This window comes from Arachis ipaensis, chromosome B8, assembly GCF_059453495.1.
Source record: "Arachis ipaensis isolate K30076 ecotype BB chromosome B8, ASM5945349v1, whole genome shotgun sequence".
Classification (NCBI taxonomy): Eukaryota; Viridiplantae; Streptophyta; class Magnoliopsida; order Fabales; family Fabaceae; genus Arachis; species Arachis ipaensis.
In genome coordinates, this window is record NC_142443.1 from 45,960,546 (window position 1) to 46,032,634 (window position 72,089).

Genomic DNA, 72,089 nt, shown 5'->3' on the forward strand with positions numbered 1-72,089 from the left:
TAGAGTATTTCTAATAATCAGGCTTAGAGTTAGACTGATATATTTTACCCAATACCTAAATTTCTTATTATCAACAATAGAAAAGGGAACATCACAATCAATCACAAAGGCAGCAAATATCTCACGCGATACATGATTATCTATCTTTAGAGCCCCCATTTTATTTTGCATTTCTATCAAAGTTTGACCAATATTCTCAAAGTCTATTTTCACGCACCTGCCTAAAAGACGCTTAAGTGACGTTGTCCTATATTGTTTACCACCAGCCTTAAACTTCTATTTGCAAACATCACATTGAGCACGATTTATACCATCATCACTAGGTCCAAACTTTATGAAATTTCTTCACACATCAGATATTGTTACCTTCGTCTTTTCCTTTTTAATATCTTCTGCAATTTCAGATCTTTCTTTATTTTTAGGATTTTGTGTTACGTTCCCACCATCAAATTTCATAGAGATAGAATTATCCATTGCAAAATCAACAACTCAACCTAAATAATATCAATACATAACAATATCTAAATCAGTAAGAAAGTATTCAAACGATAATCAAACATAATTAACAAGTACTAAGTACTAACTACATCATCACTTATTCACTTACAGTCACCAGAAAACAAAAACGAAACCTACAGTTAATTGTTTTTCCTTTTTATCTACTATTTTATCCTTTTCATATAAAAAAGTTTAGTAATCAAAGATAAATATAGGTAAACAACTAAACACAGTTCCTTACTTGAAAAAAAACAAAATAAAATGAAGATCTTCATTTTAATCTATTATAGCACAACTAGATATGAAAAAAACAAACAACAACAAGCATCTTTATGAAAGATTTGGAAAGAAAAACAAACAAGCATTACAATATCAAGCATTCTAATAATATCTTTTCTGTTCCAATATTCATAAGCTAGATTAATATTTTAATCCAATATTTGTCACATAGATATTCAGTTATTGCTGTAAATCACTTACTAATCACAAAGCCGCTGAGAGGCAGAGGATGAGAGAGGAGCGCCGCTGGGAGTCCGATGGTCACAGAACCGCTAAGAGACAGAGGAGGAGAGAAGAGTGAAAGGCAGAGCAGAGGCACCGACAAGACATAGCGCCGCTGATGACGAGAGGCAGCTCACAGAGAAGAGGAACTGGAGCGCGCCGCCCGTCCACCACGAACCGCAATTTGTGATGCTGCGAGACTGAGGCAAGGCCACCGGCATAGGGAGCTCAAGGAACACCGAGGAGTGAGGACCGCGAGACTGAGGAAAGGCCACCGAAACTGGGAGGAGCGAGTGAGGAGGGAGCCAAGCTACTGAAGCTCAAAGAGTCAGGGTCACTAGGTCAGGGAAGGGACGAAGGGTGGCTATGGGGTCTGGGGTGCGGCCGTGTGGGGCTGTGGGCTATGGCATCATCAGGCAGAAGGCATCATGTGTGATGTGTTGTTTTTGTAAAGCAAAAACCCTAATTTTCAATTTATACCTATGTAAATTTACTGAAATATCCCTTAAAAAAAGGATGATAGCCCGCCAGGCCTGCTCGTCCCCTGCCTTGGCCCGCGGTTTTAGCGGTGTAATTTTGGTGGATTTTTAAAATTTGGTAGGTTCAAAATCTCATCCCAACCCACCCTTTTTAGAGGTTTTGGCGATTTTGGCTATTTGACCTGGTGGGTTCGACCTGTTTAGCTACCGCTACATTTGGGAAAAGAAAATGTGTTTTGAACATTTCATCTTGGATATAAATTAGAAACATTTAAGTCTCTGTTTTTTGGACATTATTTAAGTCTTCATTTGATTTGTAGTTGATAGTGTAAAGAATAAGATAAAGAATTTCAGTTTTTTCTTTTTATGTTTTTGTCAAGAGAAAGACTAGAAAGCCCAGTTCAAATAACAATAAGATTACGCACATCAAAATTGAACCTCGCTAAGTCCTAAAAAAATTGAACCTCGCCTAGCAACTCTATCATACTACACAGATTGAAACTTGGGAGTTCCCTTTGCAAAATATGAATGTCATCATCTATTTCCAATAATTGTTCTAGTTGTGTTCATTGTTACCTACTGCTATGAATCAGTGATATTAACGACTACCATCTTTAAATAGGATGCAAGCTATGATACCGCCTTCTCTAGGTAGTTATCTGATGTCTCTATCCAATTTTAACTCACCTCTCTATAGCGTGTTGCAACACGGCTACTCCACACAGCTTCCTCCGACTTCGTTCTTACCGGAGGGGAGACAAAAAGAGGTTGCAATTCAAGGAGTTCATTATTTTGCCTAGGTAGATTGTTGCTGCTACTATTGTTTCTTCAACTCCACCACCACTGTTAGATGAGTGGGGTTCTTCGATCCTCGTGCCGATAGGAAAATACAATCGGTGAGCTGCTTTATTAGAAAGGGCTACTCTCAGATCCTCCTTTTCATGAGAATAGTTCGCTAATTCTATAGAGTTTTCATCCGATCCCAAAGTTGCATTTAGAGTCTCTGCATCCGCTAGCCATGTATAAAAAAAAGATTTTGTCCCTGTTTTTTGTCCGATTCTATTTGCTACCTACCTTTCTTCATGAAAAATTGTACCATTAACTATCGTCCCTTGTATTTGGCAAGTAGTTGTGATACCACTCCTGGTTAAGGAAACATCGGTGGAGGGTAGCTCTGCTACTGGTTAACTTAGTCTTGGTTGTTGTTGCTTGACTCTGGTGTAGTCCTTTTTATTTTTTTGTTTATTAGATAAAATAGACAATCCTCAATCCTAAGTATTAGAACATCACAAATTCACACACACTACACACTCACATGTCCGACACTTCAAGGTTCCTATCCATTACTTGACCTTGCCAACTTTAAAGCCAAGTACAACATATTAAGGGGCACTATGTGGTACGAAACGAAATTCAGGATAAAATGAAAATCAAAGAAAATGACTCCTCTATCTTAATTTGATTTTCTGACACAACAATTAAGAGAATCACTCTACCTCTTCTGTTCACACCCAAGTTTCACAAAAAATCTCAAAAAAATTTTCATTCATCAAAAATTAAGAGAAAAAAGTGGCTACAATGTTTTAAAGATTTTTATACCTCTTAGTTTAAAACCCTAACTCATAAATTTACTAAAATAAAAATAGGTCAAATCATAATTGGGCCTAAAATAAACAAAATAAAATAAATATAAGATAAACATTAAATAAGTCTTAAAATAAATACTAATAAAGTGATGCCTATTTGATTCAACTTGACTAACGAGAGTCTTTAATGTAACTTATAAATAGTAAGACATGTGGATTTTCATAACCGTTAACCATTGTCTTGGCCAATTCTTGATGCATCTCCTGAACAAATGATTTAGTCATATTTGCAAAATCTTTTTTCATTCTCTTAATTGTTGTTCTTGTAATTGGACCAATTAGCATATAACAGTTCTCAGTTTGTCCCACAAAATTCGTATCACTATGATTTGCCACTTTGACTAAAGCCTCAACTACTAAGGGTGTACATGGTTAAAGTAAACCAAAACACTAAACCTCATTTTAGTTAAACAAAAATTTGGTTTAGGTTAATAATCAAACTGATTTTAAATAGAAAAACTTATTATTAACTAATTATAAAAGTAATAAATTGATTTGGTTTAGATTAGTAAATCAAACTGGTTTTAAATAGAACTTTATTACTGGTTATAAAAATAATAAACTAGTTTTAAAAATAAAAAACCAATTTTAAAAATAATCGGTTGTTTATTTAAAAATCGATTTTTCTTCTAAAATTTCATTTTCCCCATTAAAACTAGTTTTTCCTGTAAAAATCGATTTTTTCATTTAAAAATTGATTTTATAAAAAATTAATTTTAACTTATAAACCTATTTTTGATACTTAAAAAACTAATTTAGCTTTTTTTGCCTATTATAAAACCAATTTAAATTTATAACATATTTATATTAAAAATAAACTTTATAATTTCAAACCATTAAAATTGGTTTTGAATTGGTTAACCAATTTATAAACCAATTTTTACCAATTCGGTTAACTGCTTTTTTTAAAACTGATTTTAATTTATTAACCATTTTAGAAAACCAGTTATTTAAAATTTGGTTAAAGTTTTTTAACCGGTTAATCAGTTTATTGATTTTTGATGAATACCTCTGACATCTGCTAGTGCAGTCTTCTTTTTTTTTTTTGTGGGCATGCTTGTGTAGTCTTCCTAATTAGGGGTGTCAAAAATTCCCAGGAGGTGGGGATCCCCGCGGAGACCGCCCCGAATGGGGCCCCAATAGTGGGGAATTTTCTCCGTGGGGATGGGGATGGGGAGCGAAATTCCCCCGAGACATGCGCGAGGACCCGAGCGGGGATCCCCGCCCCATCCCTGATAATTCTCCGAATCTTTTAACTTACTTAATAACCCTTACTTTATTTCTAATATAGGAGTTCTTTTAGTAATTTCACTCATTGAAAAACCATAATCCTATTGTTTAAGATTTTATTTTATGGACTATGATTTGCTATATTATATTTCTGGACTTATAATATTGGATAAGATATGTTTGTGTGTTTGTAATAATATTTTGTAGTTTGTTTTTTGGTTTTTTGATTTTTTTTTATTATAATTTTCATATGAATTAGGGAGATGGGGAATGGAGCCCCGCGGGGAATGCGGAGAATGCGGGAAATGGGGATGGGGACAATTATTCCCCCATGGCGGGGAATGGGGCGGGGACGGGAATTAATTCTGGGGGCGGGAATGGGGAGCAGGGAGGCATCCCCCGCCCCCGCCCAGCCCCATTGACCTCCCTATTCCTAATCCTCAATAAGATTCGTTTTTGTTTTTGGCATACTCTTGTTTTTTTTTGGTAATTGTTTTCGGCATACTCTATTAAATGCTTTTTTTTTTTTTTTTGGTCAAATATTAAATGCTTGTTTTAGGCTTGTTTCTCTCTCTGTGTTGGGCTTCCAGGCCCAGGCTATGCCAAAAGCGAAATAAAACATTTCACCTTTCAAACTTTTAACTTAGAAGTAACTCTAATCAGCGGTAAAAAGTTAAAAAAAATTACATAGATCAATAAAACCGAAGAATGGAACGACGGCAACAGAACCCAATCAGTAACGACAGAAGAGGGCGGTTGTGGCGATCGATGTCGACGGCGGGATCAGCCTCCGCCGGCAGTGGCACAAGAGAGGCTCCGGCAAAGGCTATGGTGACGGAGCAGATCTCTCAGGCGGTTCAATCCTCTGCCAACCTCCTCCACCTCATGCAGAACTCTTCTCCGGCTCAGGTACTCTCTCGCTCTCCCTCACAAACACAAATTCGCCGTGATGACAACAATGTTACTATCATTATAAATTCCATATCCTGCATCAAGTTTCGTTTGTTTTTTTTTTTTTTTCTTTTTTCGGTATGTTTTGTATTATTTTATGCCTTGATTTTTGGATGAACAGTAGGGCTGTAGGGGGCTTCATTTGTAAAGTTAATGGATTGGGGGAAAAACTGAGGAGATTAGTAAATAAAATAATTTTAGTGAAATTGATTAAGGAAACTGATAGAGTATATTGAGATTGGGGAAAACTGGAAATAAAGTCAAGATTAATTGTGATGCTAGCGTTGAGAGAAGTAACTTACCTGGATTTGGCTGTGTCATTAAGGATGTAAATCGAAGATGGATCAAAAGGCCCGGTGTGAGTTTTTTTGCTATTTGGAGAGGCTTAGTGTTGACCTGAGAGTGCGGTTGCCAGGAAATTATTTGTCAGGCTGACAATGTGGATGATTTTCTAGCATCCCAACCCCATAGATTTCATGAAAATGCAGCTGATAGGGATTTGATTCAGAAAATCCATGATACTCTTCTTTGGAATTGGACAGCAGAGGTTAAATTAGTGCAGAGGACAGCTACTGCAGTTGCAGATTTTATGGCCAAGCATGCAGTGAGAAGCTCGGTGCAACAAGCAGAGTGGTTAGAGCCGTGGAGTAGTTTAGCTAATTTAGTCCATAAGTATTCGTGGAGCCTAATCTGGCTGTGTTTCTTCTCTTTTCTTTTGACACCAAAAAAATAAATAAATAAATAAAAAGAAGAAAACAAAGAAACTTAGGGGCTATAAAGTTCCCAAACATGTTCCTCTGAATCAAGGGAAGTACATCATCATAAGGCTGCACAGATTCATTGTAATGGATATCACTATGAGCACCCTTTCTTGCCATGAAATCTGCAGCAGAACTTGCAAAGTGAGCCACAAGGCAAAACCTAACAAGCCACCTCTTGGAAATGATTTCTACAATTTTATTAATTCCGAAAGCCTCTATATGATACAAGGTCATTCTCAAACCAGAGCAAATTAAATATTTAAAGCTTCGGGACAATAAGTCTCACACTATTGACCGATGACCATTCTCCCAATCTAAATTCAATTCACATCAAATATCTAATAACTCAGAATGAAGTACCTGTAACTCCACACATTTTCCATTGCAACCCCGAATCCATTTACCATTTTTGTCACGTAGGATGCACCCAAACCCACCAGTCCCATATCCCACAAAACACTGCCATCACTGTTGAGCTGAGATTGCCTGACTCAACTTGATGTTGCAGTTTTTATATAACACTTTTTTTCCGCAAAAATAAGCTAATTAGAGAGCACACATTTTTCACATTATTATCGTTAATATAAGATGTATGACTCCTTTCTTCGATCACTTGTAGGCCAAACTCACTAAGCTTCCCAAGAACCTTATGGCAAAGGTTTCTACTATGAAGAATACAGAGCAGGTGCACATTTTTATCTGATGCAGGGTAGTGGATGACTGCAAAAACAAGTTTCTAGTGTGTGTAATGCTGGTTGTTTTGCTTTTCAAATTGCAGATTTTAGAGCAACTTCCTCGGGTGATATCATCTTTGGATGCATATATGGATAATGGATTGCAAAAGTTAGAACTTCCTCTTATCTGATTGGCTATACTTACATGTTTAGAAATTGGAACCTCCTTTTTAATCTATGTTTGATTTTTCTCAACTAGAATCAAATTCTTGTCTCTAGAATCAATTTGGATCAAAGTGAAAATTTTTACTGTGTTAGAATTACATTGAGAGGAAGTAGCAGACATAAAAACCAGTTATGTTAGAATTAATTATACCTAAAATCAATTATACAAAATTGTATTTTGACAATGTTGCTTGTGTGGTTTTATGAGCTTCACTGATGTGCTAAATTGCTAATTATTCTTGTTGTGCTTGACTAAATATGCCTTGCATATTTGGAGAGAAAAGAATTTTTTATTTTAAATTATTATTGTCAGTGTGCTTGACTAAATTATAAAAATATTTTGCATATGATAAGTCTTTGAGTTACAATTATGCAGCATGGCACATTTGAAGACTGTGGTTCAGTTAATGGAAAACATGCAAAGCAGCCAACTTAGTTCACTCTCCAACGCTCTTCCTTCCCAGAAGGTATAATAGTTTTGTCATGGAGACAGTCATGAAAGTCTATTTAAATTTAAATTCGGATATGCACTTTGGTCTCCCCAGCATGTTAAGTTCTAAATAGGAGAGTTTTGGATGTAGGCATTTCAGAAATTTCTTGTTTACTAAAGTGAAATGCTATGAGGTTGTGTGAGAGTTAGATCTCCTTTATATATGGCCTTCATGCTAATGCGCTATGTGTGGTTAATTAATAATTATTGTCAATCGTTTTTCCCTTATGAGGAACTTGAACAATGAAGCCAAACTGAAGGGCCAGGTTAAGGGAATGCATGTTGCTTTGGAGTTTCACCTTTGGTATATTGATGCAAAATTTTCAGAAGGATTGGAGCCTCTTTAATTTCATCGGGTTGATTTATGCTTCATCATGTATCTTCTGCAAATCGAATGTACAAATGTTCTTTTCACCTTGTAAGGTTGATGGTTATTCAAGTGGAGAAATATGTGAGCACTAGAGATAATGTAGCATAAACTTCATGATGTGAATTTTGAAATTTTATTGATTAGATTATATTAGCGTCACAACTTTGGACACGCTTCAACATTCGACACTTTGACAGTTAGATTTGTTCAGTCTCGAGACAAAAAAAAAAGGGTGTTTTAGTGGCTAAAACACTATAAGTGTTTGTTAAATGTACATGGAAATATACATCAAATTAATGGTTTTCACCCTATATATAATCATTCACTTTTTTTATGAATTAAATTTAATGGGTCCAGATTAATTGTTATTAGAAATATTTAGCATATCTATATTTTTCTAAATACTTTTAGATTACCTAAATTACTTTTACACACAGTGACGGATCCAGAAAATTTTGGTAGTGGGGGCAAAATTTATATAACATGATAATAATTTTTATAATAAAAATAATACGTATATAAAAAATTAAATATTAAATTATCCATTAATCACTATATATCTATGTATAAATACATATATTGTTTAACTTATTTTCAATGTGTATTTTATATTTTAATATATATTTTATAGAGATAATTATTTTTTATGTACATATAGCATGATTATTGTTATGATTATATTTTGTTATTGTAAAATATGATTAGCCTTCAAAATATCTAATATATAAATTAAAACACTAAAATAGTAATTTAAATAATAATATATAATTTAAAATTCTATTCTTTTAGGTTTTGAATTTTTAAAAAATTAAGTAATTTTTCTCTTAACACTACCATCAAAATTTCTCTTTCCATATCTATTACTAAACAATTATTTAAAAATTCACTTCCCAACACAATTAGAAGCTGACTCTTATTGATATTCATAGTTTAAAAAGTTCTTTCAATTAATATAGTTGCTATGCAAAAATTAAAGCTAATTTGAAGAGAAGATAAATAATATTGTTCATATCCTGGCCCAATGATAAGGCCCAGGTCTAAATAAAAGGCCCAATCCTAAAGGATGAGCCCCGCATTCCACCCACCTTCCTCCCAGGAAGTCGGTTCCTACCACGACTTACTCTAAAGAAGTTGGGGACGAGAGTTAGCTGGCAGATAAACACTCGTTTGAATGAGTAACTGCCCCTAGAATCTCTCTAACCACTTCTAGGAGCCATATCTTAACCTCCCTAAGATAAAGGGACGGTTAACACCCTAAAAAAGTGGCACTACTTCAACGGTGGTTATTGGTTCACCACTATAAGTACACTGACATCCCTCAGGTATCTCTAAGCCCAATACTCTCTAGACCTGTTTTGCTCCCTTTGCTGACTTCGGCATCGGAGTGTCTTTGCAGGTACCACCCCCCTCACCTCTCACGAACAGGTCGGACGGAGCCTGGGGATCGTCAATCCATCTGCAGGCCTCCTTTCTCATACGTTAGGGCCGACCAATACTGTCCAGCCCATTAATATCCGGTTACCCATCGTAACATTGGCGCCATTGCCGGGGACCCGAGGGATCAACCAGTGATGGCGGACAGATCCCCTGAGGAGGGTCATGTAGAAACAGATTCCGAACAAGAGAATCTGGATACCAGAAATAACGACGCGGACCTAACCCTCCGCCAGGAAACCAACGATCAACAAAGAGAGGGCACCTCCGGAGTCAAAACCCCAAAGGTGAATTCCTCTGAACGCCGTGAATCAGAGAAGGACGGACAGTCCCATGCAACTGAACTTATGGGATTAGTTCATGTCCACCAAAGTCGCTTGAAACAACTAGAACAGGAACGGGAGCGACAAAGGGAGGTAGAAAAACACCTAAGAGAGGAGATGGATCGACGAAAAGAGTTAGAGAAAAAACTCTTAAAGTTGGAATCCTCCCTCAGAGGTCGGAACTCCCGTGACGATAGAGAAGAGTCGCCCCTAGGAGGGGAGGATCCTTTCAGTGAGGACATAATGAGGGCAAAGGTTCCAAGAAACTTTAAAAGCCCCGATATGGACCTCTATGATGGAACCACAGATCCAAAACATCACTTGAGCAACTTTAAAAGTCGGATGTATCTGGCTGATGCTTCCGACGCAACGCGTTGCAAAGCTTTTCCGACCACCTTGTCGAAAGCAGCGATGAAATGGTTCGACAGCCTCCCCCCGAGGTCGGTAACCAGTTTTGAAGACCTCTCAAGGAAGTTTTTGATGAGGTTTTCTATCCAGAAAGACAAAGTGAAACATGCGCCAAGCCTCCTGGGAATAAAGCAGGAGGTCGGAGAATCCTTACGAGCCTATATGAAAAGGTTCAACAAAGCATGTTTAGAGATTCAAGACCTGCCCACAGAGGCAGTCATAATGGGGTTAGTCAATGGGCTTAGAGAAGGTCCCTTCTCACAGTCCATATCTAAAGACACCCCACCTCCCTAAGCGATGTGCAGGAAAGAGCCGAAAAGTACATCAACATGGAGGAAAATGCTAAGCTAAGAGACCTAAGTTGCCGACCTGGGCACCCTCCCTCAATAAAGGAGAGGGAGAGGGAAACCAAGAAGAAGGAAGAACTCGGTCTCGATAGACCAAGGAAATATCACTCTTATACTCCTCTAAAGGTCTCTATAGTGGATGTATACAGAGAGATTTGTAATACTGAAAGGCTGCCACCCCCCAGACCCATTAAAAATAAAAAAGGGGAAAGCCGCAGCGATTACTATGAGTACCATAAAGTATATAGTCACTCCACAAACGACTGCTACGACCTTAAAAATGTGATAGAAAAGCTGGCTAGAGAAGGTCGGTTCGACAGATATCTCATAGAAAGGTCGGACACTCATGGGAAGAGAAAGCGAGATGATATGGATAGAAGAGACCCACCACCGCAGACTCCGGAGAGACATATCCATATGATCTCAGGGGGGTTCGCAGGAGGGGGACTCACCAAATCCTCTCGCAAAAGGCATCTCAAGAGAGTCTATCAGGTCGGAGGAGAGTCATCCGACCTTCCTACCATTTCATTCACAAAAGAAGATGGGCAAGGAATAATCCCTGGACACGATGATCCAGTGGTAATAACTATGATCCTAGCAAATGCCCATCTCCATAGAACCCTAGTAGACCAAGGAAGCTCAGCGGACATTCTTTTCAAGCCCGCTTTCGACAAACTAGGGCTGGATGAAAAAGAATTAAGAGCCTACCCCGACACCTTGTACGGATTAGGTGACACGCCAATAAAGCCACTGGGATTTTTGCCCCTCCACACCACTTTTGGAAAAGGGGAAAAATCAAAAACTCTGAGTATAGACTTCATAGTCATCGATGTAAGGTCAGCATACAATGCTTTAATCGGCAGAGCTACCCTCAATCGACTCGGAGCGGTGGTATCCACTCCCCACCTTTGTATGAAATTCCCGACCTCAGCGGGGATAGCAACGGTAAAAGGAGATCAGAAATTGGCAAGGAAATGCTACAATGAAAGCCTAAACCTGAGAAGAAAGGGCCGAGAAGTCCACACAATAGAGCTCGGAGGTGCAAGAGCCAGAGAAGAGCTGCGACCACAGCCGGGAGGAAAAACCGAGGAGATACAGGTAGGCGAAGAAAAAGGGAAAAATACTCACATAGGAGCCAACCTAGGGGAAACTCTAAAACAAGGGTTGACTAAGCTCCTAAGAGATAACTCCGATCTCTTCGCCTGGAAGGCATCCGACATGCCTGGGGGCTGGGATAGACCCCGAGCTCATGTCCCACAAGCTTTCGGTCTACCCGGGGACCCGACCTGTACAACAAAGAAGATGCAAGCTCGGCCCAGAACGAGCCCTAATAGTAGAAGAGCAAGTACAGACGCTCCTGGAAGCCGGTTTCATCAGAGAAGTCAAGTACCCAACATGGCTAGCCAATGTAGTGCTAGTCAAAAAACAAAATGGCAAATGGAGAATGTGTGTCGACTATATCGACTTAAATAAGGCCTGTCCCAAGGACCCTTATCCAGTAGACTCCAGCTCGGGGTATCAATACTTGTCGTTCATGGACGCCTACTCGGGGTATAACCAAATCCCGATGTATGAGCCGGACCAAGAGAAGACGTCATTCATCACGCCCAGAGCTAACTTCTACTACGTGGTCATGCCATTTGGATTGAAAAATGCAGGAGCCACATACCAGAGGTTGATGAATAAGGTGTTCGCCTCCCACCTTGGAAGCCTAATGGAAGTATACGTCGACGACATGCTGGTGAAAACCGAAAAAGAAGTCGACCTCTTGTCAGATCTCTCACGAGTCTTTGACACCATAAGGTTACACGGGATGAGATTAAATCCTGCAAAGTGTGCCTTCACGGTAGAAGCAGGAAAATTTCTAGGGTTTATGCTGACACAAAGAGGGATCGAAGCAAATCCCGATAAGTGTAGAGCTATCCTGGAGATGAAAAGCCCGACTTGTTTAAGAGAGGTCCAACAACTGAATGGCCGACTTGCAGCCCTTTCCAGATTTTTGGCAGGATCAGCACTAAAATCCCTTCCACTGTTCTCCTTATTGAGAAAGGGATGTCAGTTCGAATGGACTCTTGAATGCGAGGAGGCGTTCCAGGAGTTCAAAAGATTCTTGAGCCAACCTCCTATCCTGACCCGACCTACAGCTGGAGAAGACCTCGTCCTATACTTATCTGTAGCAGACAAGGCCGTCTCATCGGCCCTGATAAGAGAAGACGAGGCCGGTCAGCACCCAGTATATTTCATCAGTAAAGTTCTACAAGGTCCTGAGCTAATGTACCACAAACTAGAAAAGTTTGCCTACTCCTTAGTAGTAGCCTCACGAAGGCTACGGCCTTACTTTCAAGCTCACACAATAAGAGTCCGCACGAACCAACCCATGAAGCAAATCCTCCAAAAGACGGATGTTGCAGGGAGAATGGTTCAATGGGCAATAGAACTCTCCGAGTTCAACTTGAAGTATGAAACTCGGACGGTGATTAAAGCCCAGTGCCTCACCGACTTCATTGCAGAATACGCAGGAGAGCAAGAGGAAAAACCAACTACATGGAAACTCTATGTAGATGGATCCTCAAACAAAACAGGAAGCGGCGCAGGCATAATATTGGTGGATGAAAGAGGAACCCAGATAGAGGTTTTCCTCAAATTTGAATTCCCAGCTTCAAATAATTAGGCAGAGTATGAAGCCTTGATTGCTGGATTGAAGCTGGCGGAAGAAGTCGGTGCCACAAAGGTGATGATATACAGCGACTCGCAAGTGGTGACCTCCCAGATAAGTGGAGAGTATCAGGCAAAGGACCCAAATATGAAGAGGTACTTGGAAAAAACTCTGGAACACCTTGGGCGCTTTGCAGAAACCGAGGTCAAACACATAACTCGGGATCTAAATAGCAGAGCAGACGCCTTATCCAAGTTAGCAAGTACCAAGCCAGGAGGGAATAACAGAAGCCTGATCCAGGAAACTCTCCAGGAACCCTCCGTAGTAAAAGAAAAAGACAAGCAAGAAGTCCTTGAGGTAGTCGGATTAAGCCTCGGATGGATGAACCCCTTGGTCGAATACATGAAATTCGACATCCTCCCGAAAGAGGAAAAAGAGGCCAAGAAAATCCGGAGGGAAGCACAACACTACACCTTGGTGAAAAATATTCTCTACAGGAGGGGGATATCAACACCATTGTTAAAGTGCGTACCGACCTCAAAAACCACCGAGGTGTTAGAGGAAGTCCATAGTGGGATCTGCGGAAATCATCTCGGAGCAAGGTCATTGGCTAGGAAAGTGATCCGAGCTGGATTCTACTGGCCGACCTTGCAGAAAGATGCGACCGAATTTGTGAAAAAGTGTCAACCATGCCAGATGCATGCAAATTTCCACGTGGCTCCCCCGGAGGAGCTCATCAGCATCACTTCTCCATGGCCCTTTGCAAAATGGGGAATGGATTTGTTAGGTCCTTTTCCCCAGGCGCCAGGACAAGTCAAATACCTGATCGTGGGAATAGACTACTTCACAAAATGGATAGAAGCAGAACCATTGGCCACCATCATCGCACAAAGAAGTCGGAGGTTCCTCTACAAAAATATCATCACAAGATATGGGATACCCTATTCCATTACTACAGATAATGGAACCCAGTTCACCGACTCTACCTTTAGAAGCCTAGTAGCCAGTATGAAAATCAAACACCAGTTCACCTCGGTGGAGCACCCGCAAGCCAATGGGCAAGCCGAGGCAGCCAACAAAGTCATACTGGCAGGGCTGAAGAAAAGATTACAAGATGCAAAAGGAGCCTGGGCCGAAGAGCTCTCACAAGTGCTATGGGCTTACAGGACAACCCCCCAGTCCGCCACTGGAGAAACGCCCTTCCGACTAGTCTGTGGCGTAGAAGCCATGATACCAATAGAAGTCAGCGAACAAAGCCCAAGAGTAATTTTCCATGACCAGATCGGAAACGTACAGGGGCACAAAGAGGAGCTCGACTTGCTCCCCGAAGTCCGAGAGAAAGCCCAGATAAGAGAAGCAGCGTTGAAGCAAAGGATGACTAGAAGGTACAACAAAAAAGTCATTCGAAGAGCATTCGCCCCGAACGACTTGGTCTTGATCAGAAACGACATTGGAGTCAACAAATCAGGGGAAGGAAAACTCGCTGCAAATTGGAAGGGACCATACAAAGTCAATGAAGTCTTAGGAAAAGGTTATTATAAAGTAACCGACCTGAACGGAACCGAGTTACCAAGGTCGTGGCATGCTTGTAATATGAAAAGGTACTACAGTTAAAAGCGAACTCTACTCCCTGATGTACTCTTTTCCCAACTTCATGATTTTTTCCCAAAAATCAAAGGGTTTTTTCTGGAGAAGGATTTTTTCTGGAGAAGGGTTTTTAACGAGGCATCATAGTAGAGGCTAAGGGAAATAGATTGTCAAAAACCCTTAGTAGCAATAAGGTACCTCCCCGATTAATAAAGATCTTTTTCATCTTACAAATATCTCTTATAAATTCCTTCTTTGTTTTCTCTTTTTTTCGACGAAACGCGCCGACTTAAACTCGACAAAATGTGAAAATCCCATGAACCGACCTAGATGGTCGTCAGGATAAAACGACGAGGTACAAGTCGGTGTAAAGAGGTTACAAAGGTTGATCATGATAAACTCCGAAACATTCCGACTCATAAGTCGAGATGGGAAACCGAGTAAAATAAAAATGACTCACAAAAGTAGCCTAAGTCATAAAAACTCAATAAAATAAAATTGAGTACGAGGAATAAACAAAAGAGATCGAAAAAAAACCCAGGTAAAGGTTAGAAAGCTGTCCTAAAAATCCTTAAAACAAAAAGGTTCAGAAAAGCAGACAAGCCAAAGAAAAGATTTTTCAGAAAAGATCAAGGGGATTTGAAAAATCACTATAAAAAAGCATGCACGCATAAGGTAACTTAAACCCTTATCCAAAAAAAGGGTATTTATTTTTAACTTAAACCCTTATTAAAAAAGGGTATTTTAAATATTTTGTTTACGGCTTTATAAGGCCAGAAGCAAATTGTTCAAACAGCACCAAACACAAATAAAAGTTTAAAAAGAGGGGGACCCACAGGCCGGGCCCCCAAATAGCCAACAAATTACTTTTTCGAAAGAGGAGTAGACGGATCACCACCACCAGAGTCAGGAAGAGTGCCACCAGGACCAGGGAGAGAGGTATCCATTGGAGACGAAGGAGAAGTCGGAGGAACTGCTGAAGAACTCGGAGCGTCCTTTGAGTGAGGAGGGGACTCAATGATCCTCTGCCCCCGAGTCTTCAATTCTGACTCGGAAACGATCATGGGAGCAGGGGGATCAACTATGGCACCGTCAAGGACAACTTTGTCAGGATCCAAAAGAGAAAGATCCAAGTCCGGAGCAATAACTCCAACTTGCTCCTTAAAGATCCTCCAAGCCTCCTCGGTAGCCTCGGCAATAGAGTCCTCCAACTCGGTGTATGCCTTCCGAGAATTCAGCAAATCATTCTTTACAGACACAAGATCTTCAAATAAACTTTGGTAGCTGTCCTGCGCTGTTTTCCCTCAAGCCCACCTCCATGTTGCATTGGGCTTGCAACTTCCTCTCCCTCTCCCGAAGGCCATCTCTCTCCTCCCTCAGCTTGGCGACCTCCTCCTTCAACCCCCTCTCATGCTCTTGATATACAAGAAGCCTTCCTTCCAGCTCCTCAACCTTCGAGGTTGAACCCAAAGAGCTAAGAGGAGCCTTCTCAAAAATATCTAAGAATTTACCACAAACACCCGCCGCCCTGAGACTCTCCTCAACCAAAGTGGTAAGGTGATTCCGAACAGATACATCATCCATTCTCATATGAGCATGGGGGTAGATGTACTTTCGGACGAATGCAAGGGCATCCGCCTTAACCTCACCCTCAAAAGAAGAGCCAGACTCTAAAGTCTTGCGCTTCCTCCTCTCGGACTCAGGAGAAGGTCGAGCGGAGGGGGGTGGCTGAGAGAAAGCTGAAGAAAAAATCACAATGGGCTGGGAAGGAGTCCCAACGTTCCGAGGAGGAGGAGGAGGAGAGATAACTGCCTTGGAGCCACCAGTCCTAGCCCGAGACATTGGTTTGGCCTCCTGGACTCTCTGGTAAGATTCCTGAGCATTCTTCTTCGCCATCTCTGCAAAAACAAGAAAGTAACAAAAAATCAAACAAGTCGGTACAAGAAATCACAAGTCGAAAGTAAAATTAGAAAAACAAAAGCTACCTAGTTGCGCCTGGATAAAAGTCGGAGACCCCTGGAGGAATTTCTTAGTGTCCAGATATGGGGCCCTCCCCCACACTTCTCGGAGGAACCCCACAACGGCCGCCTCCACTTCATTTAGGTCATCCAGACCATATTTCTCACAGGGGGAGGCCTCCAACCAGTATAGAGGAAAGCGAGGAGAAGCACTCTCATCCAAGAAAAAGGGGTGGTGACCCTCTACTGCTTGAACTTTGAAAAAATAGTTTTTGAAATCATGAAAGGACTCATCAAAAAGGGTGAAAACTCTCCGACCTTGAATGGCTCGGAAAGACACCCACTGTTGCTTATTATTCAGCCCACTGAAGGGCTTGGTCATATGGAAGAGATAGAAGAAAACCCTCAGAGAAGTCGGGAACTCCAAGGCCTGGCTGATGAATTGGTAAATTTTCAAAAAACCCCAAGAGTTGGGGTAAAGCTGAGTGGGAGCAACTCGGCAGTGACGCAAAACAAACATCTCAAAATTTGAAAAAGGAAGAAAAACACCCAAACGGGTGATCCTACACTCATACATAAAGAAAAAATGAGGGGCCGCTTCATTGGCCCTCCCGAAGCAAACCCAGTCTTCTGGACCCGGGACTACCAACTCATACTTCGGCTCGTCCTCCTCAGAAGTACAAATTCTGTGGCGAGTACGAAGATGGGTGATAAACTCAGTATCGACCGAAGGTTCCTCCCCTAGGACCGTGACATCAACCCACTGAGAAAGAACATCTACGGAAGCCATTTTCTTTCTTTTCTTGAAAAGGTGACGAAAACCTACAAAGGAAAAGGAAAAGGAAAATAAAAAAATACGGTCTCTAAAGGGAGGGAATACGGAACTAAACAGAAGTCTACAAACCAACTTATCTATCTACAAAATAAAGGCATGCAAATAGAAAAGCATGTTACAGAAGGAGAAAAAACTAAAACTAACCTTTATCTGAAAATGAGGGTTGGAGGAAGTAAAAGCCTTCCAACACAAGAGTGCAGCACGAACAGATGAAGAGAAAATTTGAAAAATCGCAGAAACGAAACAAGGAAAGAAAGGGAAGGTATTTATAAGTACGTTAGGGGCACAATGGTAAAAATGGGGCAGTCATTAATAAAGATGCACTGTTACCAAGACCATCAATCCCTACGCACATCCCTAACGGACACGACGTTTGAGTAGATGTAACTGTCAGAACCAAAAGGTCACGAAAAGTCACGTCGGTTTTAGACCATCACGTCGGTCCCCCAACAAGTCGGTTACAACCCCGAGTAGAATACTCGAACCCAAGTCTTAAAAAATTGGGCTCGAGTAGGGGCACTGTTCATACCCTGGCCCAATGATAAGGCCCAGGTCTAAATAAAAGGCCCAATCCTAAAGGATGAGCCCCGCATTCCACCCACCTTCCTCCCAGGAAGTCGGTTCCTACCACGACTTACTCTAAAGAAGTCGGGGACGAGAGTTAGCTGGCAGATAAACACTCGTTTGAATGAGTAATTGCCCCTAGAATCTCTCTAACCACTTCTAGGAGCCATATCTTAACCTCCCTAAGATAAAGGGACGGTTAACACCCTAAAAAAGTGGCACTACTTCAACGGTAGTTATTGGTTCACCACTATAAGTACACTGACATCCCTAAGGTATCTCTAAGCCCAATACTCTCTAGACCTGTTTTGCTCCCTTTGCTGACTTCGGCATCGGAGTGTCTTTGCAGGTACCACCCCCCTCACCTCTCACGAACAGGTCGGACGGAGCCTGGGGATCGTTAATCCATCTGCAGGCCTCCTTTCTCATACGTTAGGGCTGACCAATACTGTCCAACCCATTAATATCCGGTTACCCATCGTAACAAATATTATTTTGAGTTGATTTTTAAAAAAAACACTAATTTCGTTTAAATGAGAATTGATCATTCTAAATTTCTAATGAATATCTAATATAAAATTTTTAAATTGGCGATTAAGTACCAAAAGTTGAGTAAAAAATTATTATGGAGTCAAATTTAATAATCTAATAGGGGTAAATAAATATTATTATCATATATTACTAAAAAAAATTTCAAATTGTAGTGGGGGCGCTTGCCCCATACCAATACACTTGGATCCATCCCTGCTTACACATTTATATTTATTTAAAATGTTCTAAGACTTTTTTAAGACCTTGTCTTTCAACATTTTTCAGAGTATTTTCGTACCTTTAAGTATTTTATGAAATAGTCTAAAATATTTTAGATCTTTTAAGTTTTAAATATATATCGTTAACAGTAATATTCTAAAATTTACAGGAATAACAAGCTATTAATGGAGGACAGCTTCATAGTGCATAATTTGCATGCAAACATTTTCTGCTTAATATTAAATGCAATAAGGCCAAGAGTTGCACATTCTTGTAGCTATGGAATCTTTTTAAGATTTCAGAGATGAGGTAAAATTAGTTTTAAGTTTTTAACTTGTATAACGACACTTATGCTCCCCCAACACAAGACAAGCATTGTATTCAAGTGGTCTCATAGGAAAAGTCACGTGTGAACTTTAAACACACCCCATGTACCATAGCATCAATTAATTACATGACCTATTTTTCCTTTTCCTTAGAGACAACGTTACATAATTGGCCTTAAAAGAGGCAACATTCATGGTACTTGTGAGGAGGACAATGATGAACCAAATCATAGAGAAAAAAAAAAGGTAGGTCAAAAATCAACCTTCTAAAAGTTCAATATACCTTTTCATCAATTTCATTCAGAAGTGGTATTATTGGCAGTGGGCACAACATAAATTTGTGCAAAACGTGAACAAATTACATGGCAGTAGATGTCGATTTTTTAAAATTTGAACCACAGGAAAAATAAGTCATCAATAATTGTGTTATTTGTTCTGACTTCTGTGTGTTAAAATTAAAAACAACACATGCCCGCGCACACTAAATATTCTCAAAAATGAAAAAAAAAAAAATAATAAGTGCGTTGTTAATGGCTAGCACTTTATCTTGTCAATAAATGTTAGTGTCCTAACATTTATAACTTTTGGTCCAATGGAGAGTGATGGATCTAATAAGTGGAATCAAGTGTGGCGAGACAACATTTGTGGCTAAAAAATTTTGATATGGAAATAAAATGAGTGATATATTTTAATATGGTAATTTTTGGTATTTTTTAAAATTGTAGGAGTACACAAATTGGAGGGTCTGATTTGTGTTTAAAAAGTTAAAAAAATTCAGAGTAAAAAATTTGAAAAAATTCAGAGTACACAAATCGGACCATGCGAGTTGTTTGATTTTAAAATTTTGCTTAATAAATCGCATGGTCCGACTTGTGGTTAGGCAAATATGAATTTCGGAAGCTAGAAAACGGACCCTCCGAGTTATTTGTTGTTATCAATTTTTTTATAAAAGGAAGAACTCGCATAGTCTGAGTTCTATTCACTGACACCACATGGCTGTGAAGTACCTGTATTCCCCACATTCGAGTCTAACACCACTTTTTCTTCCATATTCAAATTAAAAAGTGAACATTTATTTTATGGCTTTGTCTTAGATGGAAAAGTATATTTAGATTCTTCATAGTCTAGAAAAAAAAATTATAAAAATAAAATAGTAAATTACATAAATATTCTCATCTTTTTTTTTTCTTTTCACATTTTTTCAGATAGAAGCTTTGGTGGACTCCATTAGTGGTGGATCTGACCATTGCTACCCAACGGCGGTGACGGCGACCACCGCGACGGCTCCTGTTCTCCTTTCTCGTCGCAGTTCTTCCTCCTTTAGTGAACAGCGTCGACGGCGACGGATCTCTCTCCCTCGCGCTCGTTCTTGACAACACTGGAAGTGGCGAACGGCGATAGCCTGACGACTCCATAGACGATGACTGCAAGACGCGGATGAACGACGGTGAGGACGGCGCACGCAGAGGCAGCCCGTGAAGATGACGACGACGGCGGTTCGATGACAGCAAGATGCGGATGAACGACGGCGAGGACAGCACACGCAGAGGCAGCCCGAGAAGATGACGACGACGGCGGCTCTTCGTGGTGGTCGTGCTCCATTTTTCAACGACGTCGCGAAGGGGTGATGGAGAAAAAATGAAAGGAGGGGACAAAGGACAAAAATATAATTTTAAAATAGAAGTATTTGTAAAAATATTTAAATATAAATATAATTATTATATTATTAATAAAAGTTTTAAATTTTAGTCGTCGATTCAAAAATTTAATGGCCATGATTTATAGAAAATTTTAGACCACCAAAAATCTAAATATACTTTTTCCATTGAAGAAAGCTCCTTGTTTTATTTTATTTATTGTGGGGTAGGAAAAGAGGGGTTTTATAGAACATGAGAAAGGTATGAAGAAAAAGTGAATCAATGGCGGCCAAAAGCCATCTATCCAAGTCCTCATCTTGTTTCAATTACTGTAAGGCCAATTTGATTGTTCATAGTTGCCATAGTTTTAGTTTTGTATAATGACTTGAACAAGGCAAAACTTGTGCTTATTATATATTAGGATAAAGTATACTTTTTGTCCCTGAAGTTTGACAAAAGTTTCAAAAATAACCCTAAGTTTTATTTTGTTTCAATTTTGTCTCAAAAGTTTTCGATTTGCATCAAATATACCCTTGGCGGCTAATTTTTCAAAAAATTCAAGACTAATTCAACAACAATTTCATAAGAATAAACCTCAACACAAGCAAATAAAGCATCATTTTCATGCATTATTGTTAGATTGGTCTTAAATTTTTTGAAAATTTAGCCGTCGGGGGTATATTTGATGCAAATCAAAAACTTCTGAGACAAAATTGAAACAAAATAAAATTTAAGAGTATTTTTGAAACTTTTACCAAACATCAGGGACAAAAAATATACTTTACCCTATATATTATCATATGTGTGGCATTTTGGTGTACTTATTTCAGGTTATAACCAGTTTTCATCAAATAATAAATCTTCTGACAAAATAAAATAAAATAAGTTAAGTGTATCTAACACCTACCATTGTATAAACAAATTAAATAAATTCATATCAACATCATACAGATTGTTTTTACATCGTTCGTACAAACTCGATCCTTAACGAGGAGAAAAACAAAAAATTTGTAATCCATTCCATCACATTGTCATTAAACACATACCAAAATTCATATGAATTTTTAATTATAATAATTACAATTTAAAATATACCAAACATAACACACTAAAACAACCCACACCAAACATGCAACACATTAATAAGTTCGTAAGAAAAGCATTATTCTACATATTAAAGAAAACTATTGAAATTATGGAGCTCTGCCCTGCAATCAAAATCAACACTACTTCAAGTCCGTTGGTAGTTCTCAAAAGTTGTTTCTTATATGCCTATTCTACCATATTGCCTACTTGAGCATTTTAGATTTAAGCATACCACTACCTCATAACATGCATGTCTCGGTCTAGCTATAGCCACTGCACCCAATTGTTATTATTATTACTTGCTTCTTGTATCCATTTCTTCCTCTCTTTGAACTCATCTTTTTTCCTACATATATTTTGAATGTTCCAACACCTAATGCAGGTTTCTTGAGTATGAAGTTCTTTAGCGGTACCTGCATGAACTCACACCCCATGCCATTCATATAACACCTATATGTATATACTAGCTTCGTAAGGACTCCTGTTGCCGCCACCTAAACACATTACACCTCTCTCAAACCCATTGAATCAATTTTTTTGTAAATTAGTTTCTTCTAGCTCGACTGGGAGAGACAAACGACTATGTACCAAACGTCAAATAATTAATTCCTTTTATATTGCCATCAAGGATCAATTATTTACCGTATGTAACATTACAAAGTACATGGAAAAAAGACGAATTTAATACATATATGAAGGTTTTAGAATGGTATAAAGAATGGGGTTAAATCTATGGCATCTTTTTTGTGTTTTTTTGTCTTTTTAGAGAAATTTTGTTGTTGAAGTATGTCAAGTAAAAAATCAGGAGACAATTTTATTTTGTCTTTTCACAATTTGTTCAAAAACAAAGCAATTTGTTGGTGTAAAATAGCTGTGATATCTGAGAACCATATAAAGCAGGAGACATTTTTATTTTGTCTCTTATCGCAGAAAATCAGAAGAGAGTAGAGAAGAGAGAATCACACAGTCATATATCCTGGTTCAGTTACCATGTGCAATGTGATCTATATCCAGTCTCTCTCACATCAGTAATGGTATTTTTGTAAAACCCAATAAATTAATACATAATTAACTAATATATTAATTATGAGTCAAAGAAATTAAAAAAATTTTTCTAATATGAAAAAGTAAAAAACTTAAAATACGAATTAAAACACTAATTTTAAATATTTTGGTTTAAAGTTGGCCAATGGGCTAAACTAGTTGAATCGGGTCCAAATTGGACCCAAACCCAACATATAAAACCCTAGCTTAGCCACTCTCCCCTTCATTCATACAGAAACATGTTGAAGAGGAAGAGGAGAATCAAGAACACAAACCCTTATCCACTTCAAATTTCAATCTCTCATAACTTTTTCTGCAGAGCTCTGATTGGTGTGCCGTTTGCAGCCATGTGATCACCTCGCCGAGCTCTTCAATTATATCCAAACAAAGTGGTAAGAATCTCTGAATTTCGTGTCTAGATCTCTATTTCCTTTATTTGTGCAAATTTGATTTGGATATTGAGAGATTTTCATGATTTTGGTGGTTTAGGTGCAGTATAGCATTGGGTGATTGTTAAGTTTTGCCCCAATCATTGGTGGATAAGGTAAGAAACCACTAAATCCTTGTGAATTGATGAATTAATAAACCCTAATGTTTGATTTTAATACATTGTATGAAATTAGATTGAATACATATGAATTAGAGTACTTGGAATAAAGTTTTGGTGGCTGGAACTTATTGGATTTGATTCAGAGTCTTGGAAGCTTGAATTGTGGAGTTTTGAGTTTGGAAAAAATCGGTCAAGGTATGGTTTCGGTTTCTTGTAGATAATATATAATGCTGTGTGAAACTTAAGCTAGTAACCCTTAAGATAGGTTTGAATTATATGAATTGGTTAATTGATGAATGAAAATTATTGAATTTGGTGTTGAATGTATAAATTGTGAAGTTGGTAGTTTTGTGAGTGAAATTATTGAATGAGGTTGATGTTGAAGATTGAAGTTGATAAAGTGAAATTGGATATGATGAACAATGATTGTGGTGTTATTGAATATGATAATTTTGATTTTTAATGATGATTGATGGAAAATTTGATTGAAATTTGAATGGTAGATTGAATTAGTTTGAAAGTGAGTGTTTAGGTTTGGGTTAAATGGGTTGATAATTTGAAAATAATACTTGTTAGCTGTTGAAGGGGTTGAATTTGGTATGGTTGATATTGATTTGGGTGTAGTTGGGTTGATTTTGAAGAAAACTAGAGGATTTGGCAATTTTTGGTAAAATCCTATTTTTAACTAATTTCGACAGGTCATAACTTGGTTTTCGGACCGCCAAAGTCTTGTAAAACTTGTCTTGAATAAAATAATTTTTAACAAAAAAGTTATGCACGTTTGAAGTTTGGTGTGAAAAATTGATTTTCTGAACTTAACAGCTTTTTAGCAAAACTGACATGCTTGCGTACACGACAGTGTCACGCTATGCAAGTATTGGGCTCTGTTCAGATATCTCGCGTACACAAACATGGTCTCGTGTATGCGGCACTAGAAAATCCGCAATCTCACGTATGCGGTAGTGCCACATGATGCGTGGATTGCTCCCTGCCTCATGAGCTCGCAGACATGGTCTCACGTACATGACATTGTAAAATTTTAAATTCTCGTGTACGCGGGTGGCATGCATACGCATGGCCCCTGTTTTGCTAAAATTGCAATTTTGAGCTTTCAACCTTTCCTCTAGCTTTCTAAATCTCCGTAAACACTGTTTAAAATTCTCTAGCTAGTGCTTAGTCTTTGTGGGAGGAGCGAGAGAGTATTGGGTGAAATAAAAGGGGTATTTTTGGTTATGAATTTAGAGCTGATGACTTAGGATTGTAGAGTATTGTGGGTTGATTAGCTAGAATATTTTGTGGAGTGTACTAAGTAGATTAAAGAAGACATATCGGAGTATAATAGAGATACGTTTGAAGAAGAAAATTTTGATTATGAAACTAAATTGGGCATGGTTGTTTCATCTTGAGCACTCTTTCTTGAAAATGCGACCCCAGTGAAATGATGGAAAGTGAGGATCCCCTTCTTTGTTCCTCCTAGTATTTCAAAATCGCCTCCAGCAGGATAGTGGGAGGTTAGGATCCCCTCCTTTGTTCCTCCTAGATATATGAGAACATACCTCCTGGATAGACGCAAGGGTGTGGTTCGTCCCACTTGCTCCGAGTTGGTTGTTGAGGGTCTCCGAGTAGATGCAACGGTGTAGTTCGCCCCACTTGCTCTGAGTTAAAATGGTTTGAGCTTTCTAGGTAGACGCAACAGTTGTGATTTTGTCCCACTTGTTCTAAGTTGGTAATTGATATTTATCTGAGTCACGAGTCTCTCTTGGTAAACGCAGTGGCTCGCCCCCCACTTGCTCCAGGTTGAGATTTGAGATTCTGTTGACCCTCTGTCGCAAGATGTGGCCGGATACTTATACCTTTCCGGACGAATCCCCCAATGAGATGATAAATTAATGATTATATATATGCAAAGACTCTTAGGGATGCGCACACGCAGGGACTGTCTAGGATTCGGTACCGGACATGTCGGGTTTGGTTGTATAACCGACAGATAAGACTCATCGACCATAGGGTAGACATGCATCATGTGCATTGTATGATTTGTTTGAGTATGTATGTTGTGTTTGGGTTTGCCTAATTGTTTATCTATATTTATATGCTATGTGACTTAAATGTTGTATCTGTTTTCTTAATTGTGTATTACTTGTATACTTTGTATGTGTTTGCTTTGAGAGATCCCTCATGCTGGTGGAGGTGACGCTGAGGGTTGTTTCAAACTGGCGATTAGGAGGTTTGTAGAGAACTGGAATTGAAGAGATAGATTAGAATCCCTAGGTAGAATTACCATATTTCTAGTTAGTGAGAACTCTAGGCTTTGATCTAGGTTGTAGAAGTTTAGGATTACCTTTGGCTTTTTGGAGCCTGATATCTTATCTATTGGGCACTGTTACCATACTGAGAACCCCCGGTTCTTATTCCATATGTATTTGTTATTTTTCAGGTGCAGGACATGAGACACATCACTGAGCGTGTTGGAGACTTCTTAAAAAACGAAGATATACTTTTGGGGCTTTCATTTTATGTACTTAGCTTATATATATTCTTCACTGCTGCATTAAAACTTGTATTCTCCCTCTTAGAGGTTGATTCAGATATTCAGGATTGGTATTTTGTCTTTTGGTTTAATTTTGGATTGTATATATATATTTTTCTAGCCATCTTTTGCTTCGCAGGTCGAGTTTAGAGCTTGATTAGGTATCTCTGTATTGGAACTCTCTCTCTCTCTCTCTCTCTCTCTTTCTATATATATATATATATCGATTTTCTGTGTAAGCCTTCTATCTTAACGCTGATGCGCATAAACTTGTTATGCTACGATTTAGGAAATTGCACGATCGGCAAAATTCCTTCCGGCAAGTGCACCGGTTATCGTCAAGTAAAAACTCACAATAGAGTGAGGTCGAATCCCACAAGGATTGGTTGAGTGAGCAATTCGGATTAGAAGTATGTTCTAGTTGAGCGGAATCACGATTTAGATGAGAATTGCGGAATGTAAAATTGCATGAATTAAAGAGCGAGAAGCTAAATTGCTGAAATTAAAAGGGATGGGGGTGATTGCATGAATTTAATTGCAGAATGTAAAGAGAAAGTGGTAAATCAGAAATGGGGAGTTCATTGGGTGTTAGGAGATATTGAGATCTCCGAATCAAAACAACTTTTATCCCTTCTTCAACCAATGCATTCATTGAATTTTGCTTGGCAATCTTATATGATTGGATCCCAATCCCTTGGCTCACCAATTCTCTCTAAAAACAAACAAATTCCCAATCCCTTGGTTTAAATGTTCATAAGAAGAGATGATGCTCGATCACTGATTATACCACACAGTTTCATGAACCACAATTTGGTAGGATTACATGTCACAATATCCATCCAAACCCCAATCCAATTCACTGTGAGAAAGCTTCTCTAGCATGAATCCTCCATTCCTTTCCCAAGGTTCCGAAGGATTCCAATTATGGGTAGTTTCTTTCCCAAGACAACTACCCAATGGAATTAGATCGAGAAGCTTTCTAACAAAATTCAAGAGAAAAGATTGAAGAAGAAGATAAAACTATTATTGATTCATTGAATTACAATAGAGCTCCCTAACACAATGAAAGGGGTTTAGTGAGTCATAGCTCTGAATTCAATTACAAACTTAAAAGAAAATGATCCAAAGTTCTTTGTGTGTAAAAACTCCCTTACTAACTTAAATTCTATCCTATTTATACACTTTCTAAATTGAGCTTCTGTTGTGTTTCTTGGGCTTTGAGGCCTTTCCCTGATTTCCTTTTGCTTTGGGTTTATGGTCCATAATCCTGATGAGGCTGTGATCCAATTCTGTAACATTCATTGAGCAAACTTAGTGATAAACAAGTAATGACACAAGACTCAACAAATTAAAGCTCTAGACTCATCAATCCTTCAGGCCCAATCCCATAAACATGATATTCAATTGGGTTTCATACCATAATACGTTTAAGTTAATGTTTGTGCTCAAATGCTAACTTAAACTTCAATATATTTGGCCCAGAAACCCCTTTCAAAAAGTGGCGTTTAAGTTGAAGTTTAAGTTTCAGTTTAACGTTAAACTGAAACTTAAACGTGGAAATGGAAGAAAGCAACCCAGGAGTGTGAAATGTCGAACACGTTTAAGCTTCAGTTTAAGGTTAAACTGAAGCTTAAACGTGGAAATGAAGAAAGCAACCCTGGAGGAGCAATTGGGTCGAACACGTTTAAGCTTCAGTTTAAGGTTAAACTGAAGCTTAAACGTGGAAATGAGAAAGCAACCCTGGAGGAGAGAAATAGTCGAACACGTTTAAGCTTCAGTTTAAGGTTAAACTGAAGCTTAAACGTGGAAATGAGAAAGCAACCCTGGAGGAGGGAAATAGTCGAACACGTTTAAGCTCCAGTTTAAGGTTAAACTGGAGCTTAAACGTGGAAATGCTCCTGGTGCCTTTCTTACTTCTGGCGTTTAACCTCCAGTTTAAGGTTAAACTGGAGGTTAAACGTGGAAATGCTTCCTGGTGAGAATTGTGTCGAACACGTTTAAGCTCCAGTTTAAGGTTAAACTGGAGCTTAAACGTGGAAATGCTCCCTTGGTGAAATTCTCATTCTGGCGTTTAACTTCCAGTTTAAGGTTAAACTGGAGGTTAAACGCCAGTTCCAGCATTTCTTAGCCTTCATGATTCTGGTGTTTAAGCTCCAGTTTAAGCTTAAACTGGAACTTAAACTCCACATGTGATATTCAAGCTTCCTTTATTGATTTTGTTGCTTCCTTGCCTAGCCTCTTCTTCCCTGAAATCATCCAAACAATTGCATCAAAGTCTTGCAAAATTTCATGAGAACTCTTCCATTCATAGCATTCAAGTAATATAACTAAAAACTCATGGAATTTGCATCAAAATCATACTGTTTGGATGGTTCATTGCTTTGTTATTCATTTAACCATTCTTGGTTACTTTAAGCTCAAGAAAATGCATAAAACAACTAAAACTAACAGAAAATTGCTAGTGAAACTAGCCTAAGATGCCTTGGCATCACAACACCAAACTTAATACTTGCTTGTCCCTAAGTAAGTCCTGAGTTATTTGAGAAGAAAGTATGAAACAGAAAGCAATTACATTGGCTATATTAGCAAGCATTTGAAGTTCATCAGAAGGGTTTTATGCAGAAAGTTGCAGTATCACTTTTTCATTCTTATCAGGTAAAATTATCACTTTTTCATTGCATCCATCAAACACTGCTATGGCCTCTTGTTATTCTTATGTCCTTGGCACTTTTCTCTTCTTTGTTTTTCTTTTCTTTTTCTTAGAGCTCCTTTGCTCCTTGTTTGCTTAGTGTCATGTGTTGCACAAGCCTGTGGCATTTTCTTTTTCTTATCAGTGCACTACACATATCCACTACAGGCATTTTAGTTCACATTTCTTCTTGAGACATTGGTGCCCAGCACCTCTTTGTGTGACTAAATGTTTTGTATTTAGGTTGCTCTTGATAATGGACTTTTGGTTGATAATCCCGGGTTAGTTAACCCAAGTTACCAAGTGTTGAAACACTCCTCAGAACCTATTCATCCAAGCATATCCTTAATACATAAACACCACAGGCATTTGTCTCAAAAGTTCAAACCATTGGTGCCTAGCTTATTTTCTCAATTTTTTTGCTTTTTGGTTGCCCTTTTTCAGTGGCTTTTTCTTCTTCTTTTTCTTTCTTTTTCATGGCCAAAGACATTTATTCATCAAGATCCATAGACAGTTTTCAATTTCTACACAAAAAATGATAATTCTACACTCTATTTCCAGTGATCTGACTAAACAATCAAGCATGCATACCACCACTTAATTCTACTTGATTTGTCACTAATTGAGCCAAGTTACTTTTGTTCAAACTTTTCTTTTATTTTTGGAAACAGAACAAGCATGGCAAGCATTTGTTTAAGAAGGTGAAGTTATATCCAAACATCTAGGCATTCACTTTATTCAAAGCAATAAACAGACAAACATACTAGAAACTTCACATTCCAGAAAGATTCAACAATTACAGTTTAAACCAGAACAAGCATGCTTTTGTTTGCCCTTTTTAAAGAATTGTCAAGGAACAACACCACCTTATGAAATTCCTTGTTTTCTCTTTGTTGCCAGGAAACAATTTGATTTCTCCTTCTTCTCCTAGTTGTTGCTTCATGCTTTAAGATCCTTGTTTCCTTTCCTGCAAAGAGTGATGAAGTTGCTTGCTTCTCAAGCACTTTAGTGGTTAGCTCAACTATGTATGGGTAAGTGTCTGAGTCTTAAGTTGGTGTGTGAACACCAAACTTAGTCTCCTACTTACTTCTCTGTTCTTTGAATCCTTGAATTCTCCTTGGAATGAAGTTGCTGCTAAGGATTTTAAGCATTTCTGTGATTGCTTAGAATGGTTGTTCCTTTCATATAATTCAAAGGTTGTTGTGTTCAGTCGATCTTTATGGTGGAACACCAAACTTAGAGTCACACATTCCCCTTTGAATTATTGATCCACGAATTCATTGTTTGGTGTGAAACACCAAACTTAATTCTTTGCAATGCACAGAAACTACTTCACCCTTTTTATTGAAACAAATAAAAGAAACAGCAAAGGGGTATTACCTCAGGTTGGGTTGCCTCCCAACAAGCGCTTCTTTAACGTCACTAGCTTGACGGTTGTCCCTTGTTAGGGTGGATTGTAGTGCTTGATGTCTTCTCCTCTCACTATGAAAACGTCCCCATTTGATTCCTTCATGACTTCTAAATGTTCCATAGAAAGAACTTTCCTGATTGTGAACACTTGAGGGAGCTGGGAAGGAATGGTTTTGAGGCCAGGTGGGATTGGCAGATAATGACTTGATATCACTTTATCTCCCGGAGAGAAACCTTCAGTGGGAATTTTCTTGTTTCTCCACCCTCTTGGCAATTTCTTTACAATTCTTCCCCTTCTCTTGATGATTTCTTCATTGACCCTTATGCCAGGAGGATCCTTCTGATCTGTTTCTATTGATTCTTGTGGCTTTAACTCTTGCAATTCTTGTTTGCCTTCCAAGGACTGTTTCAGAGTTTCAGTTGCTGGATTGCTTTCCTCCAAACACAGATGGCTACTATCATCCTTAGGCTTTTCAGGTTCTGGTTCAGGCTCAGATGCAGGTTTGAAAACATTGAAAATGAGCTGTTTATCATGTATTCTCAAGATTAGCTCTCCTTGTTCTACATCTATGAGCGCTCTAGCAGTGGCTAGAAATGGCCTTCCCAGAATGATAGGGTGTAGGTAACTTTCCTCCATGTCCAAAATGACAAAGTCTGTGGGGAAGAAATAATTTCCCACTTTCACCAGCACATTTTCTACTACCCCTTCAGCTTGCTTCTGAGTTTTGTCAGCCAGTTGTATGATTACATCAGTGGATCTCACCTCATTCAGTTGTAGCCTCTTCATAAGAGTCAGAGGCATCACATTTATGCTAGCTCCTAGATCACAGAATCCTCTGTCAATTTTTGTTTCCCCTATGATGCAGGGGATATGAAAACTTCCTGGGTCTGTTTTCTTAGAGATTATGTCCTTCTTGATGAGGGCACTGCATTCTTTGTTCATTATTACAGTTTGTCCTCCCTTCAAAACTCTTTTCTTGCTCAGCAATTCTTTTAAATACTTGATATGTGTAGGCATCTGCTGGAGAATCTCAAGAAAGGGCATATTGATATGGAGAGACTTAAATGTCTCTAAAAACTTTGAATAGGTTTTCCCTTTTTCACCTCCTCCTAACCTCTGAGGAAATGGTGCTTTTGGTTGGTATGTTTCCAGCATGCCTTTTTGCAGTTCCTTGGCTTGCTCAGTTTCACTTTCCTGCTTAGCTTCTTCCACACCTTCCTTCAAGATTTCTGGCTCCTGTTCTGAGGGTCTGATTCCTTCTTCTTCTGAGACTTCCTTCAATATGGTGATGGCCTTGCATTCTTCCCATCTCACTCCCTTTTGTTCCCCTTTAGGATTCTTTTCTGTGTCACTAGGGAACACTGCAGTTGACTTGGGGGCCTGCTGAGATAGCTCTCCTACTTGAGACTCCATCCTCTTGAGTTTTTCACCATGGTTCCTTAAGGTAGATCTCACATCATCCCTAAAGCTTTTCAACTCACTTATGTCCTGACCCATGGTTGCAAGCATTCCTTCTATCCTGTTTAATTGATCTTGAAATTGTTGGTTCGGATTAGGTTGGGTAGGTTGATTATTTTGGCCATGATATGATGGTTGGGAGTAAGTGTTTTGTGTGGCTTGGTATGATCTTTGGTTGGAGTTTTGGTATGTGGAATTGTTATGTTGGTTATGGTTGTAAGGTTTGTGGTTTTGTGGTTGGGTTTGTTGGTTCCCCCACCCAAAGTTTGGGTGGTTTTTCCATCCTGGGTTGTAAGTGTTGGAATGTGGATCATATGATTGCCTTTGTTGGTTTCCCACATAGTTGGCCTCTTCCCAATCACCTCCTTCAGTGCTTACTTCCTCTTGATCTTGTGTGTGTATTGCAGCCACTTGCTTTGTTTCTAATTTCCTGGTGAGCTCTGCTAGTTGCTTGGCAAACACCTTGTTTTGGGCTAAAATTGTATCAACATGGTTCAGCTCCATGACTCCCTTAGTGTTGTGTCTCTCTGAAGCGTAGTAATACTCATTCTCAGCCACTGTCTCAATCACTTCAATGGCTTCTTCCACAGTCTTTTTCCTGTTCAATGAACCTCCTGATGAATGGTCTACAGCCTTCCTTGATTCATAAGAAAGTCCATCATAGAAAATATGCAATTGCACCCAGTCATGGAACATGTCTGGTGGGCATTTCCTTGTCAAATCCTTGAATCTCTCCCATGCCTCGTAGAGAGTTTCACCATCTTGTTGTCTAAAAGTCTGAACCTCAGATCGAAGCCTATTGACCTTTTGTGGGGGGTAGAAACGTGCCAGAAACTTGCTTTCCACCTCATCCCAGGTTGTTAGGCTCCCCCTTGGGAATGATTCCAGCCACTTAGCTGCCTTGTCCCTAAGTGAAAATGGGAACAAGAGCAGTTTATAGGTATCTTCCTGGACTCCATTGGACTTCACAGTGTCGCAAATTCTCAGGAATTTTGTGAGATGTTGGTTTGGATCTTCATTAGCACTCCCACCAAATGAACAATGATCCTCCACAAGTGATATTAGCTGTGGTTTGAGTTCAAAATTGTTGGCCTGAATGGGTGGTTTCTGAATGCTGCTACCACAATTCCCAGAGGTTGGGTTTATGTATGAACTAAGAACCCTCCTCTCAGGAATGGCATTGTTTCCATCAGTCCTCTCATGATTGTGAACTTCTCTATCCATGTTGAGATCTAAAGCTTCCTCAAAATTGTCCTCAGATTCTCCTTCAGATTCCTCTTCTCTCAGTACTCTCTTCCCTCTTGCTTCCCTTCTAAGTCTATGAAGGGTCCTCTCTGGTTCGGTATATGGAGGAGTTGATGTCTCTCCTCTCCTACCTGTCATACAAGAACTCAGCACAGGCACCAAACAAGTGAAATACTCTTGGTTAATGGAAGAGTATGGTTAGAGCAGTTGAGGAATTAATTCAAATAGTTAGTGGGTCAGTGAGTTAGTTGCTTGAATTTAAAGGCATAAAGAAAGAAAGCATGTAACAGAGTGCAGAAATTAAAATTCAACAAGTAACTTGAACTAAATTATCACAACAAAAAAAAAATGCTCAATCTAGTTAACTTCCAATTTGAGAATTGTCAATCGAAAACCAATCCCCGGCAACGGCGCCATAAACTTGATGTGCATAAACTTGATATGCTACGATTTAGGAAATTGCACGATCGGCAAAATTCCTTCCGGCAAGTGCACCGGTTATCGTCAAGTAAAAACTCACAATAGAGTGAGGTCGAATCCCACAAGGATTGGTTGAGTGAGCAATTCGGATTAGAAGTATGTTCTAGTTGAGCGGAATCAAGATTTAGATGAGAATTGCGGAATATAAAATTGCATGAATTAAAGAGCGAGAAGCTAAATTGCTGAAATTAAAAGGGATGGGGGTGATTGCATGAATTTAATTGCAGAATGTAAAGAGAAAGTGGTAAATCAGAAATGGGGAGTTCATTGGGTGTTAGGAGATATTGAGATCTCCGAATCAAAATAACTTTTATCCCTTCCTCAACCAATGCATTCATTGAATTTTGCTTGGCAATCTTATATGATTGGATCCCAATCCCTTGGCTCACCAATTCTCTCTAAAAACAAACAAATTCCCAATCCATTGGTTTAAATGTTCATAAGAAGAGATGATGCTCGATCACTGATTATACCACACAGTTTCATGAACCACAATTTGGTAGGATTACATGTCACAATATCCATCCAAACCCCAATCCAATTCACTGTGAGAAAGCTTCTCTAGCATGAATCCTCCATTCCTTTCCCAAGGTTCCGAAGGATTCCAATTATGGGTAGTTTCTTTCCCAAGACAACTACCCAATGGAATTAGATCGAGAAGCTTTCTAACAAAATTCAAGAGAAAAGATTGAAGAAGAAGATAAAACTATTATTGATTCATTGAATTACAATAGAGCTCCCTAACCCAATGAAAGGGGTTTAGTGAGTCATAGCTCTGAATTCAATTACAAAACTAAAAGAAAATGATCCAAAGTTCTCTGTCTGTAAAAACTCCCAACTAACTTAAATTCTATCCTATTTATACACTTTCTAAATTGAGCTTCTGTTGTGTTTCTTGGGCTTTGAGGCCTTTCCCTGATTTCCTTTTGCTTTGGGTTTATGGTCCGTAATTCTGATGAGGCTGTGATCCAATTCTGTAACATTCATTGAGCAAACTTAGTGATAAACAAGTAATGACACAAGACTCAACAAATTGAAGCTCCAGACTCATCAATTCTTCAGGCCCAATCCCATAAACATGATATTCAATTGGGTTTCATACCATAATACGTTTAAGTTAATGTTTGTGCTCAAATGCTAACTTAAACTTCAATATATTTGGCCCAGAAACCCCTTTCAAAAAGTGGCGTTTAAGTTGAAGTTTAAGTTTCAGTTTAAGGTTAAACTGAAACTTAAACGTGGAAATGGAAGAAAGCAACCCAGGAGTGTGAAATGTCGAACACGTTTAAGCTTCAGTTTAAGGTTAAACTGAAACTTAAACGTGGAATTGAAGAAAGCAACCCTGGAGGAGCAATTGGGTCGAACACGTTTAAGCTTCAGTTTAAGGTTAAACTGAAGCTTAAACGTGGAAATGAAGAAGGCAACCCTGGAGGAGCAATTGGGTCGAACACGTTTAAGCTTCAGTTTAAGGTTAAACTGAAGCTTAAACGTGGAAATGGGAAAGCAACCCTGGAGGAGAGAAATAGTCGAACACGTTTAAGCTCCAGTTTAAGGTTAAACTGGAGCTTAAACGTGGAATGCTTCTGATGCCTTTCTTACTTCTGGCGTTTAACCTCCAGTTTAAGGTTAAACTGGAGGTTAAACGTGGAAATGCTTCCTGGTGAGAAATTGTGTCGAACACGTTTAAGCTCCAGTTTAAGGTTAAACTGGAGCTTAAACGTGGAAATGCTCCCTTGGTGAAATTCTCATTCTGGCGTTTAACTTCCAGTTTAAGGTTAAACTGGAGGTTAAACGCCAGTTCCAGCATTTCTTAGCCTTCATGATTCTGGCGTTTAAGCTCCAGTTTAAGCTTAAACTGGAACTTAAACTCCACATGTGATATTCAAGCTTCCTTTATTGATTTTGTTGCTTCCTTGCCTAGCCTCTTCTTCCCTGAAATCATCCAAACAATTGCATCAAAGTCTTGCAAAATTTCATGAGAACTCTTCCATTCATAGCATTCAAGTAATATAACTAAAAACTCATGGAATTTACATCAAAATCATACTGTTTGGATGGTTCATTTGTTTGTTATTCATTTAACCATTCTTGGTTACTTTAAGCTCAAGAAAATGCATAAAACAACTAAAACTAACAGAAAATTGCTAGTGAAACTAGCCTAAGATGCCTTGGCATCAAACGCCTCTCGAATGTGACATGTTTTCGGTCTTGCTTTGTTCATCTTTTTCTTTCAAGGTTCCTAGACATACTATCTTTGCTTTATATATACATATACATATACATATATACATATATATATATATAAATATATATGTATATATGTATATGTATATGTATATGTATATGTATGTATTTTTTTGTTTTTGGAGGTTGTAGCGTTTCACCACCTTTAGTTTACGACCTAGGCGTAAAGTTCTGTGTGCTAGGATGTTACAATTTTCACTGTTATTCAAAGATTACAAACACCAATTTACCTAGGATTCAACTCAATCCTATCTGGAACAAACCCAGCTCCTACCCAAACCATATTTGATTAGGTTCACCTCCTAGATTTTTAACCACCAAGTGCTTACCCAATTTAGCAAGGAAATCCCCTCAGGATCATGAAAACAAAATAGAAAAACATAAAATAAATTTCTGAAATAAATATTTAGCTTTTGTCTAAGTCAAACTCTCTTTGCCTTTTCTCTCTATGGCTTTTTCTTAATTCCTCATGTTAATGTCATTTTCCATAAAACAAAGAAAGATAAAACTGAGAAAGCAGAATATTCAACAGAGAACCATGAAGGAGAAAAAGGTATAGCTTTGTAAAAAATCCAAACTTTGTATTCTAACTCCTTACTCAAATCCTTGGCTATTTACCCGTTTAATAGAGGAGTAAAGTTCCAAAGCTTGAAACTTGACTTCAGTATATTTGACGTCTTCTCCCCAAAAATCAGCAGCAGTAGTGATTGAATCATACATGCATCCATACCTTCTATCTTCTCTTTCATCTTTTTTCATATTTCTTCTTGAATCTGAGCTGTATATTAAAGCTTTGGCTTCAAATTTGTTTCTTGTCCATTGATCTATTGCAAAGCTCCATAACCTCCATTTGAGTCAGATTTTTCATTCGGTGCATACAAAAAGAGGATTTCTTCAACAATCTTCAATGAAACACAAATGAGGAAAACTTTCTCTGATGTAGCCTAAGGATGTGATCTTTTCTTGAAGCCCTAGCTAATTGACTTGCTTGATTTTGGTAACCCTCTTTTTCTTCTTGATTTGAGGCTTAATCAGACTTCTCATTTTTCTTGATTTTCTTTTAAACTTCTTTACGTGCGTAAGAGAAAAGAAAGAAGAGAGAGAAGAGAGAATTTAGTTCAGTGACTTGTGTTTAGTTCAAATGCAAATGGAGTTTCATTTTTTAGTTAGTAACCAAGTTAAATGAATGAACTTGGATCACCAGTTGGGCCTTATGCTTGTGTTTGATCCAATTCATTTCTTCACACCAGCCATCCAGATTTCTTATCACTTTGGGCTTCATTAGTTTGTTGTTGGGCCTGTTTGTTTTCTTTAGATTATTGCACCATTAACAAAGTAAATTACACACACAATTGGGCTTTTAGCCCCAATAATAATATTTAGTCATCATTAAATAATTATTATTAGTTTTTCAAACTCAACAATCTCTCCATTAATGACAAATATTATAAAATAAATAATAGAAAGAAATGAGAAGAGTTTTAAGGAACTTTCCTTTGATGATACAATCTTTGATGTAAACTCTCTCTTTCTTTTATTCACTTGGCTCTTCCTAAATATTTGCATTCTTTAACCTGTGATCAATATAATATACATAGAAACAATGCCAAACATCTAAGAATCTATTTCAATCTGTTTTATACACTAAGTGAACTAGCCTAATCACTAGCAAGTATTTACAGGGCTATTAATCCAAAAACAAAATCATCATTCAGCCTAAATTAATAGCAAATAATGAACATAAATAAAATTATCAATAAGAGCTATAGACCAATTAGAGAAACTATATTAGTACCATAAAAATAGTACCACAACCTGTCTAATTTATATCAAAACATTGCTATAATATCTAAACAGTGTTATAATTCACAACACAATTCATCACACAATTCATTCACTACCTTTTTGTTATCAAGGAGAGTTAGTAATCCCTGCACAAAATGTTAAGTGTCCAAATTGCAAATCAAAAGCACAAACAGTTCAGAGTAAATAGTATTTTATAGTTATCCAGAAAATTGAAAGTATTAAAAATATTCAAAGACCAGAAATTTCACAATAGAAAAATAGTGTTTTAGAAAGCAGCAACATTAAATAGGAGCTAGGCATTGGATCTTTCATCCTCAATTCCCATAAGATCTTCTTCTTGTTCAAACATCACCTGCTCATCTTCCAAAGAATCTATGTACTTTAAAAGTACTTCAACTCGGCTTTGAGACTTTCGTAAGGAATTCTCATTTTGTATAGCTAGTTTCTTAGCTTGTTGGCTGGTACACGAAATTGTGATCGCACACTTTTCACACAACTCCGTGCAGCTGACCAGCAAGTGCACTGGGTCGTCCAAGTAATACCTTACGTGAGTAAGGGTCGATCCCACAGAGATTGTCGGCTTGAAGCAAGCTATGGTCATCTTGTAAGTCTCAGTCAGGCGGATTCAAATGGTTATGGAGATTTGATAATTAAAAGATAAATAAAACGTAAAATAGGATAGAGATACTTATGCAATTTATTGTTAGGAATTTCAGATAAGTGTATGGAGATGCTTTGTTCCTCCTGAACCTCTGCTTTCCCATTGCCTTCATCCAATCATTCATACTCCTTTCTATGGCAAGCTGTATGTTGGGGGATCACCATTGTCAATGGCTACCATCCGTCCTTTCAATGAAAATGGTCCAAATGCACTGTCACCGCACGGCTAATCATCTGTCGGTCCTCACTCATGTTGGAATAGGATTTATTGATCCTTTTGTGTCTATCACTCCGTCTAATACTCGCGAGTTTGAAGCTCGTCACAGTCATCCCATCCCAGATCCTACCCGGAATACCACAGACAAGGTTTAGACTTTTCGGATCTCAAGAATGCTGCCAATTGATTCTAGCTTACCACGAAGACTCTGATCTCACGGAATGGAAGGCTCTGTTGTCAAGAGAGGCAACCATGCATCGTGAACCAGGAGGCCAAGAGATACACACTAAAGCTCTCGCAGATAGAACGGATGTGGTTGTCAGGCACGCGTTCATAAGGGAGGATGATGATGAGTGTCACGGATCATCACATCCATCAGGTTGAAGTATGAGTGAATATCTTAGAACAAGAATAAGCATGAATTGAATAGAAAAACAATAGTACTTCGTATTGATTTATGAGGAACAGCAGAGCTCCACACCTTAATCTATGAGGTGTAGAAACTCCACTGTTGAAAATACATAAGAACAAGGTCTAGGCATGGCCGTGAGGCCAGCCTCAAATGTCTAAAGACTAAACGTCCAAAAGATAAAAATACAATAGTAAAAGGTCCTATTTATAGAGAACTAGTAGCCTAGGGTTTACAGAAATGAGTAAATGATGCAAATATCCACTTCTGGGGCCCACTTGGTGTATGCTTGGGTTGAGCATTGAAGCTTTTTCGTGCTTGGGCTGTTCCTAGAGTTAAACGCCAGCTTTGGTGCCAGTTTGGGCGTTTAACTCCAATTCTGGTTCTAGTTTGGGCGTTTTACGCCAGAATTTTTTTGCTGACTTGGAACGCTAGTTTGGGCCATCTAATTTCGAGCAAAGTATGGACTATTATATATTTCTGGAAAGCCCAGTATGTCTACTTTCCAACGCAATTGAGAGCGTGCCAATAAGAGTTCTGTAGCTCTAGAAAACTCACTTTGAGTGCAGGGAGGTTAGAATCCAACAGCATCTGCAGTCCTTTTTCAGCCTTTGAATTAGATTTTTGCTCAGGTCCCTCAATTTCAGCCAGAAAATACCTGAAATCATAGAAAAACACACAAACTCATAGTAAAGTCCAGAAATCTGATTTTTAATTAAAAACTAATAAAAACATAATAAAAATTAACTAAAACATGCTAAAAACTACCTAAAAATAATGCCAAAAAGCGTATAAATTATCCGCTCATCACAACACCAAACTTAAATTGTTGCTTGTCCCAAAGCAACTAAAAACAAAATAGGATAAAAAGAAGAGAATATACAATAAATTCCAAAAACATCTATGAAGATCAGTTTTAATTAGATGAGCGGGGCTAGTAGCTTTTTGCTTCTGAACAGTCTTGGCATCTCACTTTATCTCTTTGAAGTTCAGAATGATTGACATCTATAGGAACTCAGAATTCAGATAGTGTTATTGATTCTCCCAGTACAGTATGTTGATTCTTGAACACAGCTACTTTATGAGTCTTGGCCGTGACCTTAAGCATTTTGTTTTCTAGTATTACCACCGGATACATAAATGCCACAGACGCATAACTGGGTTAACCTTTTCAGATTGTGACTCAGCTTTGCTAAAGTCCCCAATTAGAGGTGTCCAGAGCTCTTAAGCACACTCTTTTTGCTTTGGACCACGACTTTAACCGCTCAGTCTCAAGCTTTTCACTTGACACCTTCACGCCACAAGCACATGGTTAGGAACAGCTTGATTTAGCCGCTTAGGCCAGGATCTTATTCCTGTGGGCCCTCCTATCCAATAATGCTCAAAGCCTTGGGTCCTTTTTACCCTTGCCTTTTGGTTTAAAGGGCTATTGGCTTTTTCTACTTGCTTTTTCTTTTTCTTTTATTTTTTCTTTTTCGCCTTTTTTTCTCACAAGCTTTACTTTTCACTGCTTTTTCTTGCTTCAAGAATCAATTTTATGATTTTTCAGATCATCAATAATATTTCTCCTTTTTCATTATTCTTTTAAGAGCCAACAATTCTAACATTCATAAACTTCACTATAAAAAATATGCACTGTTCAAGCATTCATTCAGAAAACAAAAAGTATTGCCACCACATCAAAATAATTAAACTATTTTAAAATTCAAAATTCATGTACTTCTTGTTCTTTTGCAATTAAGACATTTTTCATTTAAGAAAGGTGAAGGATTCATAGGACATTCATAGCTTTAAGGCATAGACACTTAGACACTAGTGATCATGTAATAAGACACAAACATAAATAAAACATAAAGCATAATTTTCGAAAAACAGAAAAATAAGAGCAAAGAAATTAAAGAACGGGTCCACCTTAGTGATGGCGGCTTGTTCTTCCTCTTGAAGATCTTATGGAGTGCTTGAGCTCTTCAATATCTCTTCCTTGCCTTTGTTGCTCCTCCCTCATAACTCTTTGGTCTTCTCTAATTTCATGGAGGAGGATGGAATGCTCTTGGTTCTCCACCCTTAGTTGTCCCATATTGGAACTTAATTCTCCTAGGGAGGTGTTAATTTTCTCCCAATAGTTTTGTGGAGGAAAGTGCATCCCTTGAGGGGTTTTTGGGGAAGAGGTATTGAGGTGATTGGTCGATGGTGGGTGGGGAAGAGTGTTATGGAAAGGTGTGAAGAGGAGAGAAGAAGAGAGAGAGAGTTGAGGTAGGTGGGGATCCTGTGGGGTCCACAGATCTTGAGGTGTCAAGGATTTCTCATCCCTGCACCATGTTGGCGTGTAAATGCCCCTTTGAGTGCCAATCCTGGCATTAAACGCCAGGTTGCTGCCCATTTCTGGCGTTTAACGCCAGCTTTTCTTCCATTTCTGGTGTTAAACGCCAGCTTTTCTCCCTTTTCTGGCGTTAAACGCCAGCTTTGTGCCCCTTTCTGGCGTTAAACGCCAGTCTGATGCCCTTTTCTGGCGTTAAAAGCCCAGAATAGTGCCAGACTGGGCGTTTAACGCCCATTCTGCTACCTTTACTGGCGTTTAAACGCCAGTAAGCTCATCCTATTTTTAATGTTGTTTTTCATTCTGTTTTTTATTTTTCTAGTTGTTTTTGTGACTCCACATGATCATCAACCTAAGAAAAACATAAAATAACAATGGAAAATAAATAAATATAATTAAATAACATTGGGTTGCCTTCCAATAAGTGCTTCTTTAATGTTAATAGCTTGACAATGAGCTCTCATGGAGCTTCACAGATATTCAGAGCAAGGTTGGGGCCTCCCAACACCAAACTTAGAAGTTGAATGTGGGGGCTCTGTTTGACTCTGTATTGAGAAAAGATTTTCATGCTTCTTCTCAATGTGTGCAGAAGGAGATCCTTGAGCTTTAAACACAAGGTAGTCCTTATTCACTTGAAGGACCAACTCTCCTCTGTCAACATCAATCACAGTTTTTGCTGTGGCTAGGAAGGGTCTGCCAAGGATGATGGATTCATCCCTATTCTTCCCAGTGTCTAGGATTATGAAGTCAGCAGGGATGTAAAGGCCTTTAACCTTCACCAAAACATCCTCTACAAGTCCATAAGCCTGTTTCCTTGAATTGTCTGCCATCTCTAGTGAGATTCTTGCAGCTTGCACATTAAGGATCCCTAGTTTCTCTATTACAGAGAGGGGCATGAGGTTTATACTTGACCCCAGGTCACACAGAGCCTTCTCAAAGGTCATTGTGCCTATGGTGCGAGGTATTGAGAACTTTTTGGGATCTGGTTTCTTCTGAGGTAATGTCTGCCTAGTCAAGTCATCCAGTTCTTTGGTGAGCAAGGGGGGTTCATCCTCCCAAGTCTCATTACCGAATAACTTGGCATATAGATTCATGATTGCTCCAAGGTACTTAGCAACTTGCTCTTCAGTAATATCTTCATCCTCTTCAGAGGAAGAATACTCATAAGAGCTCATGAATGGCAGAAGTAGGTTCAATGGAATCTCTATGGTCTCTGTATGAGCCTCAGATTCCCATGGTTCCTCAAAGAGAAATTTCTTTTCATTCAGAGGATGTCCCATGAGGTTTCTCTAACTGAGAATCACGTCCTCCTCACTCTCTCCAGGTTTGGCCATGTTGGTCATGGTTATGGCCTTGCACTCTCTCTTGGGATTTTCTTCTGTATTGCTTGGGAGAGTGCTAGGAGGAGTTTCAGTGATTCTCTTACTCAGATGACCCACTTGTGCCTCCAAATTTCTAATGGAGGATCTTGTTTCATTCATGAAACTTAGTGTGGTCTTAGATAGATCAGAGACTATTGTTGCTAAGCTAGAACGACTCTGCTTAGAGTGCTCTGTCTGTTGCTGAGAAGATGATGGAAAAGGTTTGTTATTGCTAAACCTATTTCTTCTACCATTATTGTTGTTGAAGCCTTGTTGAGGCTTCTATTGGTCCTTCCATGAGAGATTTGGATAATTTCTCCATGAAGGATTATAGGTGTTTTCATAGGGTTCTCCCATGTAATTCACCTCTTCCATTGTTGGGTTCTCAGGATCATAAGCTTCTTCTTCAGATGAAGCTTCTTTAGTACTTCCTGTTATTGCTTGCATTCCAGACAGACTCTAAGAAATCATATTGACCTGTTGAGTCAATATTTTATTTTGAGCCAATATGGCCTTCAGAGTGTCAATTTCAAGAACTCATTTCTTCTGAGTTGTCCCATTATTCCCAGGATTTCTTTCAGAAGTGTACATGAATTGGTTATTTACAACCATTTCAATGAGTTCCTGGGCTTCTTCAGGTGTCTTCTTCAGATGAAGAGATCCACCTGCAGAGTTGTCCAATGACATCTTGGACAGTTCAGACAGACCATCATAGAATATGCATATGATGCTCCATTCTAAAAGTATGCTAGAAGGACACCTTCTGATCAATTGCTTGTATCTTTCCCAAGCTTCATAGAGGGATTCGCCTTCCTTCTGTCTGAAGGTCTGGACTTCCACTCTAAGCTTACTCAATTTTTGATGTGGAAAGAACTTTGCCAAGAAGGCATTGACCAACTTTTCCCAAGAGTTCAGGCTTTCTTTAGGTTGTGAGTTCAACCATGTCCTAACTCTATCTCTTATAGCAAAAGGGAAGAGCATAAGTCTGTAGACCTCAGGGTCAACCCTATGGGTCCTAACAGTGTCACAGATTTGCAAGAATTCAGCTAAAAACTGATGAGGATCTTCTAATAGAAGTCTATGATACTTGCAGTTCTGCTGCATTAGAGAAACTAATTGAGGCTTAAGCTCAAAGTTGTTTGCTCCAATGGCAGGAATAGAGATGCTTCTCCCACAAAAGTCAGAAGAAGGTGCAATGAAGTCACCAAGCATCTTTCTTGCATTATTGGCATTGTTGTCATTTTTGGCTGCCATGTCTTCTTCTTTTTTGAAACTTTCTGTTAGGTCCTCTGCAGAGAGTTGTGCTTTAGCTTCTCTTAGCTTTCTCTTCAAGGTCCTTTCAGGTTCAGGATCAGCTTCAACAAGGATGCCTTTGTCTTTGCTCCTGCTCATATGAAAGAGAAGAGAACAAGAAAGTATAGAATCCTCTATGTCACAGTATAGAGATTCCTTGAGGTGTCAGAGGAAAAGAAGAATAGAAGGAGGAGGTAGAGAGTAGAATTCGAACTTATATATAGAGAGAGAGTCCGAATTGCTAATAGAGGAGGAGTGTTAGTCCTTAAATAGAAGGAGGTGAGAAAGGGGAAAATTTTTGAAAACAAATTTTTGAATAAAATAAAAAAAATTTAAAATTATTAAAAAGAATTTTGAAAAAGTGGTTGATGGTTTTCGAACATTAAAAGTGAGAAAGTAGTTAAGTGATTTTGAAAAAGATTTTGAAATTAGCAATAAAAAATATATGATTGAAAATTATTTTGAAAAAGATGTGATTGAGAAGATATGATTGAAAAACAATTTAACAAGATTTGATTTTAAAATTAATGACTTGGCTAACAAGAAATTTAAAAGATATGATTCTAAAATTCAAATATTGAACTTTTTTTTTAACAAGATAGTAACAACTTGAAATTTTTGAATCAAATCATTAATTGTTAGCAAGGATTTTCGAAAATAGTGAGAGAAAAATGGAAAAGATTTGATTTTGAAAAAGATATGATTGAAAAGATATGATTTGAAAAAGATTTGAATTAAAAACTAACTTACCTCCTTTGTATTGTCCTGGCGTTAAACGCCCAGAATGGTATCCATTCTGGCGTTTAACGCCCAAAATACTACCCTTTTGGGCATTTAACACCCAGCCAGGCACCCTAGCTGGTGTTTAAATGCCAGATTTCCTTCCTCACTGGGCGTTTTGAACGCCCAGCTTTTTCTCTGTAATTCCTCTGCTGTAGGTTCTGAATCTTCAATTCTCTGTATTATTGACTTGAAAAGACATAATTTTGACGAATTTTTTGAATTTTTAATAATGAGAAACAACAAAATGAAACTAATCATGGTAAATTAAGATCAAATAAACAATGCATGCAAGACGCCAAACTTAGAATTTTTCATATTAAAGACACTAACAAATTGAGAATGCACATGAGAAACAACAAAAAAAAACACAAAACAAGAGAATTTAAAGATGAGACCCAAGAAAATACTCAAGAACATCTTGAAGATCAATGAAGGACATAATGCATATATTCGAAAAATGCAAGGAAATTAAAGACATGCAATTGACACTAAACTTAAAAATTAACACTAAACTCAAACAAGAAACACAAAATCTTTTTGGTTTTTACGATTTTACTAAATATTTTTGTATTTTTCAAAAATTATTTGGAAAAAGAAAATAAGGAATTCAAAATTCTTAATGAGAATTCCAGGAATCATGCAATGTTAGTCTAAAACTCCGGTCCAGGAATTTGACATGGCTTACTAGCCAACCAAGCTTTCAGTGAAAGCTTCGGTCCAAAACACTAGACATGGCCAATGGCCAGCCAAGCTTTAGCAGATCAATACATTCAACAGCAGGATTGATAGAAATCAATAAGCTCTTGTGATGATAAGTTAAAACCTCGGTCCAAGAGATTAGACATAGCTTCACAGCCAGCCAGACTTCAACAGATCATCATGAAACTCTAGAATTCCTTCTTAATAATTTTGAAGAAAAATATATTATTTTTTTGAATTTTTTTCGAAATAAAAAAAATAAAAAGCTTAAACATAAAATAAAATTACCCAATCTAAGCAACAAGATGAACCGTCAATTGTCCAAACTCGAACAATCCCCGGCAACGGCGCCAAAAACTTGGTACACGAAATCGTGATCGCACCCTTTTCACACAACTCCGTGTAGCTGACTAGCAAGTGCACTGGGTCGTCCAAGTAATACCTTACGTGAGTAAGGGTCGATCCCACGGAGATTGTCGGCTTGAAGCAAGCTATGGTCATCTTGTAAGTCTCAGTCAGGCGGATTCAAATGGTTATGGAGATTTAATAATTAAAAGATAAATAAAACATAAAATAGGATAGAGATACTTATGCAATTCATTGGTAGGAATTTCAAATAAGTGTACGGAGATGCTTTGTTCCTCCAGAACCTCTGCTTTCCCATTGCCTTCATCCAATCATTCATACTCCTTTCTATGGCAAGCTGTATGTTGGGGGATCACCATTGTCAATGGCTACCGTCCGTCCTCTCAGTGAAAATGGTCCAAATGCGCTGTCACCGCACAGATAATCATCTGTCGGTCCTCACTCATGTTGGAATAGGATCCATTGATCCTTTTGCATCTGTCACTACGCCCAACACTCGCGAGATTGAAGCTCGTCACAGTCATCCCATCCCAGATCCTACTCGGAATACAACAAACAAGGTTTAGACTTTTCGGATCTCAAGAATTCTGCCAATTGATTCTAGCTTATTCCACGAAGACTTTGATCTCACGGAATGGAAGGCTCTGTTGTTAGGAGAGGCAACCATGCATCGTGAACCAGGAGGCCAAGAGATACACACTCAAGCTCTCGCAGATAGAACGGAGGTGGTTGTCAGGCACACGTTCATAAGGGAGGAGGACGATGAGTGTCATGTATCATCACATCCATCAGGTTGAAGTACGAGTAAATATCTTAGAACAAGAATAAGTGTGAATTGAATAGAAAAACAATAGTACTTCGCATTGATTTATGAGCAACAGCAGAGCTCCACACCTTAATCTATGAGGTGTAGAAACTCCACCATTGAAAATACATAAGAACAAGGTCTAGGCATGACCGTGAGTCCAGCCTCAAATGTCTAAAGACTAAACGTCCAAAAGATGAAAATACAATAGTAAAAGGTCCTATTTATAGAGAACTAGTAGCCTAGGGTTTACAGAAATGAGTAAATGATGCAAAAATCTACTTCTGGTGCCCACTTGGTGTGTGCTTGGGTTGAGCATTGAAGATTTTTCGTACTTGGGCTGTTCCCGGAGTTAAACGCCAGCTTTGGTGCCAGTTTGGGCGTTTAACTCCAATTCTGGTGCCAGTTTGGGCGTTTTACGCCAGAATTTTTATGCTGACTTGGAACGCTAGTTTGGGCCATCAAATCTCGTTCAAAGTATGGACTATTATATATTTATGGAAAGCCCAGGATGTCTACTTTCCAACGCATTTGAGAGCGTGCCAATAAGGGTTCTGTAGCTCCAGAAAATTCACTTCGAGTGCAGGGAGGTCAGAATCCAACAGCATCTGCAGTCCTTTTTCAGCCTCTGAATCAGATTTTTGCTCAGGTCCCTCAATTTCAACCAAAAAATACCTGAAATCACAAAAAAATACACAAACTCATAGTAAAGTCTAGAAATATGACTTTTAATTAAAAACTAATAAAAACATAAGAAAAATTAACTAAAACATACTAAAAACTACCTAAAAACAATGCCAAAAAGCGTATAAATTATCCGCTCATCATTGGTTTGAGTTGATAATTTGTTTTGTGAGGTTCACAAATTCCTGTAAGATGTCATTCACGATGCCATTAACCAAGTACTTGTGAGAGGATGATGTCATGACAGCTGATGGAGGAGGAATGCTTTCATCTTCTTCTTCTTTTATAACATTGTCATTGGCAACCTTATTTTCTTTTTTTTTTGATTGCTTGACTGCATCACCGCCCTTAAGAGATAAAATTTGGTTCTCTTGGATTTTATTATATAGATCAACACCAAAGTACTCAAAGATACAAGTCAAAAATATGCTATATGGTAAAGAAATATTTTTGTCACTTTTGATACAATTATACATATGGCGCATCATTAAATACGCAAAAGAAATTTCAGTTTTGTTGATGATTGCATAGAGAACTAAGGTGTTACAAAGAGTCACTCACTGATAATAACCACTTTGAGACATGAGAATATGGGTAATAATACAGTGTAGTTGGGTCTTGACAGGACCTAGGACTCGATGGTTGGGGGTGACACCATCCATGAGGGAAATATTTTCACATATGTTTACTAACATATCCTTGTGTGAAATACCTAGATTATTATCTCACTTTCCAAAAATGTAGCCATTGACGCCAGCATCATAATAACCAAGAGCTCCACCAATAAATCTTTTATTTAAATGAATTTCCAGACCTTTTACATATGAGTAAACAAATTCCTCATGATAGTACATATTAGCGTATAACTAAATCATGGTAAATAGATCTTCTGATGTTAAAGAGTTTTTTCTAATCCAAGTAAACAAAATTTTCAACAAAATCAATCCTTTTTTAGCCAGAGTATTTAAATCAATCACAAAAGTTGAACACAGGGGTCTTTTAGAATCATTGACTCTATGAAATTCAAAGTTCATGCTTGAAGAAAAATGAAGTGGATCATAGTAAGAATGAAGAAGGTTACCAAAATGGGATTTAAAACCTATAGGGTCAGGATTTGCAGGTTCTTTCACAGAGTTAAGGAAAGGTCTTCAGTTACCTTTTGAAGGACAACTAGACAGTGCAGAACATCCTTAAGGATGGGATGAGGAGCAAGGAGGTAGAGACATTGGAGGTTCTTCATCACCCATAGGTTTCTTTCCTTTTGCCCTAGAAGTTCTAGCTTTAGTTGGCGCCGAGGATGGACAATGAGAGGTGTTTTTGGTTTGTGTCATAGGTTCGGGAACAGGAGATGAGTGTGATGAAAAATGGGAGTAAATATAGATATGAGTGTGAGCTTGGCCCTTAGGAGGAGGATTTCATGGAGCACAATAGGTTCCTGTGCCTCTTCGAGTTGCAACCTTCTTTCTCATCTTCATGAAACCTAATGAATGCAGTTATAGGAGTGGTGGAGGTTGGAGAAGATGAGAAGTTTTCAAGAAGTAACTGCTATTAATGCTTTGAAAGTTTTTGAAAACACAAATAGTTATTTAAATAAAATAAAAGGGATTTTCAAAGATATTGATTTCGAAAGGATATGCAAGCAAGCAGTTTAAAAAGAGAAGTCAAGAATAAAATTTGAAAACCAGAATTTGATTTGACTCGTTGAGAAACCCTTAAAACAAATAATTTTTTATTTATGATCAAAACAAACAATGAGGCCCACATCATTGAATAGAACATCTTTCTTTTGGGCCCAATGGTGGTTTAAAGAAACGCAATGGTGTACCAAAGATTCATCTTTCACCCAAATTAAATAATTGTGCCAACACTCAGTCTGATATCCAGAAAACCTAGAAGGAGTCGTCATTTGTCCAGCTTTATCTCCTGTCGACCTGAGAGACAAAAATAACCAGAAAGCAACATCAAATTAATTCAGGAATTCAGATTCAACAATACCCAATGCTTTTCTCAGCTTGCAAAATCTATCTTCAGACAAAGGTTTAGTGAAAATGTCAGCAAGTTAATCCTTAGATTTTATAAATTGTATATCAATTGTACCCTATTTCACATGTTTCTTGATGGAGTAAAATGTCATTTCAATGTGCTTTGTTCTAGAGTACAAAACTAGATTTTTAGAAATGTTTATTGCACTCATATTGTCACAAAATAAAGGGATACTATTGACTTGTAATTTATAATCTGCAAGTTGTATTTTAAGCCATAACAACTGTGAACAACAAGAAGAAGCGGCTATATATTCAGCCTTGGCTGTGGATAATGCAACTGTAGCCTATTTCTTGATTGACCACATGTTTAGAGACTATCCAAGGAAGAAACAGATCCTAGACGTGCTTCTTCTATCAACCCAATCATCGGCAAAATTTGCATCACAATACCCTACTACAAAAAACTCATCAGACTTGGGATACCAAAGACCAAAATTAGCAGTGCTATTAATATATCTAATGATTCTTTTTACAACTGAAAGATGTAATTTTTTTTGTTGTGATTGGAATCTAGAACAGACTCTAACACTTTAAACAATATCCAGTCTAGAGGATGTTAGATACATAAGAGATTCGATCATTCCTCTGTACCTTATTTCATCCACATCTTTTCTGTTTTCATCCTTCTCAAGTTTAAAGTTTGGATGCATTGGTGTACTCATTGGTTTAGAATTTTCTAAACTAATTTTTTTACTAATTCTTTGGCATATTTACCTTGGTGCACAAAAATTCCACTAGAAATTTGTTTGATTTGGAGTCCTAGGAAGAATGTGAGCTCCCCCATCATACTCATATCAAACTCACTAGTCATTAAGTTTTCAAAATCAGCACATAAGACTTCATTAGCCGATCCAAACACAATGTCATCCACATAAACTTGAACAAGAATGAAATTATCATTAGATTTTTTAATAAAAAGACTTGTATTTGTGGTACCTCTTTGAAAACTATTTTTCAATAAGAAAGAGATAAATCTTCCATACCAAACTCTAGGAGCTTGTTGATGAGCAGATAATTTATACCCTTTTTGGCATTGTTTTTACATAGTTTTTAGTATGTTTTAGTTACTTTTTATTATATTTTTATTAGTTTTTATGCAAAAATCAAATTTCTGGACTTTACTATGAGTTTGTGTGTTTTTCTGTGATTTCAGGTATTTTCTGGCTAAAATTGAGGGACCTGAGCAAAAATCTGATTCAGAGGCTGAGAAAGGACTGCAGATGCTGTTGGATTCTGACCCTCCTGCACTCGAAGTGGATTTTCTGGAGCTACAGAAGCCAAATTGGCGCGCTCTCACTTGCGTTGGAAAGTAGACATCTTGGGCTTTTCAGCAATATATAATAGTCCATATTTTCTCGATATTTGATGGACCAAACTGGCACTAAAAGCCAGCCAAAAACTTTCTAGCATAAAACGCAAGAACTGGCACCAAAACTGGAGTTAAACACCCAAACTGGCACCCAAGCTGGCGTTTAACTCCAAGAATGGCCTATGCACGTGAAAGCTTCAATGCTCAGCCCAAGAACACACCAAGTGGGCCCCGGAAGTGGATTTCTACACTATCTGCACTTAGTTACTTATTTTCTGTAAACCCTAGTAACTAGTTTAGTATAAATAGCACTTTTTACTATTGTATTCGAATCTTTTTATCATCCTTTGTCTACCCTAAGACTTTGTACACTTGGAACCTCTTTGGGAGGCTGGCCATTTGGCCATGCCTAGACCTTTTTCACTTATGTATTTTCTACGGCGGAGTTTTTACACCTCATAGATTAAGGTGTGGAGCTCTGCTGTTCTTCATGAATTAATGCAAGTACTATTGTTTTTCCTTCAATTCACGCCTACTTCTTCTCTAAGATATACTCTTGTACTTAATTCAGTTAAGTCAGAATAAAGGGGTGACCCGTGACAATCACCCACTATCTTCGTTACTCGCTTAGCCAAGATCCGTATGCCTGACAACCAGAAACGGTCTACATGATGTTCAACGTAGTCATTGGATGACAGCCGGAGTATATTCTCTTGGGTATCTAATACACTGACCGAGTCCGTCAGATTCGTATCTTCGTGGTATAGGCTAGAACCATTGGCAGCATTCCTGAGATCCGAAAAGTTTAAACCTTGTCTGTGGTATTCCGAGTAGGATCTGGGAAGGGATGACTGTGACGAGCTTCAAACTTGCGAATGTTGGGCACAGTGACAATGTGCAAAAGGATAGAGAGTTCCTATTCCGATGCTAGCGAGATCGGACAGATGATTAGCCGTGTGGTAGCTGTACATGGTATTTTTCATCTGAGACGAGAAATCCGACAGTTGATTAGCCGTACAGAGATCATACCTAGTATTTTTCATCCGAGAGGATCATACAACTTGCCATGGAAGGGAGCACGCATGATTGGAAGAAGACAATAGGAAAGCAGAGGTTCAGAAGCAACAAAGCATCTCCAAACGCTTATCTGAAATTCCCACCAATGAATTACATAAGTATCTTTATTTTATTTTATGGTTTAATTATCTTTTAATTATCAGAACCTCATAACCATTTGAATCCGCTTGACTAAGATTTACCGGATGACCATAGCTTGCTTCAAGCCGACAATCTCTGTGGGACGACCCTTACTCACGTAAAGTATTACTTGGACGACCCAGTGCACTTGCTGGTTAGTTGTGCGGAGTTGTGAAAAGTGTGATCACAATTTCGTGCACCAAGTTTTTGGCGCCGTTGCCGGGGATTGTTCGAGTTTGAACAACTGATGGTTCATCTTGTTACTTAGATTGGGTAATTTTATTTTATGTTTAAGTTTTTTAATTTTATTTTCGAAAAAAAAATTTAAATATTTAGTTTTCAAAAAAATCATTCAAAAATTTTTAAGAATGAATTCTAGAGCTTCATGAGATATGTTGAAGCCTGGCTGGCTGTTAAGCCATGTCTAATCTTTTGGATTGAGGTTTCCACTTTCCATTGTAGAAAGGACATGCTTGTATGTGTTATGTTAAAGTTTGGCTGGCCATTTGGCCATGTCAAATTCTTTTGAACCGGAGCTTTAGAATAACACTGCATGAGCCTTTGGACTCTCATTTAAAATTCTGTGCTAAAGCTTGGCTGGCCATTTGGCCATGTCTAATTCTGTTGGACCGAAACTTTAGACTAACATTGCATGAATCCTGGGATTCTTATTAAAAATTTTGAATTTCTTTTTTTTTCCAAACATAATTTTCGAAAAATACAAAAAAATTTAATAAAATCATAAAAACCAAAAAATTTTTTGTGTTTCTTGTTTGAGTCTAGTGTCAAATTTTAAGTTTGGTATCAATTGCATGTTTTAATTCTTCTTTAATTTTCGAAAATATATGCATTGTGTTCTTCATTGATCTTCAAGTTGTTCTTGATGATTTTCCTTGTTTGATATTTAAATTTTCTTGTTTTGTGTCTTTTCTTGTTTTTCTTGTGCATTTTCGAATTCATTGTGTTTAAAAGTAAAAAATTTTTAAGTTTGGTGTCTTGCATGTCTTTCTTTTCTTAAAAATTTTCAAAATTATGTTCTTGATGTTCATCATGATCATGATCTTCAAAGTGTTCTTGGTGTTCATCTTGACGTTTAAAGTGTTCTTGCATGCATTATTTGTTTTGATCTTAAATTTTTATGTCATGTGTCATTTTGTTGTTTTTCTCTTTCTTCATTAACTCAAAAAAATTAAAAATAATATCTTTTCCTTATTTTACTCATAAATTTCGAAACTTTGGTTTGACTTAGTCAAAGATTTTTAAAATTTAGTTGTTTCTTATTAGTCAAGTCAAAATTTCAATTTAAAAATTCTATCTTTTCAAATCTTTTTCAAAATCAAATCTTTTTCATTTTTCTTTTAACATTTTCGAATTCTTTCTTAAAATTTTTCAAAATATTTTTCATTTTCCTTTAATGTTTTCGAAAATCTTTAAACAAATTTTCAAAATCTTTTTCTTAATTTTATTTCATAATTTTTGAAATCTTTGCTAGCATTTAATGTTTTGATTCAAAAAAATTTCAAGTTTGTTACTTTCCTATTAAGAAAGGTTCAATCTTTGAATTCTAGAATTAGTTTCTTGTTAGTCAAGTCATCAACTTTAATTTTAAAAATCAAATATTTTTTATTTCTTTTTCAAAATAAATTTCAATCATATCTTTTTCAAAATTTAATTTCAAAATCTTTTTCTCACTTCTTATCTTTTCAAAATTTATTTTCAAATCTTTTTCAATTAACTACTTGCCTTTTTGTTTGATTTTAAAAGTTTACTATTTCTTATCTTTTTCAAAACCACCTAACTACTTTTCTCTCTCTAATTTTCAAAAATTACTAACCACTTTTTCAAAACCTTTTTAATTAATTAATTGTTTTAAATTTTAATTTTATTTATTTCTTTTAATATTTTTGAATTCTAACTTATAATTAAAATAAAAATAAAAAAATATTTTTCTTTTCTTTTAATTAATATTTGAATACTCTCTCTCTCTCTCTCATCTCTTTCTATTTTATTTTATTTAATTACTAACACTTCTCTTCTACTAATAATTCGAACCCTCTCCCTCTCTCTGTGTTCGAATTCTTCTCTTTCCTTCTTTATTCTATTCTTCTTTTCCTCTGACACATCAAGGAATCTCTATACTGTAACATAGAGGATTCCTCTTCTTTTCTTTTCTCTTCTTTTTCATATGAGCAGGAACAGGGATAAAGACATCCTTGTTGAAGCTGATCCTGAACTTGAAAGGACTCTGAAGAGGAAGCTAAGAGAATCTAAAGCACAACACTCTGGAGAGGACCTAACAAAAATTTTCGGAAAAGAAGTAAACATGGCAGCCGAACCCAATAACAGTGGTGGAGATGCAAGGAAGATGCTTGGTGACTTTACTGCACCATCTTCCGACTTCTATGGAAGAAGCATCTCAATTCCTGCAATTGGAGCAAACAACATTGAGCTTAAGCCTCAATTAGTTTCTCTAATGCAGCAGAATTGCAAGTTTCATGGACTTCCATTGGAAGATCCTCATCAGTTCTTAGCTAAATTCTTGCAAATCTGTGACACTGTTAAGACCAATGGGGTTAATCCCGAGGTCTACAGACTTATACTTTTCCCTTTTGCTGTAAGAGACAAAGCTAGGACATGGTTGGACTCACAACCTAAAGAAAGCCTGAACTCTTGGGAAAAGTTGGTCAATGCTTTCTTGGCCAAGTTCTTTCCACCTCAAAAGTTGAGAAAGCTTAGAGTGGAAGTCCAAACCTTCAGACAGAAGGAAGGTGAATCCCTCTATGAAGCTTGGGAAAATACAAGCAATTGATCAGAAGGTGTCCTTCTGACATGCTTTCAGAATGGAGCATCTTATGTATATTCTATGATGGTCTGTCTGAATTGTCCAAGATGTCATTGGACCACTCTGCTGGTGGATCTCTTCATCTGAAAAAAATGCCTGCAGAAGCCTAGGAACTCATTGAAATGGTTGCAAATAACCAGTTCATGTATACTTCTGAAAGAAATCCTGTGAATAATGGGATGACTCAGAAGAAAGGAGTTCTTGAGATTGATACTCTGAATGCCATATTGGCTCAGAACAAAATATTGACTCAGCAAGTCAATATGATTTCTCAGAATCTGACTTGATTGCAAGCTGCATCCGGCAGTACTAAAGAAGCCTCCTCTAAAGGAGAAGCTTATGACCCTGAGAATCCTAGAATGGAAGAAGTGAATTACATGGGAGAATCCTATGGAAACACTTATAATCCTTCATGGAGGAATCATCCTAATTTCTCATGGAAGGATCACCAGAAGCCTAATCAAGGCTTCAATAATAATAATGGTCAGAGAACTCGGTTTGGCAATAGCAAACCTTTTCCATCATCTTCTCAGCAACAGACAGAGAATTCTAAGCAGAGCCTCTCTAACTTAGCAACCATAGTCTCTGATCTATCTAAGACCACTCACAGTTTCATGACTGAAACAAGGTCCTCCATTAGAAATTTAGAGGCACAATTGGGTCAGCTGAGTAAAAGAGTTACTGAAATCCCTCCTAGTACTCTCCCAAGCAATATAGAAGAGAATCCAAAGAGAGAGTGCAAGGCCATCAATATGTCCAACATGGCCGAACCTGTAGAGGAGGGAAAGGCAGTGATTTCCAGTGAGGAAGACCTCAATGGACGTCCACTGGCCACTAAGGAGTTCCTTAATGAGGAACTAAAGGAATCTGAGGCTCATACAGAGGCCATAGAGATTCCATTGAACTTACTGTTGCCATTCATGAGCTCTGATGAGTATTCTTCCTCTGAAGAGGATGAAGATATTATTGAAGAGCAAGTTGCTCTGTATCTAGGAGCAATCATGAAACTAAATGCCAAGTTATTTGGTAATGAGACTTGGGAGGATGAACCTCCATTGCTCATCAATGAACAAAATGCCTTGGTTCAACTGAAATTACCTCAGAAGAAACCAGATCCTGGAAAGTTCTTAATACCTTGTACCATAGGCACCATAACCTTTGAGAAGGCTCTGTGTGACCTGGGGTCAGGAATAAACCTCATGCCACTCTCTATAATGGAGAAACTAGGGATCTTTGAGGTACAAGCTGCAAGATTCTCACTAGAATTGGCAGACAAATCAAGGAAACAGGATTATGGACTTGTAGAGGAAGTCTTAGTGAAGGTTGAAGGCCTTTACATCCCTGCTGACTTCATAATCCTAGACACTGGGAAGGATGAGGATGAATCCATCATCCTTGGAAGACCCTTCCTAGCCACAGCAAAAGCTGTGATTGATGTGGATAGAGGAGAGTTAGTCCTTCAATTGAATGAGGACTACCTTGTGTTTAAGGCACAAGGATCTTCTTCTGTAACCATGGAGAGGAAGCATAAAAATCTTCTCTCAATACAGAGTCAAAAAGAGCATCTACACTCAACTTCTAAGTTTGGTGTTGGGAGGCCACCATTAAGCTCTGAGTCTCTGTGAAGCTCTCTAAGAGCTCACTGTCAAGCTATTGACATTAAAGAAGCGCTTATTGGGAGGCAACCCAATTTTATTTAATTATATTTATTTGTTTTCCATTGTTATTTTATGTTTTCTTTAGGTAAATGATCATGTGGAGTCACAAAAACAACTGCAGAATTAAAGCGGAATAAAAAACAGCATCAAAAATAGCACACCCTGGAGGACAGGCTTACTAGCGTTTAAACGCCAGTAAGGATAGCAAAATGGGCGTTTAACGCCCAGTCTGGCAGTATTCTGGGCGTTAAATGCCAGAATTGGCAGGCAGACTGCCGTTTAATGCCAGAAAAGGGTGTCTGGCTGAAGGCTGGCGTTAAACGCTAGAAAAGGTAGCAGAGCTGGCGTTAAACGCCAGAATTGGCACACAGTGGGCGTTTAAATGCCAGAATGGTGCAGGGACCCAAATTCCTTGACACCTCAGGATCTGTGGACCCCACAGGATCCCCACCTACCCCACCTCCCCTTCTTCCCTCTTCACACCTCTCCATAACACTCTTCTCCAAACATCCTTGACCAATCCAATCACCACCTCTTCCCCAAACACCATTCACCTATTAAATCCTACCATCTTCCCCATAATCCCTTCACCACTCATATCCATCCACTATTCTCCATAACCCACCAACCCCACCTACCTCACCATTCAAATTCAAACCATTTCCCTCCCAAACCCAACCCCTCATACACGACTTCCCTCTTTCTCTTACCTTATAAATACCCTTCCTTACCACCTTCATTTTCACACATCATACACACTTCTCCCTCCCTTGGCCGAACCAAACACACCCCTCCTTCTCCTCCATTTCTTCTTCTTCTCCTCCTTTCTTTCTTCTTTTGCTCGAAGACGAGCAAACCTTTTAAGTTTGGTGTGAAAAAAGTTCTGCTTTTTTTTGTTTTTCCATAACCATAATGGCATCTAAGGCCGGACAAACCTCTAGAAAGAGGAAAGGGAAGGTAATTGCTTCCATCTCCGAGTCATGGGAGATGGAGAGATTCATCTCAAAAGTCCATCAAGACCACTTCTATGAAGTTGTGACCAAGAAAAAGGTGATCCCCGAGGTCCCGTTCATGCTTAAAAAGAGTGAATATCCGGAGATCCGACGTGAGATTTGAAGAAGGGGTTAGGAAACTCTCACCAACCCCATTCAACAAGTCGGGATCTTAATGGTTCAAGAGTTCTATGTTAATGCATGGATCACTAAGAACCATGATCAAAGTGTGAACCCGAACCCAAAGAATTGGCTCACAATGGTTCGAGGGAAATACTTGGATTTCAGTCGGAAACTGTAAGGTTTGCATTCAACTTGCCAATAATGAGAGGAGATCCTCATCCTTTCACTAGAAGAGTCAAATTTAATCAAAGGTTGGACCAAGTCCTCATGGACATCTGTGTGGAAGGAGCACAATGGAAGAAAGACTCAAGAGGCAAGCCGGTTCAATTGAGAAGGCCTGACCTCAAACCCGTGGCTAGGGGATGGTTGGAGTTCATGCAACACTCTATCATTCCGACTAGCAACCGATCTGAAGTTACTGTGGACTGGGCTATCATGATCCATAGTATCATGATTGGAGAGGAAGTAGAAGTTCATAAGATCATATCTCTAGAACTATACAAGGTGGCTGACAAGCCCTCCACTTTAGCAAGGTTAGCCTTCCCTCATCTCATCTGTCACCTATGCAATTCAGCTGGAGTTGTCATAGAGGAAGACATCCTCATTGAGGCAGACAAGCCCATCACTAAGAAGAGGATGGAGCAAACAAGAGAGCCCATTCATGGACCTCAACAAGAGCATGAGAAAATTCCTCATCAAGAAATCCCTGAGATGACTGGTGCACGAAATCACAATCACACTTTTGTAATTCCGCACAACTTAGCAGCAAGTGCACTGGGTCGTCCAAGTAATACCTTACGTGAGTAAGGGTCGATTCCACGGAGATTGTCGGCTTGAAGCAAGCTATGGCTACCTTGTAGCTCTTAGTCAGGATATCAATAATTCTCAGATTTAATTGTAAAAAGTAAAAGAACATGAAATAAATACTTATTTTGCAGTAATGGAGAACAGGTTGAGGTTTTGCAGATGCTATATCTTCTGAATCTCTGCTTTCCTACTGTCTTCTTCTTCATGCACGCAAGGCTCCTTCCATGGCAAGCTGTATGTTGGGTTTCACCGTTGTCAATGGCTACCTCCCGTCCTCTCAGTGAAAATGTTCAACGCATGCTGTCACCGCACGACTAATCATCTGTCGGTTCTTGATCATGCTGGAATAGGATCCATTGATCCTTTTGCGTCTGTCACTACGCCCAACACTCGCGAGTTTGAAGCTCGTCACAGCCATCCCTTCCCAGATCCTACTCGGAATACCACAGACAAGGTTTAGACTTTTCGGATCTTAAGAATGGCCGCCAATAATTCTAGCCTATACCACGAAGGTTCCAATCTTAGATTAGAAACCCAAGATATACACATTCAAGCTTGATTGCATGTAGAACAGAGGTGGTTGTTAGGCACGTGTTCATAGGTGAGAATGATGATGAGTGTCACGAATCATCACATTCATCAGGTTGAAATGCGAATGAATATCTTAGAATAGAAACAAGCGTGATTGAATGGAAAATAGTAGTAATTGCATTAATCCATCAAGACACAGCAGAGCTCCTCACCCCCAACCATGGGGTTTAGAGACTCATGCCATAGAAGATACAATATGAAATGTGTAAAGTGTCATGAGATGAAAATACAATAGCAAAAGGTTCTATTTATAGTGAACTAGTGACCTAGGGTTTACAGGAATGAGTAAATGACGTAAAAATCCACTTCCGGGGTCCACTTGGTGTGTGCTTGGGCTGAGCATTGAAGTTTTCATGTGTAGAGACTTTTCCTGGAGTTAAACGCCAGCTTTTGTACCAGTTGTGGCATTAAACGCCAGAATTCTGAAGCTGACTTGGAACGCCGGTTTGGGCCATCAAATCTTGGGCAAAGTATAAACTATTATATATTGCTGGAAAGCCCAGGATGTCTAATTTCCAACGCAGTTGAGATCGCGCCAATTGGGTATTTGTAGCTCCAGAAAATCCACTTCGAGTGCAGGGAGGTCAGAATCCAACAGCATCTGCAGTCCTTTTTCAGCCTCTGAATCAGATTTTTGCTCAGGTCCCTCAATTTCAGCCAAAAAATACCTGAAATCACAGAAAAACACACAAACTCATAGTAAAGTCTATAAAAGTGAATTTTAAATAAAAACTAATAAAAATATAATAAAAATTAACTAAAACATACTAAAAACATACTAAAAACAATGCCAAAAAGCGTATAAATTATCCGCTCATCACAACACCAAACTTAAATTGTTGCTTGTCCCCAAGCAACTGAAAATCAAATAGGATAAAAAGAAGAGAGTATACAATGAATTCCAAATTATCAATGAAACTTAGCTCCAATTAGATGAGCGTGACTAGTAGCTTTTTGCCTCTGAACAGTTTTGGCATCTCGCTTTATCCTTTGGAGTTTAGAATGATTGGCATCTATAGGAACTCAGAATTCAGATAGTGTTATTGATTCTCCTAGTATAGTATGTTGATTCTTGAACACAGCTACTTTATGAGTCTTAGCCGTGGCCCAAAGCACTCTGTTTTCCAGTATTACCACCAGATACATACATGCCACAGACACATGATTGGGTGAACCTTTTCAGATTGTGACTCAGCTTTGCTAGAGTCCCCAATTAGAGGTGTCCAGGGTTCTTAAGCACACTCTTTTTGCTTTGGATTACAACTTTAACTGCTCAGTCTCAAGTTTTTACTTGACACCTTCACGCCACAAGCACATGGTTAGGGACAGCTTGGTTTAGCCGCTTAGGCCAGAATTTTATTCCTGTGGGCCCTCCTATCCACTGATGCTCAAAGCCTTGGATCCTTTTTATTTTACCCTTGCCTTTTGGTTTAAAGGGCTATTGGCTTTTTCTACTTGCTTTTTTTTTTCTCTTTTTTTTCTTTTCTTTTTTTTTTGTATTCACTGCTTTTTCTTGCTTCAAGAATCAACTTGATGATTTTTCAGATTACCAATAACATTTCTCCTTTTCCATCATTCTTTCAAGAGCCAACAATTTTAACATTCGTAAACAACAAATTCAAAAGATATATGCACTGTTCAAGCATTCATTCAGAAGACAAAAAGTGTTGTCACCACATCAAAATAATTAAACTAGTTTCAAAGATGAATTCGAAATCCTGTACTTCTTGTTCTTTTGTAATAAAAACATTTTTCTTTTAAGAAAGATGATGGATTCATAGGACATTCATAGCTTTAAGGCATAGACACTAAGACACTAATGATCATGTAATAAGACACAAACATAAATAAAGCATAAAGCACAGTTTTTGAAAAACAGAAAATAAAGAACAAGGAAATTAAGGAACGGGTCCACCTTAGTGATGGCAGCTTGTTCTTCCTCTTAAAGATCTTATGGAGTGCTTGAGCTCCTGAATGTCTCTTCCTTGCTTTTGTTGCTCCTCTCTCATGACTCTTTGGTCTTCTCTAATTTCATGGAGGAGGATGGAATGCTCTTGGTGTTCCACCATTAGTTGTCCCATGTTGGAACTTAACTCTCCTAGGGAGGTGTTGATTTGCTCCCAATAATTTTGTGGAGGAAAGTGCATCCTGAGAATTTTCCTTATGCTCTTGTTGAGGTCCATGAGTGGGCTCTCTCATTTGCATTGAGCTCCTTCCACACAGATGTCCATGAGGACTTGGTCCAACCTTTGATCAAAGTTGACTCTTCTAGTGAAAGGATGGGGGTCTCCTTGCATTATTTGCCACAACTTCACAGAAGTGGTCTTGATGGACCTTTGAGATGAATCTCTCCATCTCCCATGACTCAGAGGTGGAAGTAATTGCCTTCCCTTTCCTCTTTCTTGAGGTTTCTCTAGCCTTAGGTGCCATTAATGGTTATAAAAAAACAAAAAGCAATACTTTTACCACACCAAACTTAAAAGGTTTGCTCGTCCTCGAGCAAAAGAAGAAAAAGAAAATAGTAGAAGAGGAAGAAATAGAGGAGATGGAGAAGTGGGAGTGATTCGGCCAAGGGGGAGAAGTAGTGTGTATGATGTGTGAAAATGAGGGGGTGAAGATAGGTTTATATAGGGGTGGAGAGAGGGTTAGGGTTCGGTCATGTATGGGTGGATATGGATTGGGGAAGGGTTTATGGAGAAGAGGGTAAGATTTGATAGGTGAGGGGTTTTGGGGGAAGAGGTATTGAGGTGATTGGTGAATGGATGAAGAAGAGAGAGAGAGATAAGGTAGGTGGGGATCCTGTGGGGTCCACAGATCCTGAGGTGTCAAGGATTTCTCATCCCTGCACCATGTGGCGTGCAAAACGCCCCTTGCTGCCAATCCTGACGTTAAACGCCAGGCTGCTGCCCATTTCTGGCGTTTAACGCCAGCTTCTTGCCCTTTTCTGGCGTTAAACGCCAATCTGGTGCCCATTTCTGGCATTAAACGCCTAGAATGATGCCAGATTGGGCGTTTAACGCCCATTCTGCTACCCTCACTGGCGTTTAAACGCCAGCAAGTTTCTCCTCCAGAGTGTGCTTTTTTTCATTCTGTTTTTGCTTTTTCAATTGTTTTTGTGACTTCACAAGATCATCAACCTATAAAAAACATGAAATAACAATGGAAAATAAATAGATATAACAAAATTGGGTTGCCTCCCAACAAGCGCTTCTTTAATGTCAATAGCTTGATAGTGAGCTCTCTTGGAGCCTCACAGATAATCAGAGCAGGGTTGGGGCCTTTCCACACCAAACTTAGAGTTTGAATGTGGGGGTTTTGCTTGACTCTGTATTGAGAGAAGCTTTTCATGCTTCCTCTCCATGGTAGTAGAAGGAGAACATTGAGTCTTATAGTTTGCAATGTCTGCAAGCCATGGAGCTTCCTGAATAGCAAACATTTGCTCATCTGGAAAGGTTTCAGAGATCACAGTAGGAGGGAGGGATGCTCCTGCTACTGGTTCTATCCGGGACAGGTGATCAGCTACTTGATTCTCTGTCCATTTTCTGTCTCTTATTTCTATATCAAACTCTTGCAGAAGCAACACCCATCTTATGAGCCTGGGTTTTGAATCCTGCTTTGTGAGTAGATATTTAAGAGCAGCATGGTCAATGTACACAATCACTTTTGATCCTACTAAATAAGATCTGAACTTGTCAATGGCATAAACCACTGCAAGTAACTCCTTTTCTGTGGTTGTGTAGTTCTTCTGTGCATCATTTAGAATACGGCTGCCATAATAAATGACATGCAGAAGCTTATCATGCCTTTGTCCCAATACTGCACCAATGGCATGGTCACTGGCATCACACATTAGTTCAAATGGTAATGTCCAGTCTGGTGCAGAGATGACTGGTGCTGTGACCAGCTTAGCTTTCAGGGTCTCAAACGCCTGCAGACACTCTGTGTTAAACACAAATGGCGTGTCAGCAGCTAGCAGATTGCTCAGAGGTTTTGCAATTTTTGAAAAATCTTTTATAAACCTCTTGTAGAATCCTGCATGCCCCAGAAAGCTTCTGATTGCCTTAACATTGGCAGGTGGTGGTAATTTTTCAATTACCTCCACTTTAGCTTGATCCACTTCTATTCCCTTGTTTGAAATTTTATGCCCAAGGACAATTCCCTCAGTCACCATAAAGTGATATTTTTCCCAGTTTAAAACTAGGTTGGTCTCTTGGCATCTTTTCAGAACAAGTGCTAAATGGTCAAGACAGGAGCTGAATGAGTCTCCAAATACTGAAAAGTCATCCATGAAGACTTGTAAAAATTTCCCTACCATATCAGAGAAGATAGAGAGCATGCACCTCTGAAAGGTTGCAGGTGCATTGCACAGACCAAAAGGCATCCTTCTGTAAGCAAATACTCCAGAAGGACATGTGAATGCTGTTTTCTCTTGGTCCTGAGGATCTACTGCAATTTTGTTGTAACCTGAATAGCCATCCAAAAAGCAGTAGTATTCATGACCTGCTAGTCTCTCTAGCATCTGGTCTATGAATGGTAAAGGAAAAGGATCCTTTCTGGTGGCTGTATTGAGCCTTCTGTAGTCAATACACATACGCCACCCTGTAACTATTCTTGTAGGAACCAGTTCATTCTTTTCATTATGAACCACTGTCATGCCTCCCTTCTTGGGGACAACGTGGACAGGGCTCACCCAGGGGCTATCAGAAATAGGATAAATAATCCCAGCCTCTAGTAACTTAGTGACCTCTTTCTGCACCACCTCCTTCATGGCTGGATTTAGCCGCCTCTGTGGTTGAACCACTGGCTTAGCATCATCCTCTAATAGGATCTTGTGCATGCATCTTGCTGGGCTAATGCCCTTAAGATCACTTAAGGACCACCCAAGAGCTGTCTTGTGTGTCCTTAGCACTTGAATTAGTGCTTCCTCTTCCTGTGGATTTAAAGCAGAGCTTATGATTACTGGAAAAGTGTCACCTTCTCCCAGAAATGCATATTTCAGGGATGGTGGTAGTGGCTTGAGCTCGGGTTTAGGAGGCTTATCCTCTTCCTGAGGAATTTTCAGAGGTTCTTTTATTTCCTCTGGTTCCTCCAGGTCAGGCTGAACATCTTTAAAAATGTCCTCTAGCTCTGATTCGAGACTCTCAGTCATATTAACCTCTTCCACCAGAGAGTCTATAATATCAACGCTCATACAGTCATTTGGGGTGTCTGGATGCTGCATAGCTTTGACAACATTCAACTTAAACTCATCCTCATTTACTCTCAGGATTAATTCCCCTTTTTGGACGTCAATGAGGGTTCGTCCAGTTGCTAGGAAAGGTCTTCCTAGAATGAGAGTTGTACTCTTGTGCTCCTCCATTTCCAGCACTACAAAGTCAGTGGAAAAGGCAAATGGCCCAACCTTGACAATCATGTCCTCAATTACGCCTGATGGATATTTAATGGAGCCATCAGCAAGTTGGAGGCATATTCGGGTTGGTTTGACTTCTTCAGCCAAGCCAAGCTTTCTGATAGTGGATGCAGGTATTAGGTTGATACTTGCCTCAAGATCACATAGAGCTTTCTTGGTACAAGTACCCTCTAATGTGCATGGTATCATAAAGCTTCCAGGATCTTTAAGCTTCTCTGGTAAGCTCTTCAAAATGACTGCACTGCATTCTTCAGTGAGAAAAACTTTTTCAGTTTCTCTCCAATCCTTCTTATGACTTAAGATCTCTTTCATGAACTTAGCATAAGAGGGTATTTGCTCAAATGCCTCTACAAACGGAATCTTTATTTCAAGAGTCCTGAGATAGTCTGCAAAGCAGGCAAATTGTTTGTCTTGTTCCGCTTGACGGAGTTTCTAAGGATAAGGCATCTTGGCTTTATACTCTTCAACCTTAGTTGCTGCAGGTTTATTTCCTACAGAAGTGGTTGGAGAAGCCTGCTTAAGGGGGTTGTTATCAGCACTTGCAAGTGTCTGACCCCTTTGTGGCGTTTGAACGCCAGGATTGGGTGCTTTTTGGGCGTTTAACGCCATGTTGCAACCCTTTTCTGGCGTTTGAACGCCAGAATCATTCCTCTCTGGGCTCTTACTGTCCTCAGAGGGATTTTGGGCAGTTGGTTGGTCATCCTCTGTCAATTGTTCCTTTCTTGGCTTTCTGCTGCTTTGAGTTGATACATTCAATGTCTTCCCACTCCTTAATTTAACAGCTTGGCATTCTTCTGTTATCTGTTTAGATAGCTACTGTCTTGTCTGATTCAATTGTGCTTCCATATTCTTGTTAGCATTTTTAGTGTCTTGGAGCATCTCTTTAAATTCTGCTAATTGTTTTGTCATAAGGAGTAATTGTTGATTAAGCTCAATAATCTGTTCTTGAGGATTAGGATCAGTAATTACTGCCCTGGCCTCTTCCTTTATGTAGGACTCACTGCTAGAGTACAAATGTTGATTTCTAGCAACTGTATCTATGAGTTCTTGAGCCTCTTCAATCGTCTTTCTCATGTGTATAGATCCACCAGCTGAGTGGTCTAGAGACATCTGAGCTTTTTCTGTAAGCCCATAGTAGAAGATGTCTAACTGTACCTACTCTGAAAACATTTCAGAGGGGCATTTCCTCAGCATCCCTCTGTACCTCTCCCAGGCATTATAGAGGGATTCATTATCCTCTTGTCTAAAGCCTTGGATGTCCAGCCTCAGCTATGTCATCCTTTTTGGACGGTAAAATTGATTCAGGAATTTGTCTGATAATCGTCTCCATGTTTTTATGCTTGCTGTGGGTTGGTTATTCAACCACCTCTTAGCTTGATCTTTTATAGCAAATGGAAATAGTAATAATTTGTAGACATCCTGATCCACTTCTTTATCACGTACTGTGTCAGCAATTTGTAAGAACTGTGCCAGAAACTCAGTAGGTTCTTCCTGTGGAAGACCGGAAAACTGGCAATTTTGCTGCACCATGATAATGAGCTGAGGATTTAGCTCAAAGCTGCTTGCTTTAATGGGAGGTATACAGATGCTACTCCCATATGCAGCTGTAATGGGGTTAGCATATGACCCTAGAGTCCTTCTGGACTGCTCAATTCCACTTAGGTCCATGATGGAGAAAGGGAGATGATGTGGATTGCAAATAAAATATATTTTTATTTTATTTTATTTTAATTAAAATTAACCGAATAAAATAAAATAAAATAAAATAAATGAAAAATAAAATAGAACTTTCGAAAATTAGAAGAAAATAAAAGCAAATTGAAAACTAAATTAATTAATTGATTAAAAAGATTTTGGAAAGAGCAATCAAAAAGATATGATTGAAAATTATTTTGAAGAAGATATGATTAAGAAGATATGATTGCAATTTAAAAAAAAGATATGATTGAAAGATATGATTGAAGAAATTAAAAAAATTTGATTTTTGAAAAAGATTTCAAAAAAAATCAATTTTTGAAATTATAATTTTGACTTGACTAAAAAAAAGATATGATTTTGAAAATCTTTGACTAACTTAATGCAAAATTTCGAAAATTATGAGTAAAAAAAGGAAAAGATATTTTTTTGATTTTCATCATAAACAACAAAATGACACTAAATTTAGAAATTTTAGATCAAAACAGAGAGAACAAACAAGAAAACTTTGAATGTCAAGATGAACACCAAGAACACTTTGAAGATCAAGATGAACACCAAGAACAAATTTTTGAAAAAAAATTTAAGTAAGTAAAAGCCCAAAAACACACCAAACTTAAAATTTTTAGAAAATCAAACACAAATTTTCGAAATTTTAAAGGAAAACATAAAGAAGACACCTAACTTAGAATTTTTAAAGATCAAGAAAGAACTAAGAACATGCAAATTCGAAAAATTAAAAGAAAATAAAAGCATGCAACTGACACCAAACTTAAAATATGAAACTAAACTCAAATAAAAGACTCTAAACCAACAAAAATAAAATATTCCTAATCTAAGCAACAAAATAAACCGTCAGTTGTCCAAACTCGAACAATCCCCGGCAACGGCGCCAAAAACTTGGTGCACGAAATCACAATCACACTTTTGTAATTCCGCACAACTAACCAGCAAGTGCACTGGGTCGTCCAAGTAATACCTTACATGAGTAAGGGTCGATCCCACGGAGATTGTCGGCTTGAAGCAAGCTATGGCTACCTTGTAACTCTTAGTCAGGATATCAATAATTCTCAGATTTAATTGTAAAAAGTAAAAGAACATGAAATAAATACTTGTTTTGCAGTAATGGAGAACAGGTTGAGGTTTTGGAGATGCTATATCTTCTGAATCTCTGCTTTCCTACTGTCTTCTTCTTCATGCACGCAAGGCTCCTTCCATGGCAAGCTGTATGTTGGGTTTTACCGTTGTCAATGGCTACCTCCCGTCCTCTCAGTGAAAATGTTCAACACACACTGTCACCGCACGGCTAATCATCTGTCGGTTCTCGATCATGCTGGGATAGGATCCATTGATCCTTTTGCGTCTGTCACTACGTCCAACACTCGTGAGTTTGAAGCTCGTCACAACCATCCCTTCCCAGATCCTACTCGGAATACCAAAGACAAGGTTTAGACTTTCCGGATCTCAAGAATGGCCGCCAATAATTCTAGCCTATACCACGAAGGTTCCAATCTTAGATTAGAAACCCAAGAGATACACATTCAAGCTTGATTGCATATAGAACAGAGGTGGTTGTCAGGCACATGTTCATAGGTGAGAATGATGATGAGTGTCACGGATCATCACATTCATCAGGTTGAAATGCGAATGAATATCTTAGAATAGAAGCAAGCGTGATTGAATGGAAAACAGTAGTAATTGCATTAATCCATCAAGACACAGCAGAGCTCCTCACCCCCAACCATGGGGTTTAGAGACTCATGCCATAGAAGATACAATATGAAACGTGTAAAGTGTCATAAGATGAAAATACAATAGCAAAAGGTCCTATTTATAGTGAACTAGTGACCTAGGGTTTACAGGAATGAGTAAATGACGTAAAAATCCACTTCCGGGGTCCACTTGGTGTGTGCTTGGGCTGAGCATTGAAGCTTTCATGTGTAGAGACTTTTTCTGGAGTTAAACGCCAGCTTTTGTGCCAGTTTGGGCGTTTAACTCCAGCTTTTGTGCCAGTTCTGGCGTTAAACGCCAGAATTCTGAAGCTGAATTGGAACGCCGATTTGGGCTATGAAATCTTGGGCAAAGTATAAACTATTATATATTGATGGAAAGCCCATGATGTCTACTTTCCAACGCAATTGAGAGCGCGCCAATTGGGCTTCTGTAACTCCAGAAAATCCACTCCGAGTGCAGGGAGGTCAGAATCAAACAGCATCTGCAGTCCTTTTTCAGCCTCTGAATCAGATTTTTGCTCAGGTCCCTCAATTTCAGCCAGAAAATACCTGAAATCACAGAAAAACACAGAAACTCATAGTAAAGTCCAGAAAATTGAATTTTAAATAAAAACTAATAAAAATATAATAAAAATTAACTAAAATAGACTAAAAATATGCTAAAAATAATGCCAAAAAGCGTATAAATTATCCGCTCATCAATTACTCAAGGGATGCATTTTCCTCCACACAACTATTGGGAGCAACTCAATACCTCTTTAGGAGATTTGAGTTCTAACATGGAGCAACTAAGGATGGAGCACCAAGAGCACTCTATTATCCTCAATGAAATCAGAGAGGACCAAAAGGCCATGAGAGAGGAGCAACAAAGGCAAGGAAGAGACATAGAGGAGCTCAAGCACTCCATAGAATCTTCAAGAGGAAGAACTAGCCGCCGTCACTAAGGTGGACCCGTTCTTTAATTTCCTTGTTCTTATTTTTCTGTTTTTCATTTCCATGCTTTATGTTTTGACTATGTTTGCGTCTTTATTACATGATCACTAGTGTTTATTGTCTATGTCTTAAAGCTATGAATGATTCCATGAATCCCTCACCTTTCTTAAATGAAAAATGTTTTTATTTGCAAAAGAACAAGAAGTGCATAATTTCAAAAATCGTCTTGAAGTTAGCTTAATTATTTTGATGTGGTGGCAATACTTTTTGTTTCTTGAATGAATGCTTGAACAGTGCATATTTTTGATAGTGAAGCTTATGAATGTTAAAATTGTTAGCTCTTGAAAGAATAATGAAAAAAGAGAAATGTTATTGATAATCAATCATAAAATTGATTCTTGAAGCAAGAAAAAGCAGTGAAAAAGCAAAAGCTTGCGGAAAAAAATGGCAAAAAAAAAGAGAGAAAAAAAGAAAGAAAAAGAAAAAGCAAGCAGAAAAAGCCAATAACCCTTTAAACTAAAAGGAAAGGGTAAAAAGGATCCAAGGCTTTGAGCATTAATGGATAGGAGGGCCCAAAGGAATAAAATCCTGGCCTAAGCGGCTAAATCAAGCTGTCCCTAACCATGTGCTTGTGGCGTGAAGGTGTCAAGTGATAATCATGAGACTGAGCGGTTAAAGTCGTGGTCCAAAGCAAAAAAAGAGTGTGCTTAAGAACTCTGGGCACCTCTAACTGGGGACTCTAGCAAAGCTTAGTCACAATCTGAAAGGTTCACCCAGTTATGTGTCTGTGGCATTTATGTATCCAGTGGTAATACGGGAAAACAAAATGCTTAGGGTCACGGCCAAGACTCATAAAGTAGCTATGTTCAAGAATCAACATACTAAACTAGGAGAATCAATAACACTGACTGAATTCTGAGTTCCTATGGATGTCAATCATTCTGAACTTCAAAGGATAAAGTGAGATGCCAAAATTGTTCAGAAACAAAAAACTACTAGCCCCGCTCATCTAATTGAGACTAATCTTCATTGATATTTTTGAAACTTATTGTATATTCTCTTCTTTTTATCCTATTTTGTTTTTAGTTGCTTGGGGACAAGCAACAATTTAAATTTGGTGTTGTGATGAGCGGATAATTTATACCCTTTTTGGCATTATTTTTACATAGTTTTTAGTAAATTTTGGTTACTTTTTATTATATTTTTATTAGTTTTTATGCAAAAATCACATTCCTGGACTTTACTATGAGTTTGTGTTTTTCTGTGATTTCAGGTATTTTTTGGCTGAAATTGAGGGACTTAAACAAAAATCTGATTCAGAGGCTGAGAAAGGACTGCAGATGCTGTTGGATTCTGACCCTTCTGCACTCGAAGTGGAGTTTCTAGAGCTACAGAAGCCCAATTGGCGCGATCTCAATTGAGTTGGAAAGTAGACATCTTGGGCTTTCCATCAATATATAATAGTTCATACTTTGTCTGAGATTTGAAGCCCAAACAGGCGCTAAAAGCCAGCTAAAAACTTTCTGACGTAAAACGCCAGAACTGGCACCAAAACTCGAGTTAAACGCCCAAACTAGCACCCAAGCTGGCGTTTAACTCCAAGAATGGCCTATGCACATGAAAGCTTTAATGCTCAGCCCAAGCACGCACCAAGTGGGCCCCGGAAGTGGATTTCTGCACTATCTGCACTTAGTTACTTATTTTCTGTAAACCCTAGTAACTAGTTTAGTATAAATAGCACTTTTTACTATTGTATTCGGATCTTTTTATCATCCTTTGTCTACCCTAAGACTTTGTACACTTGGAACCTCTTTGGGAGGCTGGCCATTTGGCCATGCCTAGACCTTTTTCACTTATGTATTTTCTACGACAGAGTTTCTACACCTCATAGATTAAGGTGTGGAGCTCTGCTGATCTTCATGAATTAATGCAAGTACTATTGTTTTTCCTTCAATTCACACCTACTTCTTCTCCAAGATATACTCTTGTACTTAATTCAGTTAAGTCAGAATGAAGGGGTGACCCGTGACAATCACCCACTATCTTCGTTACTCGCTTAGCCAAGATCTATATGCCTGACAACCACAAGCGGTCTACATGATGTTCAACGTAGTCATTGGATGACAGCCAGAGTATATTCTCTTGGGTATCTAATACACAGACCGAGTCCGTGAGATTAGTATCTTCGTGGTATAGGCTAGAACCATTGGCAGCATTTCTGAGATCCGAAAAGTCTAAACCTTGTCTGTGGTATTCCGAGTAGGATCTGGGAAGGGATGACTGTGACGAGCTTCAAACTTACGAATGTTGGGCGCAGTGACAGTGTGCAAAAGGATAAAGAGATCCTATTCCGACGCTAGTGGGAACTGACAGATGATTAGCTGTGCGGTAGCTATACATGGTATTTTTCATCCGAGACGAGAAATTCGACAGTTGATTAGCCGTACAGAGATCATACCTAGTATTTTTCATCCGAGAGGATCATTGATAAACCCATATTTTATGATATATTTTGTGCCTAATTTGAGTGATTTATTCAATCCTTCACTCACTTATTCATGTTAATTACATGGTTTTACTTTCCCTTCCTTATTATGTGATGTATGTGAAAAACATGTTTCCTATGCTTTAAAATTAATTATTTTAATTACCCTTTTATTTCCATTCGATGCCGTGATTCGTGTGTTAAGTAGTTTCAGATCTTCTAAGGCAGGAATGACTAAAAGGATGAAAAGGAAACATACAAAAATGGAAGGAAAGCATAAAACGGAGTTTTTGGAGAAACTGGCAGCAACGCGATCGCATGGACGACGCGGCCGCGTGCCAGCACGAAGAGAGTGCGACGCGAACACGTGACTGGCGCGATCGCGCGACTTGAGCGAAACGCATATGACGTGGACGCATGACTGACGCGACCACGTGACACGGAAAACTCCAGATGATGCGACCGCGTGATCCACGCGGACGCGTGACAGAGGCCTCGCACCAGAAATTACTGAAAATGCTTGCAGCGATTTCTGAAGCCTTTTTGGCCCAGATCCAAGTATAGAAAGCACAAATTAGAGGTTATAAAGTGTGGGAATGCATCCATCCAAAGGGAGCTCGCCAATTAGTTACTTTCCATGAATTAGATTTTGTTTTGAGGGAGGTTCTCTCCTCTCTCTTTAGGATTAGGATTTAGATTTAGGATTTTATTCGCTTTCAGGATTATCTCTTTTGATCAGATTCAATATTCCTTTTATTTCCTTTTTCAATTTAATTTATGAATTCTTCTATGTTACAGATTATTATTTGAATTAATGTTATTTGAGTTATTTCAGTTTATGATTGCTCTCTTTAATTTATGCTACTATTACTTTCAATCTGAAGACATTTTTATTTGAGTAGATTTACTTTTTCCCTTTTGGTCTTGGTTAAGAAATCAGTAACTCAGGAGTTATCTAAACTCAACATAATTGATAATTGTTATCTTGCTAATTGAATTGAGCTTCAATAATCCCAATCTTTTCTTAGAAAATAAATAGTATTTGAAGATCAAACTAATTAGTCGCTTGACCTTCCTTTGCTTTAGTAAAGGTTAACTAAGTGGAATTAAGATTCGATTTTCATTATCATTGATAAGGATAACTAGGCCTGGACTTCCAAATTCTTATACCTTGTCAAAAGTTGCTTTACAGTTATTTATTTATTTTAATTGCCATTTAATTTATTTGTCATATTTATTCCTCTTTCTCAACCCCAATTTACAATCCCCATAACCAATAATAAGAACATACTTTCCTGCAGTTTCTTGAGAAGACGACCCGAGGTTTAAATACTTCAGTTAACAATTTTTAAGGGGTTTGTTACTTGTGACAACCAAAACATTTGTAAGAAAGGACTTTTGTTGGTTTAGTAACTATACTTGCAACGGGAATTTATTCTGAATTCTAGACCACGCAAAAGTTCTCTCTTCAAAATGGCGCCG

The 72,089-nt window shown here is 38.3% G+C and overlaps 1 protein-coding gene and 2 non-coding genes across 4 annotated transcripts; all 3 read left to right on the plus strand.

The window, feature by feature from the left end:
- Positions 1-5,047: 5,047 nt before the first annotated feature.
- Positions 5,048-7,966, plus strand: TOM2B (tobamovirus multiplication 2B). Of its 2 annotated transcripts, none has more exons than XM_088497428.1 (5): positions 5,048-5,263; positions 6,686-6,751; positions 6,845-6,909; positions 7,342-7,432; positions 7,688-7,966. In XM_088497428.1, the coding sequence occupies exons 1-5, from the start codon at positions 5,063-5,065 to the stop codon at positions 7,700-7,702; spliced, it is 438 nt and encodes a 145-aa protein (XP_088353554.1). In that variant the 5' UTR covers positions 5,048-5,062; the 3' UTR covers positions 7,703-7,966. The 2 variants fall into 2 exon arrangements, with proteins under 2 accessions (XP_088353554.1, XP_088353555.1); XM_088497429.1 differs by having other exon boundaries at positions 7,705-7,966.
- Positions 7,967-32,112: 24,146 nt separating this feature from the next.
- LOC148547921 (small nucleolar RNA R71) lies at positions 32,113-32,216 on the plus strand. Its single transcript, XR_015898155.1, has one exon. It is a non-coding gene; the product is annotated as a small nucleolar RNA R71 (small nucleolar RNA).
- A 10,686-nt stretch (positions 32,217-42,902) lies between these two features.
- On the plus strand, positions 42,903-43,006 carry LOC148547922 (small nucleolar RNA R71). The gene has a single exon (XR_015897913.1). It is a non-coding gene; the product is annotated as a small nucleolar RNA R71 (small nucleolar RNA).
- Positions 43,007-72,089: the final 29,083 nt, after the last annotated feature.

Coding starts and splice junctions, on each gene's coding strand:
- TOM2B (XM_088497428.1), top strand. CDS start 5,063: ATGGAACGACGGCAACAGAACCCAATCAGTAACGACAGAAGAGGGCGG. Junction 5,264..6,685: donor AGAACTCTTCTCCGGCTCAG/GTACTCTCTCGC, acceptor GATCACTTGTAG/GCCAAACTCACTAAGCTTCC. Junction 6,910..7,341: donor ATGGATAATGGATTGCAAAA/GTTAGAACTTCC, acceptor ACAATTATGCAG/CATGGCACATTTGAAGACTG.